This window comes from Ambystoma mexicanum, chromosome 1q (genome assembly GCF_040938575.1).
Source record: "Ambystoma mexicanum isolate Mex_15411 chromosome 1q, UKY_AmexF1_1, whole genome shotgun sequence".
Taxonomy (NCBI): domain Eukaryota; kingdom Metazoa; phylum Chordata; class Amphibia; order Caudata; family Ambystomatidae; genus Ambystoma; species Ambystoma mexicanum.
This window is the reverse complement of record NC_090922.1, coordinates 806,200,227-806,272,315: the sequence shown is the minus strand read 5'-3', so window position 1 is coordinate 806,272,315 and position 72,089 is coordinate 806,200,227. Positions and strand designations below refer to the sequence as shown.

The window sequence follows — 72,089 nt, the reverse complement described above, 5'->3', positions numbered from 1 at the left end:
AGCCGCAGGGGTGTGCTGAATTTCTAGGAAACTGGCGAGAGCACACAAAGACTAGACCGCAACAGTTCCGACTCGGTGGCCATCTTGGATAGTGGCAAAGTTAATGCCGTGGTGCATTATGGACCATGTGGTCCAGAAGGGTCGAAACCGGCCATTCATGACAGCATGCCTCCTCCTGAGCCCGGACCCACCGGGTTTGCCCGGATGTATTCGATGAAACCTTTGCAGTAAGCGGGGAGCATTCATGTTAGAAACTGGTTCCCAAGTACGTTCACTGGGGGGGGTAACCCTTCCACTCAACCAAGTATTGAAGCTGTTCACGTCTATATTTGGAATCACATATCCTGGAGACTTCGAACTCGACCTGATCATTGACGAGCCCAGGATTAGGTCTTGGAACTGTCTGCGTGGATTGTACATATGGTTTTAGTAAGGAGGTGTGAAAGACTGGATGAATTCTTTTCCAGGAATCTGGGAGCTGAAGTCGATATGCCACTGGGTTAATGATTTCTTTGATAGTGAAGGGTCCGTAATACCTAGAGGCCAGTTTGTTAGGCCATAGATGTCGAGATAGGAGCCTAGAGGATAGCCAGACCTCGTCCCCTATTGAATAAGAAGGGCTAGGACTCCGCTTGGCATCTGCATATCGTTTAACAGCTATCCTGGCCTTTTCCAAATGTTCCTTAGCATCCTTGTGCACATTTACCAACTTTTCAATCCAGGAGTCAACTGCAGGTACCGGGGTACGATGCGGCAAAATGGATGGTAAAACCGCAGGATGGAATCCTTGGCTGCAAAAGAATGGGCTTCTCTTGATGGCTGAATGATCAGAGTTGTTATAGGCGAACTCGGCTACCAGAATCAATAGAGACCAATCATCCTGGACCCTGCTGGCAAAACAGCAGAGATATTGTTCCAAAGTCTGGTTTGTCCTTTCTGGGATCCTGTTGGTCTGGGGATGATATCCTGAAGACAATGCCCGCTGAATGCCTAGTATCTGGCAAAGTTGTTTCCAGAACTGGGATATGTACTGAGGACCTCTGTCAGAGATGATCTTGGACGGTAATCCATGGAGCCTAAAAATGTGTTCAATAAATTTGCCGGCAAGTTCAAGTGAAGAGGGCAATTTGAACAGTGGAGGGAAATGTGCTGTATGGGTAAACAAATCAATAGTTACCATTATGGTCGTATAACCCCGGGATGGTGGTAATTCCACTATAAAATCTGTAGCAATGATCTCCCAAGGACGTGTTGGTAATGTAGGTTGATGAAGAAGACCGGCAGGTTTTCTATTATCGTGTTTGTTTTGGTTACACACAGCACAGGATTGAATATAGGTTTTTATGTTTGTATTCATTCTTGACCACCAGAACTGTCTCTGTACGAGATGAAGGGTAGTAGTAATGCCTCGATGTCCTGAATGGAAGGTGTCATGACAGAGGTTCATGATGTTATCTCTCAAATTTTGTGTAGGAATGGCCAGTCGTTGGTCTTTGAAGAGATAACCATCCTTTGCATTTAGGTTCCAATGATTAGCCTGGATGCATTCCTTCCAGAGGTCTGAGGAAGGGGTATGAGCATGAATGTCTTCCAGGAGAAAATGTGCTTGAGCCACAAACACTGTTTTTGGAAGCATCTTGGGAAATGCCCTGACTTCATCAGATTCATAGTCCGGACATCTGGACAAGGCGTCAGCGACGATGTTATTGATTCCAGGAAGATGGTTGATTTGGAATTGGTATTGTGCAAAAAAGAAAGCCCAACGGGCCTGGCGGCCGTTTCTGCACTCCAGGGATTGTAATACTTGTAAGTTTCGATGATCTGTTTGTACTTGCACTGGATATTTGGCTCCTAGGAGTAAATGACGCCAGTCAGTGAATGCTTGTCGGATGGCTAACAGCTCCTTCTCTAGGACAGAATAATGGCACTCACTATGAGTCAAGGTACGGGATAGATAGGCAATTGGATGTTCCACCTTGTCCTCAGATTCTTGTTTTAGGACTGCCCCGATAGCATAATCAGAACCATCTGTTTCCACCAGGAAGATTCGATCAAAGTCAGGTTGGGCTAGGATTGGAGCTTCAGTGAATTTCCTCTTTAACTGTTGGAAGGCCTTATCTTGTTCTGTAGACCAGTTAAACAGTGTGTCCTTCTTTAAAAGTGCCACAATGGGATGAACAATTTCAGAAAATGTAGGAATGAATTTTCTGTAAAAATCGGCAAGCCCCAAGAAGGACTGTATCTGCTTCACAGTGGTAGGTGCCGGCCAGGAAAGTATGGAATCAATCTTACCCGGGTCCATTCCAATTCCGTTAGGGCTGAGCACGAACCCAAGGTAATGAACGGTTTGAGCATGGAATAGACATTTCTCAGGCTTGGCCAGGAGTTTGTTTTCTCGTAAACGCTGTAGAACTGCTTAACATGCTCTTCATGAATCTGCGGATCTTTGGAATAAATCAATATGTCATCCAGGTACACGATAACGAAAAGGAACAACAAATCCGAGAACACTCTGTCCATGAAACATTGAAAAACCGCAGGAGCGTTGGCAAGACCGAAGGGCATGACCAAATATTCAAAGTGGCCAAAAGGTGTTCTAAAGGCTGTCTTCCATTCATCACCTTCCTTGATTCGAATGAGATGGTAGGCACCCCTAAGGTCGAGATTGGTAAAGATAACAGCTCTTCGAACAGCCTCCAGGATATCTGATATGAGTGGTAATGGATAGCGGTCCTTGAGGGTACATTGATTTAATCCACGGTAATCCAAACAGGGTTGTAACTCTTTAGTGTTTTTCTTGGGAACAAAAAACAAGGATGCACCAGCGGGAGACTTTGAAGTCCTGATGGTTCCATTTGCCAAGTTGGTATCCAGGTACTCTCGTAAGGCCTTCTTCTCAGGCTCAGAAAGTATAAACATTCTCCCAAATGGAATCACAGCGGAAGAATCTGTTTCAATGGTACAATCCTCGGTTCTGTGGGGCGGAAGAGCTTGAACAATGTCTGTTGAAAACACGTCTGAGTAGGTCTGGTAAGATTCCGGCACTTGAATAATGTTGGACACACATAAGGAAGATGGTTCAGGGTTCTGAGAGTTCACTATCGAGATCCTAGATGTGTCCTGACATAGACAGTGGGACATTCAAAATTCTGAGCCAAGGAACAAGAAACCTGCTGTCCAATTTATATAAGGGTTGTGTTTCTGTAACCAGGGCATGCCTAACACCATGGGATAGTGAGCAGCTCTTATGATGTCAAATTGTATCTTTTCCTGGTGGTTGTTTATTGACAGTTGTAGTTCCTTCGTTTGGTGAGTGATAGGACCTGAAGACAAAGATCTACCGTCAATTCCTCCCACTGGTTGTATCATATCTTTGAGTTCTCTTGGAATTTTATGAGCGGCGGCCTATTCATGATCTATGAAAATCCCCATGGCACCACAGTCCAAGAGTGCCAGGATGGGAAAAGATTCATTCTCTGAATTCGTCAGTACAGCTTGTAGAAGCACTAAGGTGTTCTGTCCAGGAGTATTCAATGAGGGAATGGATGCAGAGCAGGCCTCTTTCTCCCGAAGCTGTGCTGCGTTTAGGATCGGGAGCTGCCGTTTCCCAAACGCCAGGGTGGTGCTATGGGACATTCTCTCACCAGATGTTTGTCTGAGGCACAGTACATACAGAGGCCGGTATCAATCCTGCGAAGTCTTTCTTGTGGAGAAATAGGTCCCCTAAACGCACCTAGTTGCATGGGTTATGGATCTGGGGTGCGTGGAACAATGGTCTCTTTGGTAGTTGGGTATTCACTGATTGCATTCGGAAATGTTTTCACCTTTTTCTTCTCAGCCTTTCTCTCGTGGATCCTAAAATCAATCTGCAAGGAAAGATGCATAAGGGCCTGGAAGGTTCCTGGACATGCCACTCTTGCTAACTCGTCTTTGACCTCATCATTTAAACCCCTTCTGAAGAGGGTGAAACTGGCCTCTTGTGACCAATCTGCTTCTTTGGCTAATTGCTTGAAGCGAGTCACATAAGAGAGCATATCTTGACTTCCTTGCTTAAACTCAAGAAGTCTTTCTTGAGCACTATAAACAAACTCTGGTCGATCGAACATGTCTTTTAGGGCATCCACAAACCCTTCATAATTGTCCAAGAGCTGATCTCCAGTATTAACCAAGGGAGTAGCCCAGGTTAATGCATTGCCCGTTAAATGGGATATCATGAACCCAACCTTTGCTCGTGGAGTTGAAAAATAGTAGGGTTTGAAAGTGAAGTGCACTAAGCACGCATCAAGGAAGGAACGTAGGGACCTGGTAGATCCATCATACTTGTCCACAACACCTCCTACCAGGACGCTTTCCTTGATTGCTGAATCCCGGGATAGAACTAACTGTTTTAAGGCTGCATTTTTGGCTTTAAGATTCTGAACCTCGGTGGTTAATTCTTGCATGCCTCTCATGAGGTCTTGGACTGCTGCTTCCATATCTGTTTCCGTATTAAGGTCTGGGCGTCTCAATCTGTCAGAAGCTGCCTTTTTTCTCACCTTTTTCTCCTTCCGGGATGAGGCTTCTTTCTTCTTCACCGACCGTGACTTGTATAAGCCGGAACGCGAGTCCTCGGGTTCCAGCGTGGAAGCCAGCTGCCAAGCCGGTAGCATTTGAAATCCAGGAACAGGTACTAGGATCCAGGAAGGAGGATAACAAAGGTAAGGAATAGAAAAAGTGGGGGGGGGGTTCCAGGAGCAAAGGAATAAGATAGCACGAAGCACAGAGAGAGCGAACTCGAACACGTCTTGTAACTCGTAGGGGTAGAGTTGAGATGCGCGGAGCCGCAGGGGCGTGCTGAATTTCTAGGAAACTGGCAAGAGCACACAAAGACTAGACCGCAACAGTTCTGACTCGGTGGCCATCTTGGATAGTGGCGAAGTTAATGCCGCGGTGCATTATGGACCATGTGGTCCAGAAGGGTCGAAACCGGCCATTCATGACATTTATTGAAAATAAAAAGGGTTGGGAAAAGGCCTCTCTGGCAAAGCTCTAAGAGGAATTGCCCTACCTAAGCCAAAACTAAGTATCGGTCTGTTTCAGAATGTCAAATCAAACTGTACTTGTGTCCAAAAGTTCTATTCTGGCCCTCGCACTAAAACTAAACTATAAAGGTGAAAAGGGAAATGTCTTTAACCTTTTGAAGTTCTTGCAAAAGTGTTCATAAAAGAATAATAATGTGTTCCAACACAAACAGATCTTTACATAGGAAGAGCTCTTGTTCCACAATGGGGTTATCTTACCCTGGGTTTCTCTTCCTCAAACACAACAGCTTCCTGTGTCTTATCTGGCCCACAATTGTACTGCCCCAGACAAAGCTTCCTAGCTTTGTGATACTTTTGTCAAGACTAGGCTTTTCTTTATAGGTTTAACACAGTTCTGATATTTCTGTACTTAGAAGTTCTTAACACACTTGTTATTGCCTGGTATAGTCTCCTGCCAGGACCTCTGCTGTTACACATTTGTAACTTGTCTGGTATACTCTCCTGCCAGGGCTTCTTATTCTTGCACATTTGCAATTGCCTGGTATACTTTCCTGCCAATGCTTCTCGAATTCACAAACTTGTAATTACTCGGTTTTTCATTTAACCAGGGCTTCTCGCAATCACATAAGGTTTCTAACCATTTCCACAACTGTATATTCACTTGATTGGATATCACATCCTCTTGACATACATTTTGTTTTTTGTGCTTCCATGTATTTACATTCCATACATTCACACACTAATAAGGGTTTTACTTCTCTTACCATTTTTACAGTTAGTTTCTTAGTTTTCTCTCTTTCTGTGGTTCATGTTACTGGTATTGGAGTCTTGGCACGGTTGCTGGTATGCCCCGGGGTACCCACTAACTTTGGTCTCACCCATCGGGTCTTGTCGTTCTCTGGATCATTCGACATTGTTCAGCGAAGGTACGTCACTTGGTTTCCCTTTGTTGCTCTTTCCTGTATGGCTTCTCGTCTCTCGTGGCATCTTCTCCACAAGTCCGCCTTCCCTCTGGCTCTGGTAAAACGCTGAGGAGTCTTCCTTTAGCTTCTGGCATCTCTGCAGCACGACCCGCTCTATCAGCGTCTCCCCTCTTCTCTGTTGGAAAGCTGTCCGGCTCCACCACGCTTGCTTCTGCTTTTCTGTTCTCTGAGCATCACAGAGAGGTGAAATGTCTTCTCGCCAACAGTAGCATCTTGCATCTTGTTTGCGTCATTTGCATTTTGCGGACACAGGCATTTGCAGGCAAAGACTAGAACGCTCACTGGGTTTCTGGTTTCTCCCGTTCTGTGTTACTCTTTCCCTCTTCTTCATCCCAGCACTCGAGGAATTATGGGACAAGAAGTCCATTGTTGGTAAATGATTTCTAGAGCTTGAATAATCATTTGCAATAGCTTTAAATGGCAACGTATTGTTGGATGATTGAAAATTGGACCTGTAGAAGGTCTTTTTTTTGTCATTTCAACAAGATAACTAGGTTGGAGGTTTGGCACATTTGATGTGAGGAAAGGTTTTCCCTACACTTCAAAGGGGGAGGTGCAGATGAATTACAATAAGCCATAAGTGTCTTGGGCATGGGAAGATTATCCTCAGAGGAAAATGGGGGATACCATGTCTCATCCGACGGAGTCATGACATCACCCCCGGAGGCTGTCTCCTACCATGTGATCCTGCCTCATTGTACCGCCCCCAGGGTCAGGATCAGGTAGTGGCTGCCATCCCCTGGCCACATGAGGGGACGTTACTGCCGGGAGATCAGTGAGGACTCTACCGGAGTCATCACAGCATGCACAGAATGCTCATCAACATTCCGTAGCAAAATGTCAGCACATCCACAATTCCCTGTGACTGACTCCTCTGACCTTTGTACTTGCAGGGGACTCTGGATACCTCCCGCTACCATGGCTCATTACTCCCATGCGGGATCCACACATGCCACAGGAGGTGGCCTACAATGAGGCCCACGTACAGACCAGGCTCTGAATTGAGCAGACCTTTGGCTTCCTGAAGGCTTGTTTCCGCTAACTGGAACGGACTGGAGGGGCATTGATGTATAGGCCAGAAAAGGATGGGGATACTGTGCTTGCCTGTGCCATGCTGAAAAATATGTGCCTGAGGAAGAATGTCACTCTACCCCCTGATGTGGACATGCAACCCCCTAAAGAGGCGGACACCCTTCCTGTGGCTGAAGCCGTTGCACGCAGTGGCCTGGATGAGGCCAGAGCAGGATGGATGTTTTGTCAGAAACTCATGTACAATTTCTTTCGTAGCAAATGTATTTCAACATGCGATGCACCACTGCATATATTGTCGCATTAAGGATTAAACACATGTACACAAAAAGGCATTGCTTCAGGTGAACTATGTTTAATGTGAAAATGGTCAGACACCCAACACACCCTTCTCCATCCCCCTCCCCGCAACACCATCCCCAACACACCCGCCCCACAACACCATCCCCAACACACCCTCTCCACAACACCCTCTCCCCCTCCGCACAACACCACCCCCAACACACCCTTGTCACCAACAACAGATTTACTAGGGTCTCCCAGCATCTTTGGGGCTAGCATGCACAGAGTGGCCAACACTCCTTTTGTGGGGGTGACAGAGCTGGATTGCTCAGACCCTGTCCCCTTGATGTGCTCCATGGTCAGTTGCATGTTGACTTGCATGGCCTCGGCGAAGGCTGATATGCCTTTTGTGAGCTCCTGTACCCTCTGACCATAGACAGTCAGAGTGGCAGATGTTTCAGCCGCCTGATGTCAGTCACGGTCCATGGCCCTGACAATCCTGCTGGTGGCACCCTGTACACAATCCTGGAGGTGGAGGGCCTGAGCATCTGCAAGCGTCTCCAGGCCCACCTGGCACCCCTCCATCGTGTCCAGCCTCCCCATGATTGCCTTGCCATGGGTGGCTTGGGGAATGGGTTGAGGGCTGTGGAGAGAACTGGGGCTGAAGCACGGTGACCCGCAAGACCTGATATCAGATTCACCCTCTGATTCCTGGCCATGCTGCTGTCTGCTCCGCTCCAGTGTCGAGTACCTCTCATGGGCCTGTTGGCCGATGGGATACACCGTGCCTGCCGCACTCCTGCCAGCAGCTATGTCCCCTGCCACGTACACATTGGCCAGCTGTTGGGGGGCAGTCATAGGAGCCAGGGATGCAGTCCCAGTGGGCGTGTCCCCATAACTAGCAATGGGTGCAGTGCTTGCACTGGCAGGTGTGGTGCAGCTGGACCCTGGTTTTGCTTGCTGTCCCCTTCACCTGCCCTTCCCGCCACTGGCCAGTGCTAGAGTGGTGACCTATGGTGTGGACCTGAAGTCCGTCCATCGAAGGTTGATGGTCCTTCCTCCTCCTGAATTGGCTGCGATCCTGTTTGGTGAACAATGACATGCAGTCACTCAAAATGCATACTGGTACGTTGGCTTGCTAGTCACACATGCTACATGGTGGAGGGACACCCCACACATGTGGATTATAGTGCATGGTTGTTTGCAGGTCATTTCCCATGACCCCAGCGAGGTGGATGTAGTGGCAGCTGAGGGTGTAGTCCCCATTGACAGGTGCTATTTGGCCCTCATGTTGCCAAGGTGGATATTCCATGGAGTGGCCTAGGGGGGTCTGCTATGATACCTGGCCTTACTCAGCAGACATGGGCGCTGCACAGGGCTGACCTGCCCCAACGTAACAGTGATTTTGGTGCCACCCCCCCACCCTGGTGTCAGGGGGATGGGGGGTACTTTGCACCTGGCATTGGCACTCCATTTCAGTGTGTGACTTCCCGTTCCTGTGCTGGAACGCTCTGCGCCAGCATGAGAGCAGGGCGCATTTACTTTCAATTGGGTGCCTTCACCCTCAATGCCAGCTGGGAGATGCCCTTGAAAGATTCATCTGAGCTACCATGGCAGTGGGGCCTATGGTTGGGGGGGGGGGTTGATGTGATGCCCTGGCCCTGATGCTAGCCCTGGTGCTGCACGTGGTTGCATGTGCACCCATGCACATTCATACTGCTGTGCATGGTTACGTGCACAGTTGCCCACCTACCCCTGCAGGCAGTGACAGCATTGGCCCTGTCAGCGCACAGAGAATATTGATGAACTGCGCACCCCGCAAGTGCATTGTCAGCAGAAGGGGGGGGGCTTCAGACTGGAGCAAGCCTTCTCCTCCCACTGGGTCAGGACAAGGCAGTCCATGGTGCAGCCTCTAGTGGCCAGTGACTCCTCCCGGTGTTGTGACAGGAGGCTGTGTATCCTCATCTTGAGGTTATTCCACCTCTTCCTACAGTCCTCCCCGTCCAAGGGGGACTGTGCCCACAGCCGTGACTTTGTGGGAGATGGACACCCAGATGGCTGAGGTGCGCTGGCCTGAGGTTTTCCAGTGGCGGCTGCTATACAGTTCATCTGCATGTGCCACCTCTTCATCAGTGAGGACCTCTAGCTCCCGCTCACTGAACTTGGGCTTTTTCAGAGCCTGTGTTCTGGCACTGTGGTGTTGGCTCTGTCCTGGGACATGGTTCCTGTATCCTGATGCTGTGGATGGCTGCAGGAAGTGATGGATTGAGTTTTTAAAATGGCCGCCACTGTGCCTCTCATTCCGTCGATGACGCTATTTCCACCAGCGAAATTACCGCCGGCAGAATTACTGCTGATTTACCGGCGTACATAGTAATTTCACCGTATGGCAGTGGATTTACCATCAGGGAGATCTGTTTTGGCAGTATGTCTGCCGTGCGGAATTACCGTTTCTGTCGATGGTGTGTGCACGCTCCCAACAGGTTGTACTATGGGTGTAATTCCGCTGGACACCACAGCGGTCACAGTAATTTCACCCTGTGGAATTACCGCCATATTACCACCCTACGCGTAATGAGCCCCAGTGTAGGATTTCCCTTTATATTACAAAATCAGCTTACATGGGAAGGCTTATCTATACCTCACATATTTGTCTCGCAGCCTTTTCCTCTTTTGCAGCATTGTCTGTGCTAAGCCTTGGAATACCAAAATGGATGCATCCCTAAAACACAACCTTTTTCCTAGCCGCCACCATGATATCATCCTTCAGTTGAAATAAATTAACCTGAATCAGGACATCCAGAACTATTACACAGTGCGTTATGTTGAGAACAATACCAGAATCCTTTGGTGCATTCAAAATGTGACAGAAAAGTGCGATTAAATACTCTTCCAAATCCTCATCGTCATCTGCTTCGGAATCCCCCGTAGTCTAATGTTATTCCGTCTCATTCTATTCTCTGTGTCCACCTGTTTAATCAAGATGTATTCCAGCTGTTATTCCATACCCGTCATTCTCTCAGCTAGTTCAGCTTGCTTATGACTTTGATCGCATAACATGGTTTCCACCTCTTCCAATCTTCTTTCCACTGCCAGCACATGTTTATCTAACTTTGCTATGGATCTTGTCAAGTTCCCTGTGCTGTCTTTGATTTCTTTTGTAATTTCCGGAAGCATTAATTGTAGGTCCGACTTCATAGTTGAGGCATTTTCCATCTGCATCCCCGAATCTCGCAGAGAATTAATCTGGACCACTGTCAGCTGTTGGTTCTTCCTAGGTTTTTCCTGGACCTGCAGCATATTTCTAATATCCCGAGAGAGCACCCCATTTTGTTTTGCTGGGGTCTTCACCATACCGTTGATGTATGCATCCCAGCCAACTCTCAGCAAAACGTGTTCACTCGGCCCGCAGGCACAGGGTGACCCAGTTGTGCAGTTCACTCATCGCTCCCCCTCACCACATGCTCAGGCTGTGTAATGCTCTCAGCCCATTGATCTCCATTACTGGAGTTCCCTGGTTCTACTCTAGTTAACCCCCAATAATTCTACTGAGCTCTGTGTACCTCTGTGTGGGACCTCTAAGCCAAGATCATTGCGTAACCCATCTTGTGGTAGCGAGATACAGTCTCTGTCCGGGCCTCCCTTCAGGCGGTGAGTATACACCCCAACAGGCTCTGTGCTGTGCCAGGGCAGGCTGACGCCTCCCTGAGCTCAAGTTACTCAAACCAATCAAAGATGTCTCTCCCTACCTCATAAGGATGGACCACGTCCTTTAGGATGTGGATCCTCGGCTTCCTTTGGGTGCCACTGCTAGAGATACTCTCCTACCCACTGGAGGTATTACTAGTCTCCCTCAGGCTTTGCAGTTCCATTTTGCACAATAGCACAAAATACCACTGCTTTTGCTCTTGCAGAGCAGTAGCTTCCCTCTGTTTCAGCTCTGCTAAAGCTCTGTGCATTCCTCTCATTACACTGCTTCTGTTTCTCTAAGGTCAATTTCCTTTCCTCAAGATGGAACTCCAGTCCAACTCACCCGGCACCTGATGGAAGCTTTGAACCATACAGAAGCTTAGGACCTAACTGAGGCCTGAGAACGGTGGGACCCCTGCAACCTTTTAGAGACAAAACTGCCCACTCTTTGTTATGTTATGTTATTTGGCATTTATATAGCGCCTTATGTATCATTGGTATGACTTCAAAGCGCTGGTAGGTTGAATGCCCTCGGAAACCGCAGTTCAAGTCAGTAGAGAGAGAGAGTGTCGTATAGTGCGTGTGCACACCGGATATGTGTGCAGCTGGTGTGGTTGTTGTATGATAGCTGCTTCTTAGCAGTAGGTGTGGTGCTGAGGAAGTCAGTTGGATGTGTTCAGTCTGGAGGGTGGACACCCAGATTGAGTTCTGGCTGCGTTAGGCCTGAGGAGACGCCTAAGCGAGCGGTATGTGCTCAGCTACCTGTGTTTTATTAGGATGATGGAGAGTTTGTGGGGTTATGTTATTATGAGAACAGTTATACGGAATGTGTCATAGTATAGCTATGTTCTAGTTGAATGATGGTGTATAGGAGAGAGTAAACGTAGTAGTGTGATATGGTGGTTATCAGTAAAGTGCATGTGACCAAGCACGAGAGCAGGACAGGGGGCGTACATAGCGGCATACATATATAAAGCGGCAGGATGGATAGGGTAAAACATGTGATACGGATAACATAGCAATACAGGTACATAGCATAAATATGAGATACAGAGATATATTGGGATATATCCACTCCATCCACTCTGTCCTTTCCAGCCAATCCGTTCATTCTATCTTTTCCTTCCACTCAATCCACTTTTTCCATCTGTTTAATCCGATCCATCCTTTCCATTTACTCCATTCACTCCATTCACTCCATCCACACCTTCTGTTCTATCCATTCCATCCGTTCTGTCCACTCCATCCGTTCCATTCACTCCATCCGCTCCATCTACTCCATCCTTTCCATCTACTCCATCCTTTCCATTCACTCCATCCTTTCCATCCACTCCATCCTTTCCATCCACTCCATCCTTTCCATTCACTCCATCCTTTCCATCCACTCCATCTTTTCCATCCACTCCATCCTTTCCATCCACTCCATTCTTTCTATCCACTCCATCCTTTCCATCCACTCCATCCTTTCCATCTACTCTGTCCTTTCCATCCACTCCATCCTTTCCATCCACTCCATCCTTTCTATCTACTCCATCCGTTCTATCCATTCGATCCACTTCATCCGTTCCATCTACCCCATCCATTCTATCCGATTCATCCTTTCCATCCTTTCCACTGTTTCCAACCTTTCGTTCCTTTCCCTTCTTTTTCCCTCTTTTCCATCCAGTCCATCTACTCGATCCACGTTATCATTCATCTACTCTATTTTTTCCATCCACTTCATACATTCCAATCCGTTCCATTCATCCGTTCTACCCACTTCATCCGTTCCATCCACTACATCCATTCCATCCATTCCATTGACTCAATCCATTCCATTCATTCCATCCACTCAGTCAGTTCCATCCACTCTGTCCATTCCATCCACTCTGTCCGTTCCATCCACTCCGTCCGTTCTATCCTCTCCATCATTTTGTCATGCCGCGGCGGGGATGGCGGAAGTGGGATCGCTGACGGTTCTGTCCGCAGTAGCATTCCACTCCTCGTCTTCAGCTTAACGCTCTAGTCGTTGTACGCGATCGTGACCCGGAAGTATAAATCACTTCACTTCCGGGTCGCATACGCGTTGCAACGTTTCCGGGTTCCCTCCTGAGTTGCTGCCGCTCCCGTACCTGGTGATAGTCCTGCCTTTCTGCCTTTCGTTTCGCTGTTTCCAAACAGCTGTTGTTCCACCCTTGTTCTTTGCCTTGTGCATTGACTCGTCCTTGCCTAGCCTTCTATTTCTCCTTATTTCCTTTTCTTTTTGCTTCTTCTTACCCCTTCCTTACCCCTTTCCCTGTTTCCCTTTTCTTCCCAGCCTCTTCCTTCCTTATCATTCCCTTTTCCCTCGATTTGATCTTCCTCCTGCCAGACCTGTGCCTGCCTATCGGACCTCCTGTAAATTATCCCTTGTGCCAAATCGGATCTACCCCTTGCCAGACCTGCGCCCGCCTATCGGACTACCTGTGAATTATCCCTTGTGCCTATTTTGGATCTACCTCCTGCCAGACCAGAGCCTGTTTACCGGACTGCCTTTAGTTCAATCCTTGGTTTCGTTATTGGTATCTCTGTTTACCAGATTCTGTGCCTGCTTTTCGGATTGCTCTCCCATCAGCGAACTCACCCCCTGTGATCATCCACCTGAAATACTACGTCTAGGGGTTTTTTGTGCCTTCCGGCTTTTCTCCCCCTGTGAGGCGTTCTCGGTAGGATAACCCCCGTTGCCCCTATCTAGTGGCACGGTGGCATCCTATCGAGGGCGTCCTTATCTTCACAAGAAAAAAGAGAAGCCTCCACGACATAAGGACGGAAAGATCAAGCAGAAAGAGGAAGGTGAGGAGTTGGGGGAAGGGGGAGGACTCGACATTTCATCAGAAGAAGAAGATATAACCGACATTCGTGACAGTTTGCAACGCCAACAAGATACTGAGATGGCAACCCCCCAGCAAGTTCAGGAACTTATAGCCGCCGTCCAAAACCTTAATTTGGAGGTCCAGAACCTTAAGGCAACCAACGCAGCATTGCAACTAAGAATGAATGAACGGGAACGACCCTCTGCAGACCTACCTTCATTCCCTTTGGTTTCCGGCAAATTTGATGGATCGCCGAAACGAGTCAAGGAGTTCTTAGATGCCTGTAATCTCCACTTTTCCTTCCGTCCGCAGACCTTCTCATCGGATCATGCCAAAGTAGGATTCATGCTTACCCATATGACGGGTAATGCCCTGGCATGGGCCACTCCTTTGGTTAACCAACCAGATCCTGTGCTGCAGAACTATAACGATTTCAAAACCCTGCTGCAGCAAACATTTCTACGCACAGAAAGTACGAGGACCTCTTAGACATCCGCCAGGGAAACACAGATCTTCTCTCCTATATCACTACGTTCAAACAGATAGCCGCAGAAGCTGGCTGGCAGGAACAGGCCCAATATGCCATCTTCCGTCGAGGGTTGAGAGAGGATCTCAAGGACGAACTGGCACGTATCGACCGTCCGTCCTCCTTTTCGGATCTCATCACGGCCGCTCTTCGGATTGATTTCCGGCTCTCGGAACGACGGTCAGAAAGAAAAAAGAACAAACTCTACAGTCTCTCTCCCTTAGAAGCCCAGTTGCCTTCTTCTCTACCACCTTCACGTCAAGGCAAAGAGGAACCGATGCAGATCGGTACTGCTCGTGCACCACTCACCCCGGAAGAACGGAAGAGACGAAGGGATGGCAACATGTGTATGTATTGTGGAGCCTCTAACCATTTGTTACGGAACTGTCCTGACGTCCCCCCGAGGCGTTCGGGAAACGAGCGCCCTCGGTGAGCATTGGGACGCACTCCCGAGGGGCCATTCTTAGTCCTTACGCAACTTTGTCGATTGCATCTTCTGGTATACTAGAGGATTCTAGGTTGATGGTTCTGTCAGTCACTCTTACTGTGGGCAGGACCGTGGTCCCAACTCAGGCTTTACTCGACTGTGGTGCAGCCGGCAACTTCATAGATACCTTGTGGGCTAAACAAGAAGGAATAACACGTCTGGCCAAACCGGAGAATCAGAAAGTCGAAGGAGTGGATGGTGAACCTTTGATTTCCGGCATGATCACACATACCACAGAAGAATTACACCTAATTATCCAGCAACATACCGAAAAGATCTCGTTTGACATCATCCGAGCAGCCCATTTCCCTATCATACTAGGGATAAGCTGGCTACGAAAGCACAACCCTCACATTGACTGGACAAAGAACGTACTCAGTTTCCAGTCCACTTTTTGTAGATCTGAATGTCTGCCTGAACCAAAACATGAGACAGTACTAACTACCAGTGTTTACGACTCTAGACTCATACATTGTCTTCCACGTCATCTACAAGAATACGCAGAGGTAGTGACAGAAAAGACGCCTAGCGATCTTCCTCCCCACCGACCAGAAGACTGTTGTCTGGATCTTGTTCCTGGTGCACTGGTACCGTTCGGTAGGATGTTCCCTTTATCCCTCAGAGAAAGACACGTCCTCCGGGAATATCTGGATAACAATCTGGCCAACGGGCTTATAAGACCTTCAAAGTCACCGGCTGGAGCTTCCCTGTTTTTCATCCCTAAGAAGGACACACAAGAACTGAGACCCTGTATTGACTACAGGGGTCTAAACAAGGTGACCATAAAGGAGAGGTATCCCATGCCTCTTATCACCGAAATCATTCAAGCTGTTCATGGTGCCACAATCTTCACAAAATTGGATCTCCGGAATGCCTACCATCTCCTCCGGGTCCACCAAGGGGATGAATGGAAGACAGCTTTTAGGACCCCCTATGGGTTGTACGAATACCAAGTGATGCCCTTTGGGCTCGTCAATGCCCCATCAGTGTTCCAGCGTTTTATGGACCGGTTTTTTTCAGACCTGCTGTGTCAGACCACGATTGTCTATCTCGATGACATACTGGTGTATTCAAGAACTCCGGAGGAACATGTAGTCCATGTCAAAGAGGTCTTCCAGAGACTAAAAGAAAATCACCTCTCAGTCAAATTAGACAAGTGTGTCTTTTCTGCAACCTCCATCCCATATTTGGGTTTCATATTATCCAGTCAGGGTGTCGCCATGGATCCCCGCAAAGTATCTGCCATATTGGAATGGCCTTCACCTAAATCCATCAAGGAGGTACAAAGATTCTTAGGTCTGGCAAACTTTTACCGGAAATTTATATCCAACTTTTCCCACCGCATTGTACCTATTACCACTCTACTTAAGAAAAGCACCAAACCATTTTTCTGGTCCAGCGAAGCTGAGGACAGTCTCCACAATCTCAAGGAAGACTTCTGTACCGCCCCCATTCTTCAACAGCCAGATCAAGACCGGCCTTTCATTGTCGAGACAGATGCTTCTTCATCAGCTATGGGGGCTGTTCTTTTGCAGGAACATCAAGGAGTGGAACATCCAGTCTCCTATTTTTCCAAGACACTCAACGACAGCCAAAGGAACTACTCAGTCATAGAGCGTGAATTATTGGCCATGAAGTCAGCCTGTGTGGAGTGGCGTCACCTCCTACAAGGAGGTAAACACCCATTCTCCATCAGAACCGATCACAGAAATCTACAAGTCCTGCGACAGTTCGAGTGCTACAACACACGACAGCCCGCTGGGCTCACTTCTTTGCCCAGTTCGATTTCGACATTACCTACATCCCAGGGCAACAGAATGTAGTCGCGGACGCTCTGTCTCGCAGAGGAGACTATGTGACCGAATCCGACAGGACACCGGATCTTATGTTCCCCTTGACAAGGCGAATAGGAGTTCTGTCCACTTTCTTGAGACAAGTGAAAGAAGCTTCAAAAGGGGGTTTTGAATCTGAGAGACACCCACAAGACCTCGTCTACGACGTCAAGGAAGGACTCTACTTTGTAGAAGGCAAATTATACCTACCTACTCCAGAATTTCGGAGATTGGCATTAAAGTGGTGTCACGACTCCAAGTTGGCAGGTCATCGAGGTATCAAGGGCACGTTGGATTATCTACAGAGGCACTTTTATTGGCCAGAGATGCGACAAGACGTGGCCAGTTACGTACAATCCTGCGTGACCTGTCTTTGCAGCAAGAGTTCTCGTCTTAGACCTTTGGGACTTTTGAAACCTAACCCTGTTCCCGATGGTCCTTGGGAAGTTGTTTCTACCGATTTCATCGTGGACTTGCCTCCTTCTGAAGGGTTCACATGCATCATGGTGGTGATCGATTTCTTCACTAAAATGGCTCACTTCTCCCCATTACCAGGGGTACCGACAGCAGTAGCCATGGCCGAAGCATTCATCAAGGATGTCTTTCGTCTCCACGGGATACCAACGAAGATCATCTCAGATCGAGGTAGCCAATACACCTCTCGTTTCTGGAAAAACCTCTGCAGCCGTTTGGGTATAGAAAGAGCTCTAACGTCCGGTTTCCACCCTCAGTCCAACGGACAGACGGAACGTCTAAATGCCACCTTAGAACAGTACCTACGATGTTATGTGAACCTTCAACAGGATAACTGGGTTTCTCTACTACCCCTGGCAGAGTTCTCCTACAATAACTCCTTTCAGACTACTCTCGGTTTCACCCCTTTTTTCTGCAGCTATGGCTACCATCCCCGGTCTATACTACCGGTCTCTAATGTCTCCACCTCTTTACCCACAGTTGATTTCACTCTCGCTTTGTTGAAAGACGTTCACCTGCAGGCTAAACACAACCTTAGTAAGGCTCAAATGAGATATAAGGACCAGGCCGACAAACTTCGGAAAACTGTACCTGATTGGGGGGTAGGATTTCAGGTCATGTTGTCCACAAGGTACCTACCACGATGGGCACACCCTTCCAAACTCTCCCCTAAATTTCTGGGTCCATACGAAGTCACCCAAGTCATCAACCCGGTGGCCTTTCGTCTAAAACTACCCATAAACCTTTAGAGGGTCCACCCGGTGTTTCATGCCTCACAACTTAAACCATTTCATCCAGATATCTGGTCCCGTAAAGAGAAGAAAACCCCCTTGCCTGCTACTTCGACCCAGAAGGAATTTGAAGTAGCCCAAATCTGTGACTCCCGGTACCGCCGGGGAAGGCTGGAATTCCTAATACGGTGGAAGGGGTATCACTGGTCGGAAAACTCTTGGGAACCAGCCTCTCATGTACATGCCCCACTCTTGGTCCGCAAGTTTTTTCACTCTCATCCGGGTAAACCGGGGGGAGGCCTCCCTAGGAGGGGGCATACTGTCATGCCGCGGCGGGGATGGCGGAAGTGGGATCGCTGGCGGTTCTGTCCGCAGTAGCATTCCACTCCTCGTCTTCAGCTTAACGCTCTAGTCGTTGTACGCGATCGTGACCCGGAAGTATAAATCACTTCACTTCCGGGTCGCATACGCGTTGCAACGTTTCCGGGTTCCCTCCTGAGTTGCTGCCGCTCCCGTACCTGGTGATATTCCTGCCTTTCTGCCTTTCGTTTCGCTGTTTCCAAACAGCTGTTGTTCCACCCTTGTTCTCTGCCTTGTGCATTGACTCGTCCTTACCTAGCCTTCTATTTCTCCTTATTTCCTTTTCTTTTTGCTTCTTCTTACCCCTTCCTTACCCCTTTCCCTGTTTCCCTTTTCTTCCCAGCCTCTTCCTTCCTTATCATTCCCTTTTCCCTCGATTTGATCTTCCTCCTGCCAGACCTGTGCCTGCCTATCGGACTGCCTGTAAATTATCCCTTGTGCCAAATCGGATCTACCCCTTGCCAGACCTGCGCCCGCCTATCGGACTACCTGTGAATTATCCCTTGTGCCTATTTTGGATCTACCTCCTGCCAGACCAGAGCCTGTTTACCGGACTGCCTTTAGTTCAATCCTTGGTTCTGTTATTGGTATCTCTGTTTACCAGATTCTGTGCCTGCTTTTCGGATTGCTCTCCCATCAGCGAACTCACCCCCTGTGATCATCCACCTGAAATACTACGTCATGGGTTTTTTTGTGCCTTCCGGCTTTTTTCCCCCTGTGAGGCGTTCTCGGTAGGATAACCCCCGTTGCCCCTATCTAGTGGCACGGTGGCATCCTATCGAGGGCGTCCTTATCTTCACAAGAAAAAAGAGAAGCCTCCACGACATAAGGACGGAAAGATCAAGCAGAAAGAGGAAGGTGAGGAGTTGGGGGAAGGGGGAGGACTCGACAGAAGAAGAAGATATAACCAACATTCGTGACACATTTCCATCCACTTCATCAGTTCCATCCCCTTCATCTGTTCCATTCTCTTTATCTATTCCGTCCACTCTAACCGTTCCGACCACTTTATCCATTCCATCCACTCTATCCGTTCCATCCACTCTATCTGTTCCATCCACTTTATCCGTTCCATACTCTCTATTAGTTCCATCTACTCTATGCTATCGGTTCTATCGATTTCATCCATTCCATCCGATTCATCCACTCTATCCAATCCGTCTACTCCATCCACTCCATCCACTTCATCCGTTCCGTCCGCTCCATCCACTCCATCCGTACACTCCATTCTTTCTATACTATTCATCCGTTCTATCCACTTCATCCGTTCCATCCACTTCATTTATTTTCATTCACTTCATCTGTTACATCCATTTAATCCATTCCATTCTCTTCCTCCGTTCCATTCTCTTCATCCGTTCCACTCTCTTCATCCATTCCATTCTCTTCATCCGTTCCATTCTCTTCATCTGCTCCATTCACTCCATCTGCTCCATTCACCACATCCACTGCATTTACTCCATCCACTCCATCCACTCTATCCGTTCCATCCCCTCTATCCTTTCCATCCACTCTATCCGTTCCATCTACTCTATCTGTTCCATCTGCTCTATCCGTTCCATCCACTGTATCCGTTCCATCCGCTCTATCTGTTCCATCTGCTCTATCTGTTCCATCCGCTCTATCTGTTCCATCCACTTTATCCGTTCCATACTCTCTATTAGTTCCATCTACTCTATGCTATCGTTTCTATCGATTTCATCCATTCCATCCACTTCATCCACTCTATCCAATCCGTCTACTCCATCCACTCCATCTACTTCATCCGTTCCATCCACTCCATCCACTCTATCCGTCCACTCCATTCTTTCTATCCTATTCATCGGTCTATCCACTTCATCCGTTCCATCCACTTCATTTATTTTCATTCACTTCATCCATTACATCCATTTCCTCCGTTCCATTCTCTTCATCCGTTCCATTCTCTTCCTCCGTTCCATTTTCTTCATCCATTCCATTCTCTACATCTGTTCCACTCACTTCATCCGTTCCATTCTCATCATCCGTTCCATTCTTTTCATTCGTTCCATTCTCTTCATCCGCTCCATTAACTCCATCCACTCCATTCACTCCATCCACTCTATCCGTTCCATCCCCTCTATCCGTTCCATCCACTCTATCCGTTACATCTACTCTATCTGTTCCATCTGCTCTATCCGTTCCATCCGCTCTATCAGTTCCATCCGCTCTATCCGTTCTATCCCCTCTACTAGTTCTGTTTACTCTATTCTATCGGTTCTAACAATTTCTCCATCCACTCCGACCACTTCATCTACTCCATACGCTCCGTCCACTTCATCTGTTCCGTCCACTCTAACCACTCCATCCATCCACTCCATCCCTTCTATCCTATTCATCTGTTCTTTCCACTTCATCTGTTTCATTCTCTTCATCTGCTCCATTCTCTTCTTCCGTTCCATCCGCTCCATTCGTTCCATCCATTCCTTTTGTTCCATCCTTTCCATCCACTTTATTAGTTCCATCCGCTCCATCTATTCCATCAGTTCAATCTGATGGAATAGATGGAAGTGGATCTGTTCCATTGACTCCCTTTGTCCTTTTATTTTGTTTGTTCAACACCATTGGTTTTCTGTTTATTGTGGCTATTTATTCCCTTTGCTCCAAGCCACGTTTTCAGTAATTTGCGGAAAGACCGGTAGTCTTCGGTCTGTCGAATGTGGGGTGGAAGCGAGTTCCATAGAGTGGGGGCCAAGGCTGAGAATGATGATCCTCCTAACCTGACTAAGTTGGTGTTTGGTATCACCAGAAGGAGGGCGGAGCTTGATCTTAGAGTGTGCAGTAGGTGGTAGGGTTTTAGCTTGTCCTGTAGGTATAGGGGGCCGGTTTCATGCATTGCTTGGTGGGAGATGCATTAGGTTTTGAAAGTCACTCTTCATCCAACCGGGAGACAGTGGAGAGTTCTGAGAGCTGAAGAGGTGTGATCTCTTGGGCCAAGTGCTAGAAGCAGTTTGGCTGTGGCGTTTTGTGCTCTTTGTAGTTTAATGAGGTGGTATGCTTGCACCCCGAGGTAGAGGGAGTTGACATAGTCTAGTCTCGACATTACAATAGATTGGACAGTGGCGAGTCTGTTGGGAAAGGAGAGGTATGGAAAAATGCATCTAAGAATTTTGAGGTGGTAATGGCAGGACTTAGAGACGTTGTTGATTTGGCGAGAGAGGGTTAGGTCAGAGTCGGGAGTGCATCCAAGGTTTTTTACTGTGGTCGAGGGGATCGGTGGATTGCCCATGGATGGTGGCCATGGTAGAGGGTGGGGAAGAAGCTTGGTGTTGCCGTACACCATGATTTCGGTTTTAGTGGGGTTTAAGAGGAGGTGGTTTGTGGTCATCCAGCGATCAATGTCAAGGAGACAGGCTGCAAGGTCGGGCTGACAGTTGGGGTTTGAGTTGAGAAGTTTTAGGATTAATTGGGTGTCATCTGCATAGTTATAGCACAGTATATTGTGCGGGCGGATTATTCCAGGGAGGGTGGACATATAGGAGTTGAACAGGAGGGCTGATAGGAATTCTCCTTGTGGAACTCCGATATTGACTGGTCGGGCGGCGGCAGAAGCAAAGGAGGAGAGTAGGGTTATTTGTTTCCGATTGTTGAGGAAGGATGCTATCCACTTAAGCGCGTTTCCACTGATTCCTAGGGAGTGGAGGCGGTTGAGGAGGATTGAGTGGTTGATTGTGTCAAAGGTGGCAGATAGGTCTAGATGAATTAGTGCAGCGCCTCCCACAGAGTCTGCAGTGATCTTGAGGTCGTCCCAGATTGAGGTCAGAGTGGTTTCGGTTCCATGTCGAGGTCTGAAGCCTGATTGTGCAGGGTCTAGGAGATTGTTGGATTCGACAAAGGCATTTAGTTGGGAGTATGCAGTTCGATCGATGAGTTTAGCAAGGAACCTGGTGTTTGAGATGGGGCAGTAGTTTTTGGGGTTGAGAGGGTCGAGGGAAGGTTTTGAAGGCGTCGGGGAAGATTCTGGAGGAGAGGGAGTCATTTATGATGGTCCTTGCCTACTCTCCTGCGCAAGTAGATGAAAATATTTCTTTGAGGATTGAGGCGCGCAGGGGCCTAGGGGAGAGCCAGATAGTTTCCGGGCAGAGAGAAGTTTGAGAAATTGGTTTCTTGATATTGGTGTGAACAAGTTGAAGGTGGGTTGGGCTGTCGTTGCTGTACCAGGTGGGGGGGTGACTGGTAAGGCGGGTGGATTATGTGGCGGGGGCATGAAGGCCAGTTTGTTGTTGAGAGAATTTGTTCTTTCAAGAGCGGTGGTGTAGAAACGGAGAGAGAGTGAGTCGCAGAGTGACTGAGATGGTGTCGATTGGGTGGTGGTACAGGTTGGTTTGGTGAATTCAGAAATGATTTTGTGAAGTTCCTTGCTGTGGTTTTCACAGTTAAGAATTTGAGAGTTGTAGTGGACTTTTTTTGCTTTTCGGATTTCGGCTTTGTAGTATCGACGGTGCCGGGCCAGGGTGGATCTACTCAGGTTGGTTTTATCTTTCCTATGCAGACTGGTGCTCTCACTTAACCTTCATCAGGGCCGTACAAGAACTTAGATATGTCCAATAAATCACTCTGTTTGATAATTAAATCAACATTTGATGAGCCAAATCATTCATTAGAATACGGCCCTGATGAAGGTTTTACTAACCGAAATGCATTGGCAATTGTACAAAAAATTCTAGCCAGTATTTTATGCCTGTACTCACTGAATATGAAGTAAAATATTCAGTAGAAAAGAATAACCAAGAGATGTGAAATAAACATTTCTTTAAAAAAAATGATCCAGAACATTTAATTTGAATATTTAATTTGAACTTTAACGCATGCTCAGAACTAATAGAGCTAAAGTGTACAGCCCTTGCTTTAGGGCTAACTGAGAGCACCAGTCTTAATAGGGTGGACCCACTCTATTTTTCTTTGTTTATAATTACTTGGTCCTTATGCCATAGGACCTTTACATGATTGGTAGCCCCAGGCTAAAACTTCACTAACTAATATAAGTGATCGATTAACGAACAAGACACACCACGTAGTGCCCACGTTCAATCCTTTTTGGTTTTATCTTTCCGCCATTTGCGTTCGAGGGATTTATACAGTTGTTTTGCAGTCTTTAGTTCTGGAGTAAACCATCTGGGATAAGGGCTACAGCGAGCGGAGGAACGGCAAGTGGGGGGGAGCGGGATTTGTGAGATATTGAGCCATGAGTCAAAGGAATCAATGGTTAAGGGTCATTACGTGGGTGGTTGAGGGAAGAGTTTGAAGCAGCGCATCGGCTAGGTCAGGGAGGATTTTAGTTTCTTCCAGCATCTGCGTTGATTCAGGGGTTCTGGTTCAAGTATGGGAAGGGGGGCGGGCAAGCGAATGGTGAAAGGCACAATGAAGTGATCACACCAGATGATAGGTGTAAGGGGGCTAAGATTTATCTGGGCGTGGGAGCTAAAGATGGCATCAAGGGTGTGTCCTTTAGAGTGAGTTGGGCCGTTCATGTGAAGGCGTAGGTTAAGCGCATCTAGGCAGTCGACCAGTGAGTGGGTCATGGGGTTGGTAGGAATGTCAAGCCAGATATTGAAGTCCCCTAGAAGAGTGAGAATGGGATGGTTTATTTGGATGGTGGCTATCGAACCACAGAGGTTGCTTGAGAATTGTCTGTCATAGCCAGGAGGTCTGTAGATGATTAGGAAGCTGTGGGAGAACGTTCGGGGGAGGGACAGTTTGACGAGGAGTGATTCGCAGGAAGGGATGATTGTCAGGCAGTCAATGATTGAGGCAGAGAAGTGTGACTTGAAAACGATTGCTACTCCTCCTTCCCTAGAGGGTCGGTTGAGTGGGATGAGGGAGTAGTCCAGGGGGAAAGCTTCATGGGCGTTAGGGGCATAGTTGTCGGAGAACCAGGCTTCCGTGATAAAGACTAGGTCTGGTTTGTCTGAGGTGAGGAGGTCAAATATGCTGTGTCTGTTTTTTGCTACAGATCGGGCATTAAAGAGGATGCATCTTACTACGGCACAGGGGGATGTTGTTGAGGTTGTAGGTGTGGTGGTTGAGAGGAGTGGGTGAGTTGCTGGGAGGGGTGGCGGAGGTGAGGGGTGGTGGGGACTGAGGGGAGTGAGTGGAATCTGGGAGGTGAAAGTGGCGGGTTGGTCGATGGTGGTTGGGAAGAGTAGGCGGGGGGAGGAGGAAGTGGGTGTCGGGAGGATGGGGTTGGACGGGTGTGTGAGGGTGGTCAGTTGGGAAGACAGGGTTGGGGATTCAAGGGTGAAGGGTAGGGGTTCTAGGTGTGGTTGGTTAAAATTCAAGGGAGAGGTGTTCGAAGCAGGGTGAGGGAGGGGAAGGGGTGGTGATTGAGAGATTGAGGTGGTGGGTCGAGACAGGAGGGGCGAGGCATAATGGGAGATTGAAGGGGACTAGGTCAGTTTCCTTTTTTCAGGGTTTTTAATGCAGTTGGTGTGTGTGAGAGGGTAGGTGGGTCGGAGGACGATGGGATGCGGCTACGGTTCTTGCCAGGGCGAAACATGCAGTTTTTAGGGAGGGGAAGGAGTGAGGTCGGTGGAGGATGTTAGCGGGAGTTGCCGCGAGGAAAGGGCAGGGGTGGTGGTGGGGCGAGGAGGGTCTGGTAGGGTGGGTGGGCCATTTGTTGGTGGGGCAGGGGGTGCGGGCGTGATGGGGGTGGGTGGGTGTAAGGGATGAGAGGAGCAGGGGTCTTAGGATGGTCGGCTAGCCATCGGGCTCCTCTGGCTTGATGCTTGGATAGTGTGTGGGGTGAGAGCGTGGTGGAGGGAGGGGTCATTTCAGATGGGTGGTTTCTTCTGGCTTGAGAGTTGGATAGGGGTTGGGCTGAGAGTGTGGTGGAGGTTGGGATGGTTTGGGATGGGAGGGGGGGAGTTAGGGGTAGGAGAGGGAGGCACGCCAGCGTGAGGCTCTTTCTCTGGACCTAGCTGGGCGGATGGACTCATGGCGTGGCAAGGGTGGGGTTAAGGGTTGGTTGTAATATCAAGATTCAATTGTACCACAGTGACGCTAATTAGGCACACTTTCTATATTCAACTACACTACAGTGACGCTATTAGGTACACTTTCAGGATTTTACTTTAGCACAGTGGTGCTAATTGTGCACACTTTCGAGATTAAACTTTAGCACAGTGCTGATATTAGGCACACTTTCTAGAAATCAGCTATACTACAATGACGCTATTAGGCACACTTTTCAGATTCAACTATACCACAGTGGGGCTATTAGGCACACTTTCTGGATTCAATTTGACCACAGTGACGCTATTGGGCACACTTTCTAGATTCAACTTTGGCACTGTGACGCTATTAGGCCCACTATCTAAGTTCAAACTTTGGCACAGTTACGCTATTAGGCACACTTTCTAGATTCAACTTTGGTACAGTTACGTTATTGGGCACACCTTCTAAATTTAAACTTTGGCACAGTTACGCTATTGGGCACACTTTCTAAGTTCAAACTTTGGCACAATTACGCTATTGGGCACACTTTCTAAGTTCAAACTTTGGCACAGTTACGCTGTTAGGTACACTTGCTAAATTCTGCTATACCACGGTGATGGTATTAGCCAGACTTTTTAAGTTAAACTATACCACATGATGATATAATGCACACTTTCTAAATTCCACTATACTCCAGTGACAATATTAGGCACACTTCTAAATTCAACTATACCATAGCGATGATATTGTGCACACTTTCTAAATTCAACTATACCAAAGTGATGATATTAGGTACACTTCTAAATTCAACTATACCATAGCGATGATATTGTGCACACTTTCTAAATTCAACTATACCACAGTGATGATATTAGGCACACTTCTAAATTCAACTATACCATAGCGATGATATTGTGCACAGTTTCTAAATTCAACTATACCACAGTGATGATATTAGGTACACTTTCTAAGTTTAACTATAGCATAGTTACCCTATTAGGCACACTTTCTAAGTTCTGCTATACCACAATGACATTATGCACACTTTCTAAATTCAACTATACCACAGTGATCATATTAGGCACACTTCTAAATTCAACTATACCAAAGCGATGATATTGTGCACACTTTCTAAATTCAACTATACCACAGTGATGATATTAGGTACACTTTCTAAGTTTAACTATACCATAGTGATGATATTGTGCACACGTTCTGAATTCAACTGTACCACAGTGATGATTTTAGGCACACTTTCTAAATTCAGTTATACCGCAGTGACGCTATTAGGTACACTTTCTAAAACAACCATACCACAGTGACGCTATTAGGCACACTTTCTAAGTTCTGCTATACCACAGTGATGATATTATGCACACTTTCTACATTCAACTATACCACAGTGATGATGTTAGGCAAACTTTCTAAATTCAACTATACCACAGTGATGATATTGTACACACTTTCTAAGTTCAAACTTTGGTACAGTGACACTATTAGGCACACCTTCTAAGTTCAAACTTTGGCACAGTTACGCTATTGGGCACACTTTTCTAGATTCAACTTTGGCACAGTTACGCTATTGGGCACACTTTCCAGATTCAACTTTGGTACAGTTACGCTGTTAGGCACACTTTCTAAGTTCTGCTATACCACAGTAATGATATTATTCACACTTCCTAAATTCAACTATACCACAGTGATGATATTGTGCACACTTTGTAAGTTCAAACTTTGGTACAGTGACGCTATTAGGCACACCTTCTAAGTTCAAACTTTGGTACAGTTACGCTATTGGGGACACTTTTCTAGATTCAACTTTGGCACAGTTACGCTATTGGGCACACCTTCTAAGTTCAAAGTTTGGCACAGTTACGCTATTGGGCACACTATCTAGATTCAACTTTGGCACAGTTACGTTATTGGGCACACTTTCTAGATTCAACTTTGGCACAGTTACGCTATTAGGCACACTTTCTAAGTTCTGCTATACCACAATGATGATATTAGGCACACTTTCTAAATTTGGATGGAAATGTGCTAAAAGCTATCACTGTCATTCTTCCCATCCTCTTCCAGCCCCCCAGAGAAATGTGTAATTGAACTGTGGGGCTCAGTAGCGCTTACTGGCCTCCTGGGAATGTTTCATCCCCATAGGTTCCTCGAAAGGTTGGAGGACTTTCAATTGCTCAGCTTTCTTAACCTTACCTGCCGTAGAGGAGTCCACTTTATTGACAGAACTCATGCAGCTCACTTACTGACAAGGTGGATGCAGAGCTGATGTCAAGTTCCATTGTAGCAATTCAAAAATGCCTGTCAGTGAATCAGTTTATCTGAAATTCTAACTACTGCCCACCAGTGTGACAAAATTATTTCTGCCCCAAGGAGCACAAGGAGGAGGCATGGCTAAACCACCTATTCAGTCCTCACACTTCAAGAGTAATCCCAATCATAAAGGTGAAATAGGCACAATTTAAAGATATTCCTTCTTTGCCTTTTGTGGTAACTTGGGCCGAGGGTGGGCTATACTTTTAAGAGGGGTGTGAATGTGATTCAGTAGCAACCCAAACAGCAATAGTACAACAGCCCAAAATAAAAGGAATATCAAACCAAGGTTCTATACAAATATATATAATTTAATTAAACACACCACATACAATAACACCTAAATAGGAAAACACTACACAAAACTCACCCCTGTAGAAAGAAAACAGAATATAAAAAAATAAGAAGATGCAGAACTCTGGGCAATAAAACAAGGGAGAAAGGAAATCAAAAACCACAATGTTCTTAAAATGGATTTGCTCTGGTATGAAAAAGGGATTGAAAGTGATCTAACCACTCTCAAGGCCCTAAAGATGGACCGGAGAGAAGTTAGCAGTCAATAATTCCGTTCTGCTGTTCTGGGTGGTTCGACAGCGTCGAACCGATCTTCTTGGTGCTGTGCGAGCAGTTGAACCATGCTCGAATGTAGCAGTTGCAATGTTCCAGACAGGGACTAGGTATCAAATCAAGCTCAAACTGAAGTTTGCTGCAGTTCAAAGCAACGTTTTAAGAAGTACGGAATGTGGGGGCCACTAGGATCAGTTTGACAGTTTCTACAGCAAAGATGCTGGTGACCGGATGTGCAGTTCGAGTTCGATGCATCATTCGAGGGTCACGGTTTGATGAAGCCACCAGGATCGGTGCGACTGTCGATGAAGATTGGTTACAAAGAAGCAGGCTGTTCGAAAGACAGCTCTAATGGGGTGGTTGCAGTGATGAGCTTCTTGCTTGTTGCAAAGCAACAATGTGCTTAGCTGGTGTGGTGCAGAGGTCAACTGGTCTGAGAGTGCAGCACAGCGGTTCAAAGATCGGGGTGTGCCCAAAGCAGCACTGGAGGGTCCTGGTGGTTTGAATGGGTTGAACAGTGCTTGAAGTGGTTGTACAGCAAAAAGCACTGGAATCCTGGCAGTTCTGGGTCACAGGGTGCTGAGAGCCCCAATCAAGGAGCTCAGGGACAAGGAAGGTTCTGATTCTCGTTCTCCCAAACACAGGGAAGGCTGGAAAACAACTGCAGGAGTCTTTCACCTCAACTGAGGTCCTGGGTAAGTGTAGCTGGCAGTGAGGCAATTCTTGCTCCAGCAGTAGATCATCCCCAATGTGCCTTTTGGGGTGGTTAGAGAGCAGAGCTTGCCTCTGTCCTGGACTACCTGTCTGCACCTTACACTGGAGGATTGTGAAAAGGACGGCTCCCGAAAAAAGTGTCCAACGAATTCTTCTTCAAGGGATGAAGTCCAGAGATAAAATCAAAGAAGGAGTTGGAGAACCCTCTTTTATAGGCAAAAGCCCACAGGCGATTGGTCGAAAGCTAGCCTGCTTTAAGGGATCCAATCTGTGTCCTTAAAACAAGTGATGTTGGCCTTCTATCATCATACCCAAAGTGCTTTGTGCTTAAGGAAGTGGAGGAGACAGGAAGGAAAGAGAGGTACTGTAAAGTCGGGAGGGGGTGTCTGTGGTCCTATACACTATATGGTTGGGGTAGAGGCACAGAGGCACCCCTGCCAAGGCTCTCAATTGCTAGTAATGGAGGAGCAACCATGGCTGGGGCTCAAGGAAGGTGATGCAGGCTGGTTCTTAAGTGCAGTAAATCCCCAATCCCCCACAAAGGAATATCTGCAGAGAATGTTATGTGCTTCTCAAGTTCTTTTATTAACCAACATAAGATTAGGTTTAGGTGAATATATACAAATAAATAAGACTCACTTTGTACTATACAATTCTACTTCAATAGTTAACACAATATATACAATACTATGTGGTACCACAGTCATTCTCAGTTCAGCAATAATGCACCAACTAGTAAGTTATTAAAAAGCATTCAAATCACTAAACCTTGTTTATCCCTACAATCATACACATAGAAATGCAGGTAATACTTTAGAACACGGGCAGAATTCTTTTGAGAGTAAAAATGCAATTCTGTGAGGAGATCCCCCCTCTTGGCCAGCCTGTAAGAAAAGGTAAATTATGCTTTGCTTTTATGTCATTGCCCAGTCCTTATGTGTTCATTAATTGTCTGCTTTTGTTTCAACAGCTCCCACCGCCTGCCAAAGTACCTGGGAAGCAACAGGAGAGCCGTGCCCAAGATGAATCTTGGACCTTTGGTTTGAACCTGAGGGAGGAAGCCCCTCTTCCTTGTCATAGTACCTTGGTTATCATGGAAGGCGAAGAGGTGAAGCCCCAGCTTTACTCGACAATGCCCCATGAAGATGGATCCCCTCTGGAAGAAAAAGTCACTAGGTCGTTCCTGTCGAGCAGGAGAAGGGGACTAAACTGTGTTGGAAAGGCAGCAGTGAAGGTCTGTCGCAGTGGTCTTCTTGGTCGGGTTGCTGCACTGGCTGTGGATGTCCCACAAAGCTGAAACTCATTGTGGACCTTGACGAGGCTTGGGAGGCGAGGATGAGTCCTTTGGTTTTCGTCAATGACCTTCAGTGGCAACAGGCGCAGTGACATTTTAGGTAAGATTTTCACAGAACTGGTAAATCTTCCTGACCGGGTCAACCACAGAACTTTTTGCTTTACTAATAGGATATTTTTCCTTAATACCTCAGTGAGTGGGAACATTTTTCCACACTCACAGAATCTTTAACTCTTTTTATGGGTGTCATTTTATTGACTCTCCATAGTGTCTTTTTAAAGTTATCCTCTTTAACAACTTATTGGCAAAAAGTGCCTGCTGTTGCTGGGTTGCCCTAGGGGCTCCCCTTTTAACTTTCTTTTGCTAACGTTGAGAGAAATTCAGTTCCCAAGGGTAGAAATGATCTTTGGATCCCTTTTACATTTTATTCTGTGAAGCCAGCACACCCGACCTTATGTGGAGTGCTGGGGAGATACAATGTATCCCCTTTCACATTAAAACTGTAACAATTCTGTTACAGAGACAAGCTTACCTTTAATGGCTGGTGGCAGTGATGCCTTGTATTAATTTGGTGCACCTTTACTGCGGGCTGTGTTCACAGCTGCAGTACAGGCACCTAAGGGTGTTAATTTTACCAAAATGGCCCCTGTCTTCTTTTTTCACCGTTTTAGTGTTTCTTTTTCCTTCCCCTGACATCCAGGTCAGGAAATTCCTTTGTGTGATTTTTATCTTCGGCGGGAGTCCCCTGGACTCCCCACCCAGGCTCCAGTCTGTCTGTCAGGGCAGGAAACGAGGGAGGAGTCCAAAACTTCACAGCCCTTTGTCTTACACCTTGCTTAAATGGGGACAAATCCCAGTGGGGGGCTGGCTGTTCTGATTGGACAACAAGACCGCCCCTTCTTGTAAAATGCGGGGAGAGAGAGAATGCAGAGGTTGTGCTGTAGTTCCTGATAAATGCTGCAAACAAGGAAGCTGAAGAAAAGTCGACCACTGGAACCAAAACCGAAGAAGATGATGAAGGAAAAGTGGCTGAAACGATTTCCAGCGACCGGAGAGCCTGCTGTGTAGAGCCTGCTGTGTAACCGGAGCCTGCTGTAGTCCTTCCTTCCAATTAACCTACGGACTCCGAAAACGATGACCCTGACCGAGAGCCTGGTGAGATCCACTAGACTCAAGAATACCTGCATTTTGAGCCATCCCACGTGTTGCTGCAACCTTGCGTTGCTGCAATACACCAATACCCTGTGACCTCGAGCCACTGCGCGGTGCACAGTCTTCCAAATTCTGAATCTCGCTGAAACTTCATGGGCATCCTGGTGGATCTCCAGAGACATGAATCAAGTCCAAAAAGTCCCCTCAACAAAGTGCTGGGGGACTTTGTAACGACGAGATTTCAACAGCAATTTTCAGTCTTCTTCTGTGCTCCTTGAAAAAGCGCCAAATCCGCAGAACCGCATTCAGCCATGAGGGAATCCTTGCCTAGAGCCTTCTTCATAGACACATGCTGCAAAGTTCCTTCGGAGGTCTTGTTTTCAGTCACCACAACAAGGTATCCACTGACCGGGTATTTGGCTGCAGACCCTGAAGTCCTCCTGCTGCAAAATCTTCTTCAATGCTGAGGTACTGTGTTGGCTTGGGTATGTACTTACCTTAAGCCTGTTAGGATTTCTGTGTAGCTGTGGGTTGTTTTCTGTGAAGGGGAGGCCTCTCATCCAGTGCCCCCAGTTCCACTGCTAGAATCCTGCTAGAGTGTCTTTGTGAAGTCCCTGGACCCTCTTCTAACTCTAAAGTGAAGTACTCACCTTTTTGCCCAATTTTCCCAAAGGAACTCTGACCTTTGCTACTAAAGAACCTATTCTGACACTGCCTGTTGGTCCCTAGTCCTAGTGACCCCCACTTCTGCCACTGAGAACACTCATGCTCCAAGAATAAGAGAAAGACATTGAAGGGATTGGGACTTTTGCCTAGAAAAGAAAATAAGTGTTTAAAAGTTACTTACTTGTAAAGAGTTGGTTGGTAACTGTAATTCTAAGAGTGAACAGTTACAAAAGTTCTTACTTATCTTGAATGTGTGATGCACTATTCTCAAAAGTATGGTTAACATATTTTCTTCCTTAGAAACAGTTTTGCCGTTCTAATAGAAAGTAGATGTGAAGGTATTTTACTCTCCTGTGATTAGGTTGTGCCTCTTCCCAAAAGTAAAGTGTTGGTTTCACCAGATTATTCCTGCAAGGTAATTGTATGAGTGTTCTCCAACTGTTGGTATCATCAGATTAGTCCTTTAAGGAGAATTTTATGAGTGCCCCCCAACTGGGTCTTGCTGCCCCTGACTTGCTGCTAACCTGTCCAGAATAAGTATGCATTAGGTTGTTGCCTACCTAGAATAACTTTGAGTCATTCAGTAAAGTGTAACATTGGGTTTTACTTTCCCTGTGCTATCTAACATAGAGTCTGTGGTTCTAACTGTCCCTGATAAGTCATACTTGAGTTATCCTTATAGCTGGGAAAGATCTAACCTGGACTGCTTGTGAGATATAAAAAGTATATGGGTTTTACTTACCTTAAGTTAGCTGTGTGCCTTCCCAAAAATAAGTTACAAGAGTTACTGCTTATCTCTATCTGTGGTTCACTGATCTCAAAAGCTAAGAGTGGAGTCATGTACTGCCTCAGTTGAATGGTTTTACTAACTTCACAAAAACTGTCCTAACAGTCGGGTTTTGGGAATTTGCGGTTTGCAGCCGTTCTGTTCTTTGGTGCTACAGCCGCAGCATGGATGGCAGGATGGCTCCTTCTGTCCTCATCCTCCTTGAGCTTTCCTCTTCTTTTGACACAGTCAATCACACCATCCTGATCAATCGACTCTGTGAGTACCTGGGCATCACGGATCAGGCCCTGTAGGGGTTGTTCTCCTTCCTCCTGGACCGACCCTCCCAAGTCCAACTTGGGTCCTTTCTCTCCACCACTTCTCTCTCCAAATGTGGTGTTCCCCAGGGCTCTAGCCTCTCACCCTGTCTCTTCAATGTCTACTTGGCCCCTTTGGCCCAACTTATCTCTACATTATCGTCTAAATTTCTGTTTTATGCGGATGATACTCTCTTTCAGGCTTCCCTCATCCTTCTCTCCTCTTTCGCTCATTCCTGACTGTCTATCCCTGATCAGGATAGGTGTGCCTCCAACGATCTCTGCCTTAATGCCAGTAAGACTGAGATCCTTCTCATTTGGGACCCCTGCTGCAGCTTTCCCTCTCTCACTCTGGTCACCCTCCTTCGGCCCTCTTCCTTCACCTTCCTGGGCCACTCTCTCCTTCTCGCCTCACATCGCGTCCTTGCCAAGGAGGCCCACTACCAGCTGCACCTCCTCAGAGGTATTCTTCCTTTTCCCACTTTCCCCCAGAAGCTCTCTGTCTCCAGAGCCCTGGTTCTCTCTAGGCTGGACTACTGCAACAGCCTCCTTCTCAATCTGCCCAACTCTACTCTCTGCCCTCTGCAACTAATCCAGAACAGGACTGCAAGACTTGTCCATGTCCTCAAGCCCAGGGACCATATCTCTCCAGCCCTGAAATCTCTCCACTGGCTCCCAGTTTCTGCAAGGATCAAGTTCAAGACCCTATGCATCATCCACAAGGCTTTCTGGGGCAGGGGCACGCACTACATCCAATTCTCTCTTCCAAAACACCTCCCTTCTCGAGCAGTGCCGGCCTTAAAGGAATGGTTCGCCCAAAACATGTTATTTCAAAAATAGATAGGCAATATAAAAAAACAACGATTGGCATTTTTTTTTCGAAGTCCCTATGTACAATTTTGAGCAATTCAAGCTCAAAAATTGAAAAAGCAAGCACATGGGCGCATCCATTTTGTGAAATGGATGCCCGCCTGTGCTGGCTTTTGCTTTTGCGGCACTAATGAAGGAAAAGCCAGCCAGCTGTAGTAAACAAAAGCTACCACTGGGTGGCTTTTCCTTCATTGGTGCCGGGACTCCGAGGACGCGGACCAGAGACTACAGGCAGAAAAGCTGCAACTGCATCTCGGTAAGTGCTATTTATTTGTTTTTAAAAATAAGCACTAGCTGTGGTTTTTTTTCTAAGTTTTCCAGGCTGGAGGAGCCCGGAAAACTTAGAAATAAAACTGCAGCTTTAAAAACGTTGTATTTATGTTTGCGGTAGCTTTTGAAGCGACCGCAAACATAAATACAATTTCTCCGAGCCTGAGAAACTTAGAAAGTAAAACTGCAGCGTTTTCAAACACAACCGCGTTGTGTTTCTGCCTAAATCTGCTTTCCCATTTGGGGCTTTAGGGCTCCCCACGGGGCTCCCCACAGGGAGCCCTAGAGCCCCAAATGGGAAAGCAGATTTAGGCAGAAACACAACGCGGTTGTGTTTGAAAACGCTGCAGTTTTTCTTTCTAAGTTTCTCAGGCTCCTCCGGCTCGGAGGAGCTTGAGAAACTGAGAAAGAAAAACCGCAGCGTTTTCAAACACAACTGCGTTGTGTTTCTGCCTGCCGTGGGTATCACTTTGGGTCTCTGGTGCTTCCCCATGGGAGCACCGGAGACCCAAAGTGAAAGCCAATGCAGGCAGAAACACAACACGGTTGTGTTTACATGCCACGGTGTTTCTGCCTAAATCTGATTTCCCATTTGGGGCTCTCGGGCTCCCCACGGGTGGCCCGAGAGCCCCAAATGGGAAATGCTAAATGCTGCAGTGTTTCTGCCTAAATCTGCTTTCCCATTTGGGGCTGTAGGGCTCCCCGTGGGGAGCCCTAAAGCCCCAAGTGGGAAAGCAGATTTAGGCAGAAACACAACACGGTAGTGTTTGAAAATGCTGCAGTTTTTCTTTCTAAGTTTCTCAGGCTCGGACGAGCCTGAGAAACTTAGAAAGTTAAACCGCAGCATTTTCAAACACAACCGCATTGTGTTTCTGCCTGCCGTGGCTATCACTTTGGGTCTCCGGTGCTCCGAGACCCAAAGTGATAGCCACGGCAGGCAGAAACACAATGCGGTTGTGTTTGAAAATGCTGCGGTTTAACTTTCTAAGTTTCTCAGGCTCGTCCGAGCCTGAGAAACTTAGAAAGAAAAACTGCAGCATTTTCAAACACTACCGTGTTGTGTTTCTGCCTAAATCTGCTTTCCCACTTGGGGCTTTAGGGCTCCCCACGGGGAGCCCTACAGCCCCAAATGGGAAAGCAGATTTAGGCAGAAACACTGCAGCATTTAGCATTTCCCATTTGGGGCTCTCGGGCCACCCGTGGGGAGCCCGAGAGCCCCAAATGGGAAATCAGATTTAGGCAGAAACACCGTGGCATGTAAACACAACCGTGTTGTGTTTCTGCCTGCATTGGCTTTCACTTTGGGTCTCCGGTGCTCCCATGGGGAAGCACCAGAGACCCAAAGTGATACCCACGGCAGGCAGAAACACAACGCAGTTGTGTTTGAAAACGCTGCGGTTTTTCTTTCTCAGTTTCTCAAGCTCCTCCGAGCCGGAGGAGCCTGAGAAACTTAGAAAGAAAAACTGCAGTGTTTTCAAACACAATAACGCATTTATGTTTGCGGTCGCTTCAAAAGCTAGTGTTTATTTTTATTTAAAAAATAGCACTTACCGAGATGCAGCTGCAGCTTTTCTGCCTGTAGTCTCTGGTCCCCGTCCTCCGCGTACAGCACCAATGAAGGAAAAGCCACCCAGTGGTAGCTTTTATTTACTACAGCTGGCTGGCTTTTCCTTCATTAGTGCCACAAAAGCCAAAGCGAGCACAGCGGCGGTCATCCATTTCACAAAATGGATGCCCCCATGTGCTATCTTTGAGCTTGAATTGCTCAAAATTTTACATAGGGACTTCACCAAAAAAATTGCCAATCGTTTTTTTTTTATATTGCCTATCTATTTTTGAAATAAACATTTTTGGGCGAACCATTCCTTTAAGGGCAGCAGCGCCCTGGGTGAATTTGCACCCCCCCTCGCCCTTTGCGTGCCCCTGGTTAACAGGGGGCGGGGCCAGGAGGGACCACTTTTTCTTTTTTTCTTAAACCTCCTCGCTCTGGCGAGAAGGTAATTAAATGAATAGGGCGCGTTAGCACCCCATTGTCATTGAATGAGCCCGCCGCCGCGGGTACATTCAATGACAATGAGGCGCCTGCCACGCCTTCTGCCATTACGCCAGCTCAGGGGAGCCCTTGAAAGACTCCCCCGAGCTGGCGTGGTGGGGGCTTATGGCCATCCGCTCTTCCATCTCCAACTCTCTGAGGGTCAGATGCTTCTCCAGGCAGAGAGTGGGGGGTAGATCTCTCTCCTCTGCAGGTGTCTCCCTCTGGAATGGCCTCCCTCCTCCTCTCAAAACTTGAGCTGGACCACCTGAAGTTCCTGAAGTAGCTGAAGACCTTCCTTTTCGCCTCTGTTTTCTCTCTCTTTCTTCCCTCTGCTGCGCGGACTGGTTGTCTGGCTATCATCAGAGTCTCACTGGGTACCAGACTCCTCTACGACCAGCCACCTGTGCACTGCCTCCGGCCCCTCCGCGCACTTAGGGGCTGTAACTGTAACCGTGCAGTCCCCTGCCTCCTTGCACTTACCAGAGCTGTGCTGCCCTTGCTGCTCTTACTCAGAGGAATGCTGCCTGATTGCACTACCCTTTCCCTCTCCCTGGCACCTCCCGTTCGCACCTCCCCCCCCCCCAAACCCCCGTTAACCCGCACGTTTCGCGCATGTACTGCATGACACAAGGCCTAGTAAGATCGTTTGTTTGGTCCTCCCTCTGTCTTCCCTCCTTGGTCTTGTTGCGCCTAGAAACACTTGTGTACAGGCGCGTTACATATCATATATCATATCATACCCCCAGGCCATACGTCATCAGTGAAGCTTCGGAGCTTAGCTAGAAAACCTTTGTAATGTTTCATTTATTTTTTCGACTCCTGCCGCTCCAATGGATATCTGCTGTCACCTAGTGGGTAGGAAAAAAAGTGCAGCAATAAAGAGCTTATGGAACTCTCTCTAACAAGGTCGAGTAACATTAAAGCTACACGACCTGCCTGAAAAGGGCTGCGCAAGGCGAGTGGGCGAGCAAATTTAGCGAGCCCTAGGGAGACAGATGGAAGAGAAGGGGACGCAAAGGAAGATATGTGGGTGAAACCCAAGACAGTCGTTTTTCATAGGGTGTGGCAGCACGATGAGGAGACGGCCGGCAGTGTGATAGACGTATCACAGGAAAGCAGTGGGAATAAATGAGTAATGAGTCCAGGAGATTACTGAGGCTGCAACAGGATGCTGTGAAGCCGACTGAGATCTTTGGTTGAATAAATGATTAACACTACATGCTCCGAAAGAACGGGCAATGAACATGAATTGAAGAGACAACAGCAGTGGGGTGCCGTGCAGAAAGGAGGATCGAATACCTATCGAGTGAGGTTAACGGAAAATACTGCCTCCCCAGGCAGGCACACCGCTTTTCTATTACCCCATATCACCAGTGATGTGATTCCAGATGTAGTCAGGCCTGGGTTCAGTGCTTATACAGGTGACTTGTAAGCAGGAAGGCCCATCCACAGGCCACATGGACGTGCAAACCAGAGGCGCACCACTGGGTTAGATGGGTGATCACATACATGCACTGAAAACATGGGTGTCTGTGGGAGAGCACCTGGCCACATGTATGGTTAAAATAGTATCAACTGCTCCTGAATGGTCGGTCATGTGTCTTGGGATGACTTTCCTCTGCAGTGTTCCACATGCCACATATGGATAGGTCCTGTCGGCAGGTGCCGTGCGCTACTGTCTGTGACCAGTGCTACACACAGCCCTGCACGAGGGCAGTATCACACTGCACCCATTGCAATGCATACATTTGACAAATAATCAATGTTTCCAAGATTGTCATGGGCAAGAATGTGGACATGCCATATGCAATCACGCACCGATTCTAGCCCATCACCCGGCCGGTCATTGGGGATGTCATGGGGATCTACCAGTCTAGCCTGCAATGCAGCGCATCATGCCCATGAGCAAGTTCCATGCCAGACAACCACAAATATGGACGTGCAGCCCACCCGGCTCCATGATGTTGAAAGTGTCATGACAGCGTGCCGGTCATTTTCCGACAGGTAGAGGGGAAACATAGGTATCAATACAATGTGTACTACACCTCCATCGTTTGCGCTGCCCCATTTCCATGTAGACACAAGGCGGAGGAGGGGCATGCTGCAGCGTGGGCATCTTCACCGTGTGTCCCTCCCCTTTCGTGCATGCACACACCCCTTCTAGATTGCACAAGATTCCCTGCCAGGCGTAACAAGATGTGAACCTAAATGGAATCTGCCTTGACATAGGCCCGGCTCCTGTATGGGTCGATTCCACGGGGATCCATTAGTAAACTTCACCTGTAGAGTTTGACTTGCATGCACTGTGCACTCTCTAACCAGACGAAGAGTACAACAGAACAGTAGTAGAGGCAGTGTTGGCTGGTTTCACGCTGCAGTTTTCCACTACGCTAAAGGTATACAATAACATGCAGCATATGTGCTGACCTTGCCTCTCCCCTGTATGACATTTGTCTTGGCAGGTAGAAGACCTGTATGCTGGAGGGTTGCACAGAGCAATTGCTAAAGGTTTAGATTAGTTCTAAATCTTCCGGCCATAACCTCTTGTGTTTTGCTTTACACACCCAGAGAAGGATGAGTATGGCCTGATGTGGGTCCTGGCCTGCTGGGCCTAGAGACCCAAGTTACTCCTCCTCCCTGCAAAAGCCCAATGAGGCTGAAACATGTCTGGGGATGCTTGTCGTCTAACGCAGAAGGGATGTGACCTAGCAGTTCCCGGCTGGACTCCCCCTTTTGGGGTGGAACCAAGCCTGATTTTCAAATGGTCTTTTCCCTTTCTGTAATGGCTTGGAAGACTGAAGAGTGAATGATGGTTTTAAGGGTAGCTCAGAGCAATTACCAGAGGTTAAAAGTAATACCAAACCTTCCAGCCATCACCTCTTTTGTTTTGCTTTTGTCACCCAAAGTGGGACGCATATGGCCTGACCTGGGTCCCAAGACTGCTGGGCCTAGATATCCAAGCTACATCTCACTGATGACATCCAATGAGGGGGAAACACGTTTACGAATGCTTGTGGTCTCATGCAGAAGGGATGTGACCTAGCAGTTCAGGCTGGACTGCCCCTTTTCGGGTGGGCCCAAGCCTATTTTGCATATGGTCTTTCCCCTTTTTGTAGTGGCTTGGCAGGCGGAAGAGAGATGGTCTGTAGGGTTGCCCTGAGGTATTGCAAGAGGTTAAGATTCCTTCTAAACCTTACAGCCATCCTCTTGAAGTGGGAGAATGGAAGACCAGGCTCCCGTCCTTCACCTCTCGCGCTTGGCCTAGAGGGTCACGGCCCAGACACCCACCGCGAGAAGAGTTTGTCCATTTACCAGACGACCAGGTACCCTGGTACAGGAACATACGGATGTGTCCATCTGCCTGCCCAGCAGCCCGCACTGGCCATGCCGACACCTGCGGCTCGGATCAGCTAGACTAAAATCCACACGTCGTTAGAGATGCCATGACGACCTAGACAACGGGAAGCACATCTGTACAAATATACACACTGAACATTTCCACACCAATCTACACGAAGAACATACTCAGTGCTCTGACGTAGGCGACAGGCATATTCACGGACGTGCATCTTTATTATTTTTACATAGGCTTTCAGAATGCAGAAACGCAAGACGCATCATGAACTCATCTATAACGCTTGCTCACGCTTCTCTTGAAACCCGTTACCACCATGAGAGGTATAATGGAAACACGATACTGGTCATGGAAATATATGCTATTATAACCTAAAAGCACCTATGCACCAAACGGACTACTTATGCACCAGGCCCGAGTAGGCCTCAACCAAGAGCTCCCGTGGACATTAACAAAGCAAGAGTCAGGTTGCTGATCCTGCAGAAAGAACCCGGTGGAGCAACCAGCCAAGGTCGCAATGTTGCAAACCCACATTCCAAGAACAAATCATCAAAGGCACGATGTTGCAACCTCGCACTCCGCGCCCCAACGATAAAGTCACGCCGGCAAATTAAACCAGACGCGCAGTAGAAAAAACAATATTAATTGTGCAGAATTCTGCCTCTTTCACGGTCCCTCCCCACGTGACCAAGCCGAACCTGACGAGATGCCAAAACCCAGGAGAGAAAAGGCGTCTGGGTCCCTCGCTACGAGACACAGGCCGATACACTTGAAAGGCTCAATGGACATCTGCTACAGTGGGAGCGGTCAGCCTTCCACCTATGAATAAATCCTCACATTGTCTGCACGTACCCATATTGAAACATTGTTGCAATCACAGGTACACCGAGAGCTGGGAACAACGGTGGTCCCAGGCTGGGAAGCTCACGGGTGCACCAATCAGAACATGGGGCTCTTATCTCAGACGTCAGTAATATTAGCCAATCCTCAGGAGTCTTCATGTAACAATTCTTATGTATCTAATTGTAGGGACAACCCAGATATACCACCTGACTACACCTTGTCCACTAATATCATTCTCTATATGTGTACTATACTAACCCTACCACTCGAGCAACCAATTAAGAGTGGCGATAAGTTTTTTGTTAACTTTCTGAAGTGACGCAAGTAGCGCGTCATAATGCAGTAAAAAGGGCCTGCGAGCCCCACGATTGTGTGTGTGTCAGGACGAACGCGTACGCTCCTTGACCCATCCCTGCCGTTTTGTCTAAATAAACAGCAGAGTCACCTTGCTCCTTGTGTGTGTCTCATACTCTATCTCATCTGGGATATACGGGAGGAGTTGGGGCCTCCCTGCCCGGAGGTCTGCGGACGGCCCGGCCGACCCCGGCAGAATTTCCCCCCGACAAGTTGGAGGCACTGCTGAGATCTGTTTAAGATCGACTTTTATTTTTAATTTTTCCAGGCACTCCCGTTGCGAGGAGGCCCGGCGGCGCGGCCCCCTCTGCCGTTGCCCCCTTCTGAGGACTACAGGACCATCGCGGAGCTGCGAGAAGACCGGACAGCGCAATCCGGATATTGGCCCTCGGGAGCCGGTTGAGAAGTATCCCGCCCGCGGTCGGCGAGTGTCCAGACGTGGTCCAGACGAGGGGAGGTGGCGAGCCGCTTGGAGGGGTGCACGCAGTCGAGCGGCCCTGCATCGAGAGAACTTGGTGAGCATGACACGCACAACAAGCAATGCGAAATTGTGAGGGAGGGGGAGGAAGTAAATAAGGGAGGAGGGAGGTATTGTACAGATGTGCGGCGAAGGTTTAACTGAGTGTTGCCAATGGAATGAATGGTAGCGAAACGAGTGCGAGAGCAGTCGGCTACGTTACGCGAAAGAGGGGGGCGGGGCACGAAAACATCACGTGCAGCCGCTCGTAAGACACTGATGGCCTAAATTGCGACTACGTGTGAGGGTGGGTGTGTGTGGTTTCCTACGATTTGACATTTATTGATCAATGAGTAGATGAGGTTCCCTATTGTTCGAGCAAGAAACTCGATAGGTAGATGACGTTTCCCTGTGGGCGGTAGCTAGTTACATAGTTGCCCAAAACGGAAGATAATTGGCTGGTTAAGCCCTCCTGTTGAGGGGCGTATCACACGCGAGGCGACGCAGCGTGCGCAGTCCGGTTATATTATTGATGAGATTACCTTGTTCCAGGAGAGACAGGAAGACAGCTGTAGGGTTAGCGGGGTAGATTGCAAGTGTATTTTGAACTTAAAGAACATAACAAGAATGTACCAGTAGCTCGAAGAAATCGGTGACGTCACCAGTAGGGATTTAATAGGATATCGCGAGCACAAGAAACTTTGGGTTTGAGAGTGGTGGGGAAGAGAAACATGATAAAGGAGCGGATACGGAGATAAACGATAAACGAGTGGATCGAAAGAGGAGAAGGGGAAAGGGGCGTGGCTGCGCACGGAGAACGCCGGCCACGGCAAGTGTAAAAGGGGGAGGAGAACGGAGAAACAGGACGACTGTATAAGATCGTCGTAAGGGGTACGCAGCCGCGGGGGGCTGCGTGCGCTTCGGCCGCAGGGGGCCGTAGGGGAAGGAATATAATATAACATCATACATATATACATATATATTTGTTTTTATTATTATTATTTTTTATTTTTATTTTTTTTATTATTTTTTTTTATTATTATTATTGCATAATTTGTCAAAGGATTGTCGTAAGTCCCCACACTTGCGGGGCAAGGTAAGCAATACAAGGTTGTATATTGTAAACTGCTAGTAAAGGGAAGGGTAACAAGGGGAGTGCCACTATGTCATACGGGAGAGGGTCGGGAGGGTGGGGGAATTTTATTTATTTATTTATTTATTTGAATTTGTAAAGCGCACAAACAGCCCGCAGACATCGAGGCGCTGGAACAGTGGTTAAGCGTGCTTACTTTAGGGTTACATTGAAGCTGCCCTAGAAAAATACTTGAAAACAATTAGGTAGTTACAGGTTACAGTGCGTTGCAGGAAGGTTTTGAGAGTTCAGACAAAGAGGTTAGTTTTGATGGCTTTGCGGAATACAGTGTGGGATTCAATGGCTCTGAGGTGCGGAGGGAGCGCATTCCAGAGGGTGGGGGCAACTGATGGGAAGCTGGAGCCGCCCGCACGCGCTTTGTGAGTCCTAGGGACAGACAGAAGGTTAGAGTATTGTAGTCTAGATGGTTTTTGAGAGATGGGTTTGGTAATCCTGCGGCTTAGGTAAGGGGGAGCAAGGTCATGGAGACATTTGTGAGTTAAGGCCAAGGCTTTGAAGATAATTCTTTGCTTGACAGGAAGCCAGTGGACTTGTCTTCTGAGTTCAGAGATATGGTCTTTGCGTGAGAGGCCTGTGGCAGCTCTGAGCGCGTTATTCTGAACAGTTTGGAGTTTGGCTATATTCTTGGCAGTGGTACCAATGAATAAGGCATTACAGTAGTCGAGTCTCGAACCAATGATGGCTCTAGCGATGGTGAGACAGTTTTGTTGGGTCAGGAATGGTCTGGTGGCATTGATGAGTTTGGAGTAGTAGGCGGATGTGGAGGTTATGGCGTTGACCTGTTTATTCATGGACATGTCAGGTTCAAGGTACACTCCAAGGGTTTTGATGGACTGGGAGACGGTGATGGGGATACTGTCTATGACGAAGGAGGAGTACTGTTTGTTTAGTTTATTTAGGGTGGACGGTGAGCCAACCAGCAGGAGCTCAGTTTTGTCACTGTTAAGGCAGAGCCAGTTTTCTGCCATCCAGGTTTGAATTGTTGAGTAGATTGCGTTTAAGGTATTTTGGTCAGATGTGTAGTCACCTGAGAGGGGGATAAGTACCTGGGTGTCATCCGCATAGTTAGTATACGAGATGCCCATGGAGTCAAGGATTTTGAACAGGGGCCTTGTAAAGAGGTTGTAGAGGGTGGGGGCCGTGCATGAGCCTTGCGGGACGCCACACTTGATGGTGCTGGGGTCGGCAGAAGAGGAGTCTGAGAAGACCTTCATAGATCTGTCCTTCAAGAATGATTCTATCCATTTGCAGGCATTGTCTGAGAAGTTCGCTATTGATGATAGATGCTGGCAGAGAGTTTTGTGGTTGACTAGGTCAAATGCTGCCGATAGGTCGAGGAGCAAGAGGAGAGCAGGCTTTCCTGAGTCCCTAAGGTCATCAATTTGATTCTTCAGGTCAAGGAGAGCTGTTTCAGTTCCATGCCGTGGCCTGAACCCTGATTGCCTAAGGCCAAGGAGATGGTTGTCCTCTAGAAATTTCTGTATTTGCAGGTAGGCTGCTTTATCCAGAATTTTCAGTAGGAAGGGGACAGTGGTGATTGGCCTGTAGTTTGTTGGGATGGCTGGATCAAGTGAGGGTTTTTTGAGGAGCGGGCGAACCCAGGCTTCCTTTAGACTTAGTGGAACTTCACCAGAGTGAAAGGAGGCATTGATGAAAGCGGCTATGATAGGGGCTAATGAGGGGGCACAGTCTTTAATTACTTGCGCTGGGCATACATCCCCCTTGCAATTGGATGGTTTGATGGTATGGAGGAGAGAGATGACCTCTGGGACACTTATGTCTCTGAAATCGAACTGGGGGGAGGGGTTAGGAGGCTTGGTTGGTGGAGTGGAATGACTGCTGGTTATTAGCTTGGATATCTCCTTTTGGTGGTTGAGTATTTTGGTTTGTAGGGTTTCAAGTTTATTAAGCATTGCAGATTGGATGGCATTGCACCAGGATCCATCCTTCACTATTGGAGAGGGTGGAGAAGGGGGTGTCTCCAGTTCTCTGAATATGGAGAAGATTTCGCGGCTTCTTGATTTGGCAGAGGAGATTCTGGCATTGAATGACGTTGCCTTAGCTTCAGTAATGGCAGCTTTGTAGCGTTTAGAGGAGGTTTTGAATGCTAGAAGGGTGGCTTCTGATGGGTTATTGCGCCAGGTGGTCAGTGCCGCTCGTTTTTTCCCTCGCATCTGTAAGAGGTCCTGGGTAAACCAGGCATTGCAGTGTTTATTTTTCTTTTCTTTTTTAAGAGTGAGGGGAGCTACCACATTAACGGCATGGGAGAGGACCCTTTTGAAGTCGTTGGCGAGGGTAACTGGGTCATTCACGAAAGGGGGAAGCAGTGCAGGTACATTGAGGTGCTGAGAGAGGTTGTCGTGGGTGAGGAGTTTGGCGCTGCGCGTGAGGGCGGCAGGGAGAGGTGTAGTGGGAGGTTGAGAGTTTCTAGAGGTGTTGATGTTGAAGGAGATGAGATGGTGATCGGTCCATGGCAGAGGAGTGATTAGGGTGGGGCTGATAGGGCAGTTGTGGTGAGCGACCCAATCAAGGGTACGGCCTTTTGAGTGTGTGGGGCTCGAAATGGTCTGTGTGAACCCAAGGGTGGATAGCGTTTTTTTTAAAGCTTTGGCGTGGGTGTCTTTGGGGTCGTTAAGGCCCAGGTTGAAGTCACCGAGGAGCAGGATTTTAGATGATTTCTTGAGGTTGTTAGTGATTGAGTGGGTGAGGGCTTCTTGGAATTCATAGGAGATGCCTGGAGGGCGGTAGATGAGGTGAAATGCTATAGTGTGGTTATGGGAGAGCTTAAGTTTTAGGAGGAGGTAGTCAGAGTTATCATCAAGGTTTTTGTGGATTATCCCAACAGAGAGGGAATCTTTGGCAATGACGGCGACCCCTCCACCTCGGTGGGAGGAGCGGTCTTGTCTGTAAATGAGGTATCCTTGTGGGATAGCTAGGGCGAGGGCAGGTCCTGAGGCATCGGAAAGCCAGGTTTCACTGAGGAATAGTAGGTCTAGGTTGTTGAGAATGATGAGATCATTGATATCAAGGGAGTGGGCAGTGAGGGATCTGCAGTTAATCAAGGCGCATTTGAGGGGGGTTGCAGCAATGGGTGTGTGTACAGTGCAGGGCATATCAGCAGTAGGTACGGGCACAACAGTAATGCATGGCACATGAGCAGAGGGCGCAGGCACATCAGCAGTGCAGGGCGTATCAGCAGTAGGTACGGGCACAACAGTAATGCATGGCACATGAGCAGAGGGCGCAGGCACATCAGCAGTGCAGGGCATATCAGCAGTAGGTATGGGCACAACAGTAATGCATGGCACATGAGCAGAGGGCGCAGGCACATCAGCAGTGCAGGGCATATCAGCAGTAGGTATGGGCACAACAGTAATGCATGGCACATGAGCAGAGGGCGCAGGCACATCAGCAGTGCAGGGCGTATCAGCAGTAGGTACGGGCACAACAGTAATGCATGGCACATGAGCAGAGGGCGCAGGCACATCAGCAGTGCAGGGCATATCAGCAGTAGGTACGGGCACAACAGTAATGCATGGCACATGAGCAGAGGGCGCAGGCACATCAGCAATGCAGGGCATATCAACAGTGGTAGGTGCAGACTTGGCTGTGGCTACAGACCTGATAGTGGGCTTAGGAGCGCTGGTGTGGTGTTTAGTATAAATGAGTGAACCATGGAGGTTTGCGGCGGTGGTTTGGAGTTCTGTTTTTTTCCTGTACATAAAGGAAGTAGACTTGTCCATGACCGGAAGTGAGGGGTTGTTGCATTGCAGGAGGGCATGGCGGGAGCACAGGTATGCGTTCATGCGATGGCCACGGAGTATGGGCAGGTTGGGGGTGCTAGGGACAAGGCCAGGTGTTGCGGGCAGTAATCTTGCCCTGAGGCGGCGTAGCCTTGAAGTGAGGCTGGGTTGGACTTGGTGCTGAGTGTTCTGTAACGTGCGTGCACAGAGGTTGGAGTTTCTTCCAGAAAGGCTGCGGGTTCCGGTGAGTACGGAATTCAATGTTGGAATAGGGATCTTACCTCCCTGCGGCATCGTCGAGCAGCGAAGAGCTGCAAAGAGAGGAGCGGGCCTTTTCTCACGGCCTTCGCTCTGCGGCTTCGCCTCGCGGCGCGCCTCCCCTCCATTTAAAGCAGGAGGGGAGGGCCTGCAGAGGTGTGGGAGCCTATGAGGGCGCTGTGGGGCTCGTAGTTGATTCGTTGCCATAGTGATGGTGGCGACGGCCATCTTGTCTTCGGGCAGGGCCTCGTGGGCGGGGGGGCCGCGCCGACTGCTGATTCCTGCACGGGGAGGCAGATCAGCTGGATCCTGGTGCGGCGGAGGTCTCCTGATGCCAGCTCGCAGCGGAGCTGCAAAGAGAGGAGCGGGCCTTTTCTCACGGCCTTCGCTCTGCGGCTTCGCCTCGCGGCGCGCCTCCCCTCCATTTAAAGCAGGAGGGGAGGGCCTGCAGAGGTGTGGGAGCCTATGAGGGCGCTGTGGGGCTCGTAGTTGATTCGTTGCCATAGTGATGGTGGCGACGGCCATCTTGTCTTCGGGCAGGGCCTCGTGGGCGGGGGGGCCGCGCCGACTGCTGATTCCTGCACGGGGAGGCAGATCAGCTGGATCCTGGTGCGGCGGAGGTCTCCTGATGCCAGCTCGCAGCGGAGCTGCAAAGAGAGGAGCGGGCCTTTTCTCACGGCCTTCGCTCTGCGGCTTCGCCTCGCGGCGCGCCTCCCCTCCATTTAAAGCAGGAGGGGAGGGCCTGCAGAGGTGTGGGAGCCTATGAGGGCGCTGTGGGGCTCGTAGTTGATTCGTTGCCATAGTGATGGTGGCGACGGCCATCTTGTCTTCGGGCAGGGCCTCGTGGGCGGGGGGGCCGCGCCGACTGCTGATTCCTGCACGGGGAGGCAGATCAGCTGGATCCTGGTGCGGCGGAGGTCTCCTGATGCCAGCTCGCAGCGGAGCTGCAAAGAGAGGAGCGGGCCTTTTCTCACGGCCTTCGCTCTGCGGCTTCGCCTCGCGGCGCGCCTCCCCTCCATTTAAAGCAGGAGGGGAGGGCCTGCAGAGGTGTGGGAGCCTATGAGGGCGCTGTGGGGCTCGTAGTTGATTCGTTGCCATAGTGATGGTGGCGACGGCCATCTTGTCTTCGGGCAGGGCCTCGTGGGCGGGGGGGCCGCGCCGACTGCTGATTCCTGCACGGGGAGGCAGATCAGCTGGATCCTGGTGCGGCGGAGGTCTCCTGATGCCAGCTCGCAGCGGAGCTGCAAAGAGAGGAGCGGGCCTTTTCTCACGGCCTTCGCTCTGCGGCTTCGCCTCGCGGCGCGCCTCCCCTCCATTTAAAGCAGGAGGGGAGGGCCTGCAGAGGTGTGGGAGCCTATGAGGGCGCTGTGGGGCTCGTAGTTGATTCGTTGCCATAGTGATGGTGGCGACGGCCATCTTGTCTTCGGGCAGGGCCTCGTGGGCGGGGGGGCCGCGCCGACTGCTGATTCCTGCACGGGGAGGCAGATCAGCTGGATCCTGGTGCGGCGGAGGTCTCCTGATGCCAGCTCGCAGCGGAGCTGCAAAGAGAGGAGCGGGCCTTTTCTCACGGCCTTCGCTCTGCGGCTTCGCCTCGCGGCGCGCCTCCCCTCCATTTAAAGCAGGAGGGGAGGGCCTGCAGAGGTGTGGGAGCCTATGAGGGCGCTGTGGGGCTCGTAGTTGATTCGTTGCCATAGTGATGGTGGCGACGGCCATCTTGTCTTCGGGCAGGGCCTCGTGGGCGGGGGGGCCGCGCCGACTGCTGATTCCTGCACGGGGAGGCAGATCAGCTGGATCCTGGTGCGGCGGAGGTCTCCTGATGCCAGCTCGCAGCGGAGCTGCAAAGAGAGGAGCGGGCCTTTTCTCACGGCCTTCGCTCTGCGGCTTCGCCTCGCGGCGCGCCTCCCCTCCATTTAAAGCAGGAGGGGAGGGCCTGCAGAGGTGTGGGAGCCTATGAGGGCGCTGTGGGGCTCGTAGTTGATTCGTTGCCATAGTGATGGTGGCGACGGCCATCTTGTCTTCGGGCAGGGCCTCGTGGGCGGGGGGGCCGCGCCGACTGCTGATTCCTGCACGGGGAGGCAGATCAGCTGGATCCTGGTGCGGCGGAGGTCTCCTGATGCCAGCTCGCAGCGGAGCTGCAAAGAGAGGAGCGGGCCTTTTCTCACGGCCTTCGCTCTGCGGCTTCGCCTCGCGGCGCGCCTCCCCTCCATTTAAAGCAGGAGGGGAGGGCCTGCAGAGGTGTGGGAGCCTATGAGGGCGCTGTGGGGCTCGTAGTTGATTCGTTGCCATAGTGATGGTGGCGACGGCCATCTTGTCTTCGGGCAGGGCCTCGTGGGCGGGGGGGCCGCGCCGACTGCTGATTCCTGCACGGGGAGGCAGATCAGCTGGATCCTGGTGCGGCGGAGGTCTCCTGATGCCAGCTCGCAGCGGAGCTGCAAAGAGAGGAGCGGGCCTTTTCTCACGGCCTTCGCTCTGCGGCTTCGCCTCGCGGCGCGCCTCCCCTCCATTTAAAGCAGGAGGGGAGGGCCTGCAGAGGTGTGGGAGCCTATGAGGGCGCTGTGGGGCTCGTAGTTGATTCGTTGCCATAGTGATGGTGGCGACGGCCATCTTGTCTTCGGGCAGGGCCTCGTGGGCGGGGGGGCCGCGCCGACTGCTGATTCCTGCACGGGGAGGCAGATCAGCTGGATCCTGGTGCGGCGGAGGTCTCCTGATGCCAGCTCGCAGCGGAGCTGCAAAGAGAGGAGCGGGCCTTTTCTCACGGCCTTCGCTCTGCCTCACTACCCCACTACAACACATATGCACCACACTGCCACCACATAGGGAGAAATTAATTAAGTACAGCATAGAGTGGACCCAGGGGACGGACAACAAAATGTTAACACCATGGCCGCCTAATGGTAGTTTCGATCCATATGCCCAACATTCACTACTAAACCATCTGCACAATACGTACAAGGGGAAGAAGTTGGCAAACCATGTGGAGGTGTTTAACTTATGGAGGATGTTCCAGGGGTCCCGACCAGGACCAAATGGAATGTTCACTATGGGGGAAACACTGGAAGAAAAGGAGATTAAGAAAGAAGGAACGGATGGGGAAAAGGGGTGTGAAAGGACAAAGAATACGGGGAATGAAGGACAGGGAGGAGAAAAGATTGATAAATCAGACGACATAAAAAAGGAACCGAGCAATGAGATACCCATAACACCGGGAGTGAAAACAGAGGGAGGAGGGTTGTACCCTTTAAGAGAATTAGGAGAAATAGAAGGACAGTTCAGGGCGGCTGAAGGATACTCGAACCCGGCATACAGCCCTCCACCATATGTGGCTCATAGGAAGATACCAATGGGGGAAGGGAGGATTGGAGAAGAGCAGATTGTAGAGATAGGAAACGATGAGTGGGTAGCTGCACAGATATTATTGAAATTACGAGGCTCACTAACTGGAGAAGAAAGGGAGGCGGTAAAGAGAACAAACGAGGATAGTGCCAGAGAGAGTGAAATGAGGGGAGAGGAGCTACTACGGCAGAAGGAAGAGATTTTGGAGGAAAGATTAGCAAAACTAAGGGATGAGCAGAATGAATTGATCAAACAACTTGAGAGGGAGGAAAGAGAGAGAGTGAGGAAAAGGAAAGAAGGTAAGAACGAATTGGAAAAATTAAGGGAACGAAATGAGGAGCAAAAGAGAGAAGCTGAAAGGGTAAAAGCAGCAGCAGATAGGGTATCAAGAGTAGTGCTGAGAGAGAAGAAGAAGGAAGAAGAAGAAAAGGAAAAGGAAATGGAAATATGGAGGAGGAGGGTACTATCAGAGACAGCTAAGAAATATGAAGAGGGGAAGGTAATAGAGAGTATAGTAGAAAGAGAAAGGGTGAAATGGGAAAGGAAGAAAGAGGATGAAAGAATATTGGAACAGATGAGCAACGAAGTAATGGAGGAATTGAAAAGGAAAAGGGAGGAAAATAGTAGGGAAATGGAGGAGAGAAGTGAAGGGGGAAGAGAAGGGAGGAGTAGGGAGAGTGAAAGATGGGGAGATGTATATAAAAGTAGAGAGGTAGCAACAACATCAGCACTAGGGGGAACAGTTGGTAACAACGAAAGGGGAGAAAGAGACCTAATAGACTTAAAAACAGTAACAATAAAAGGAAAAAAGGCAGAGTGGGGGGTGCCATTTATGAATGACTTTTGCAGTGAGGAGGAAGAAAGCTTAGATAAACTATACCTCACTAGAACAAACATAGATTCGCCCTGGATGAGTAGAAGATGGGAGGAGCTGGAGAGAAGTAAGGAGGGAGTGAAAAGAATAGGGGAAACACAAACCCATGAAACCACGCCACCCACATCCCCATCACGCCCTCCCACGTCACACCCTACATGTTCAACCACCGCACACTCACTGCACAGAATAAAGCTCGCGCCCTTCATGAACGAACTTACACCTTATGCATGTCGGTTTAGGGACCTCCCTAGTCGCAGGCAAGACAGACAAATAAACATACCCATATTGAACACAGGAAATGACAAAAAAAGGGGAAAGGAAGAAGAGGGAGGTAGGAGCAGAGGTAGTAAGGAAGAATTTGAAGTAGTAAAGGAAACGGGGGAAGAGGAGGGGTGTGAAGACTCAATATTATGGAGCGTAAAGGGTGACACAAGACAGAATTTAATGCCACTGTTGGAGAGAGGAGGGGTTAGACCACAGTATGTACCTTGGAAACATACGGATAAAGAAAATATAAAATGTAGGCTCCCATCACTAAGTGGAGGTGCGGGTAAGTGGATATATGAAATGGAAAAACACACCGCAGGACAGAAACTAGCAGTAGGAGATGTGAAGGGCCTGTTAATATCAATATTAGGGGATAGAGCGGATGACATTTGGAAAAGAGCGGGATTCCATGGGGTAACAATAACGAACACATTGCATGATGGGGCACCATTTGCAAACTGCAGACATGCGCTATGGCAGGCACTGAGAGTGCAGTACCCAGACACATCCGACATAGGAGCCATTACTTCCCGTAAGATGGGTGAAAATGAGGATCCTGTTGATTATATCCAGGATATTCAAGAGAAGTGGCGCATGGAAACTAGAGAACAATGGGACAAAACACCAGCCATATTTTATCATATACTAGTACAAGGGCTCCCAGAAGGAGTTCAGAAACAACTAAAGAAAGTAGTGGGGATGGAAGCAAAAACATGGCCAGAAATACAACTGACTATAGTACATCACTGCAGGACATGGCAAGGAAAAATGAAACAAAAGGAAGAGGACAGGAAAACAGAAGAGGCCAAACTAGTACAGAAAAAACTTACTAAATACACAATGGAAGGGGCACTAATAACTACGCCCACACCAGTGGCCCAAAGCCCAACGCAAGTAGTGGCTGCACAAGATCCCGCTCAAATAGCGCCTCCACAAGGTGTAATACAGCAAGTGCCGCCTCTGCAATTACACGCACCAAACATGGGAGGAGGGTACCCAATGCAAGGAACTGGGTATTATAGTTATAACAGAGGGAGAGGAGGGTTTATGAGGGGGAGAGGATACGGATATAATACCCAACAACAGGCTGGGGGACTTAGAAATTACTACCCCACAGGGCAACCCGTATACCAGGACAACACAGGGAGCTTCCCATGGCAAAGCAGGGAACCACCCGTGTGTTGGAGCTGCGGACTATTAGGACACATGTCACGTACGTGTAGGGTCAGGCCAGGAACACCAGCATGGAATGAACAAGCACAACCTAGGACCTCACAAGAACAGCAGGGCATACAACAACAGCAGATGTCACAACAAGGGAGTGACCCACAACAACAAACAACACAACAGCCACAAACATATTCACTGCCACAACAACAAATAACACAGCAACTGCCACCGCCACAACAACAGGTAGCGTTAATACAACCACCACCCCAAACTCAACAAACGCAATTGGGTAGGGTGACGGTGTTGGGACACAACCCTTACACAGGGAATGGCCAATCATTGTACCCCCAATAGGTCAGCCCACAGACGGCCTTGGTGTGTCCCATCCTGTCAGTAACACCTAATAGTGCGGAGGAACCACGCATAGAGGTAACGATAGGTGACAAAAAATTATCATTCCTTGTTGACACCGGGGCAACCCGGTCTTGCATAAGGGAAGGTAAATTTAAGATGTCAGGCGAAGCCATGAACACCCAAGGATTTTCTGGGGCTAAAGGGTTGGTTCCATTTACTGATAACGTTCCCTTATCTATTGGAGATTATGATCTGTCAGTCCCACTTTTGTATTATAGTGCCTCACCAGTAAATATACTGGGGAGAGACATAATGAACAGGTTGAATATGACGATCTCCTTTACAGAGGATGGCATAATTTGCTCTACTCCAGGGATTAACATGCTCGCAGCACGACAGATTTTGCAAGCATACTGTGGACAGACAGCGATTAGGGCGGAGCCAGTAGATGGCGAGCTATTCCAGTATGGCACAGACATGGCATTTGCATGGATGCCAGGGATAGAAGGGAAAATATGGAGGAGGCCAGCAGCCTATCTGTTCCGACCAGAAACACCAGTTAATGAACTGGAAGGGAAGGTGTTTGTAATGGACATTGAGAGCATTATTGCAACAGCTGATTATGTTGCTGTGCACGCCCAAGATAAAGAAGGGAGAGCATGGAGGGCAGTGATAGCACTAGCAGAAGGATGTAGGCTGACCCAGGTGTCAGATGAAGAGCTGTTCTCAGAAGAAAAGGAGGAAGGTGAAATGGTGTTCATGATGAGTGTAGAAATATGGCTAAGAGTGGCTCACAAACAAGTAGCACAGAAAATTGCAATGGCACTCGAGGCACCCGCAGGCACCCCAGTCCCATTTTTTAAGGAGGATATGTCAAAGGTGCCCAAATCATTATGGACTATTAGCCCTTATGACGTGGGATGCATAAAAAGCATAGGGGGTGTAAGGATAAAATTGAAAAAAGGTGCCATACTACCAAGAGTGAAACAGTACCCATTGTCAAAAGAGGCAGATGAGGGCATATATGAAACCATAACGGCCCTTATAAACAATGGCATATTGGTCCCCTCAGAATCACCATGTAACACAGCTGTGTACCCGGTGCGCAAGGCTAAAGGGGGGTCTTGGCGCTTCATACAGGACCTCAGACCCTTGAACAACATAGTAGAAGCAGAGTATCCAGTAACAGCAAACCCGGCCACAATATTGTGTGGCATTCCAGCAGAAGCATCACGATTTACAGTGATTGACCTTAAAAATGCTTTTTTCTCAATACCATTACACCCAGACTCACAAGATTTGACAAGCTTCAATTACCGAAATACAAAGTGGAAACATACCAGATTACCACAGGGGTATTGTGAATCACCCTCAATTTTCAATAGAGTAATACAGATGGATTTGGGTAACGTTGAGGTGGAAAGCACAGTGTTACAGTATGTGGATGACATAATAATTTGCAGTACAAACGAAAGTAAATGTAGAGAGGACTCCTTAAAAATGTTGACAATATTGGCTGAAAAGGGGTACAAGGTAGACATGGAAAAGATACAATACTGTCAGGAACAGGTACTTTACATTGGCCAACTGATATCCCAACATGGAAGAAGGATTGCACCACAAAGAGCACAGGCCATCTCAAGCACTCCTGTGCCACAGACTGTAAGAGAACTGCAGCAATTTCTGGGGCTGTGCAACTACTGTAGAGCATGGGTATTTGATTACAGCTCATACATAGGACCCCTGCTTGAGGGTTTGAAGGAAGCAAATAAAGGGGAGAAAAAGTTGGGATGGACTATGGAAATGAGGGAGGCATTTGACGAATTGAAAGACGCAATATCAACTGCTCCAGTACTGGCATCCCCAGACTATGAGCGACGCTTTTTTATATTTTCACATTGCGACTCAGCAGTGATGAAAGCAGTATTGGCCCAAAAAACGAGCATGGGCTATAAACCAGTAGCATTTTACAGCGGTCACTTAGACCCTGTGATGTTAGGCCACTTCCCTTGTGAACAAGGTCTTGCTGCAGCTGCTTTTGCAGTAGAAAAAGCATCAGCAATAACTATGGGGTGTCCAACTACACTGTTTGTGGAACATGCACTATTTGCGATATTGAATAAACCTAAGTCCACACTAACGACACAGAGGGCATCAGGTTATGAGATTATTTTGTCTAAAGCTGAACTAGCAATTGTTAGATGTAGCACGGTTAACCCTGCAAGGTTCCTAGCAGAAGTAATTGAAGAGGGAGATTACGCCCACGACTGCACCCAAATAACTAAAATGTACTCATGTACTAGAAAAGTTGAAGAAAACGCACTAGAGGGAGGTGAGCTTTTGTTTATTGATGGGTCATCAACTATTGATCAAGGAGATGGGATACGAAGGACTGGGGCAGCAGTAGTAAAAATGATGGAGGCGCCGGTGTGTGTGGCTATGAAGTGTGTACAATTACCACAGCATTACTCTGCTCAAGCCGCGGAACTGGTTGCACTAATATTGGCATTAAAGGAAAGTTTTAATAAAAGAGTAACCATATATTCCAACAGTGCATATGTTACATCCACTGTCCACTCAGGGTTATCAAAATGGAGAAGAAGAGGGTTTAGGAGAGCTGATGGCACTCCAGTACAACATGCCCTCTTGTGGGCTGAACTAATTGAAGTAATAAACGACCCCCAAGAACTAGCCTTAGTCAAATGCACCGCACACACCAATGGTGAAGACTACGTCTCAAAAGGGAATGCAGCAGCAGACGCACATGCGAAATATGCTGCATACTTTGGTGAGATATGGAACCCCACAGACTCACAGAGAGGGAGAGGGAGGGGAATAGCTAGGGAGATGTTAATAAGAGAAGGGTACACCCATCTCCCAGCCACACAGATTATGGAGCTACAAGCGGCTGCACCAATGGCCGAAAAAGAAGTATGGGTAAAAAGAGGATGTACAATGTCACCAACCGACGCACTATGGCGCCAGGGTGGCACTGGGAAAGTTGTAATACCATTAGCACTGTTAAATACCGCCCTGAGCCAATTACATCACCCTGCCCATACAGGCAAGGAAATAATAGCAGCACGAATTAGAGAAGATTGGTTTTGTCCTGAGTTAAACTCTCATGTGTCAAATTTTATCAGCAATTGCCTCACATGTCAACAGTTTACGGCCGGTCATACTCTAAAAGTGATAAGAGGTACCATACCCCGGCCAGAAGGACCTTTTCGGCACCTTCACATTGACTATGTTGATATGATCAACATATGTCAAGGTAATAGGTATATGATTGTAGTAGTATGCCCATTTTCCAGGTGGATTGAAGCAGGGCCCTGTTCACACCCTGATGCGTTTAGAGCAGCCAAATTCATAGTAAGGGAGGTTTTCCCCAGGTGGGGAGTGTGCGAGGTGTTAAGATCAGACAACGGCCCACATTTCGCAAACGAAATGTTCCAGCATATCACATCCCTGCTGAACATTAAACACAAATTTGCATGTGCATACCACCCACAGGCTAATGGTGTATGTGAACGCCTGAATGGCTTATTGAAGGAGGCAATTGCAAAAATACAACAAACAACAAAGAAAAGTTGGTTGTATTGCCTTCCGTTAGCTTTATTTGAACTAAGAAATAGGCCAGGGTCCGACCACCACCTCACCCCTCACGAAGTGGTTACTGGACGTCAAATGCGCCTTCCCCTAACCCCAACGTCAAGGGCATTCACCGACCACGAAAGTTCAGCGAGTGTGTTAGGTGATGAAATGTATCAATATGTGTCTTCTTTGATTACTAGTGTCGTGTTTGTGTCTCAACAGCTCGAGCGCACACGGGGCGGGTCTACCAGCAATCAAGAAAAAGGCGCAAGTACAGAATTGGGAAAGGAGAACTTGTGCAAACTTGCCAAAGGTGACCACGTACTACTTCGCAATTTCAATAGAAAGTGGAACGAGAAGAGGTTCACTGGCCCCCATCTGGTAGAGGACGTATCAACAAGAGCAGTAAAACTAAAGGATAAGCGTGCCTGGAACCACCTACATGACGTAAAGATCTACAAACTGCAGACCCGCCCCAGCGCCAACGACAGGTCCATTGGAAGAACAGCAACAACATCCCCGACAGCGGAAGAAAGTTCCATCACAGACAACGACCCAATTGTTCCCTCGGAGACGATAACTGACGAAGAAAGGGTGATCCCCAGACTGCCCACCCCATGGTCACACGCTCAAAGAGTAAAAATACTTCCGCCATCTGAGCGCAAACCCCCCCCATTGACTCCTAAGTACAGTAGTAACTAAAACTGAAGGACATTGCTTGCACCAATACACATGTAAACACGTGAATGTTCTCTTTTTTCTCTCGCACATACAGGAACTGCGTAATATTGTATTGTTAAGAAAAGCTAATTAACAAGTTCAGTATACAGGCGTAGATGGTGCTGCCAGACGATAACTACCCAGAAGAATTGTCACACCAATTTGTATACGAAATAAAAAGGCCAACATACCTAAAAAGAAGAAGGGTACGTGTCTACTACACAGCCTTCCTCCTGGCCATAGAATATTACATGCCCCACCTCCGCCCATACTTGCCGGTCCTAAGAGACCGATCACTTAGAGTAGCGTGGGAGCAGCTCTTCGCCTGGGCACTGAATGACTACTTGATAGGGAGAGCTTAAAGGAAACAAAACTAACATTTAATAACGAGCACTTTTGAGAATTTTTAGGCGGGCAACTTTAACGTCACAAGAATACGCTGCCAGGACTGCAGCAAGGTAAGAGCAAAATGCCGGTGAGATTAGCATATGTAATAAAAATAATAGGGATTTTTATGATCACCGGGTTCTTGGCTGCCTCTGTCTGGCAGTACAGCTATGCTATCAATTTTATTGCTGCACCCAAACCTAATATACCCCCGTTCCCTGCTGCAACAGGTGTTACGTCAGGTGGTAATAGTAACATTGCACCCAAGCAAAATAGAGTTAAACGCAGCACATACTCAGACAATAAAGGTATTGATAATTATGTACAAGACTCAGCACACGTCGCAAACAACATATGGTACCAGCACATGACCCGCATTGGTAAGCAGACAACTGAGGATAGCTGTTACGTTTGCTCATTAATACCATACGCCATGAGCGCTTCACGAACATTTGTTGCCACAGAAATAGATGAAAAGACAGCACAGTGCATAATATATTTGGCCCTGTTCCAAACGAAAGGAAGATTTCAAGGAACAGTAGTGCACATGACATGGAAAACACGAGACTCATACCCATATGAAAACAACTTCCTCAAGACCTATCTGAGTTATCACAAGACCAGTTTACATGCTGAAGCATTCAGATACATAACAAGTGGCCCTGCAAAAGGAGAAACAAAGAAGGTAACACTGCAGTATCTACCATGTGATTGGTACGCCACTGAAGTTCCGGGTAAACAAGGATGCTGGGAGAGGCCGCTACTGACGATAACAGGAAAGGTGTATCTGGGCAACAGCTGGGAGATAGGAGTGATTGGCAGCAACATGGTAACAAAAGAAACTATCTCAACCATCGAGACACACAATCATCGATGTTGGACGACGTGGATCAAGTATGTACCAATGCTCACGTGGGTAGAAGAAGATGAAGACCCAATAACAATACTACCATTGACTGCGCCCAAAGTATGCTACCAGCATAAAGGAGAGGTGGACGTAGGATATAACACCAATTGTGCAAGCGTGATGGAGTTACCTGAGGGGGGAGCGGGAACAGCAGTAATAATGGACCATTATTGGGCCTGTGGAGAAAAGGCATATCATACACTGCCTCCCCTGTGGAATGGTGTGTGCACAATGGTACACGTCAATGTACCATCACTAGTGGTACCTAAGAAGAATGTCGATGTGGCGAAATTTCCTAAAATGGATGAAGGGGATAAGAGAAGAAAGAGATCTGCACCACTTCAGAAGGAGCAAGAGAACAGGACCAACAGCAATGATACTGTCCTAAATAGGAGAAAAAGACAAGGAGAGCCACTGACAGGAAATTACCTGTGGGGAAGGTCGGAAACGGAACTAACATCAATACCGCCAGAACACAGACTATTCAGCAGAGCAGCAATGTTCTTCTCCTCAATAATACATCCGGGACTGCAGGCATACGCAAACGCAAAATGGCTCCAAATAACCAGATGGGAACTAATGATGACCATCAATTCAACAGTAAATGGGTTCAACGCAATTAAAGAGGAGCTGCGAGCTGTAAGGATGGTAGCACTCCAGAACAGATATGTATTGGACCTTCTCACAGCAATGGAAGGAGGAGTTTGTGCAAAGATAGGACAATCTTGCTGCACGTTCATACCTGCCAACGATGCCGACAATGGTACACTGACAGAAGCAGTTTCACAATTGGCCCAGATGCACTCCAAAATGATGGATGAAAGTAACGGTGTAGACAAGGATAAGAGCTGGTTTTCACTATTATGGTCATGGATGCCATCTTGGCTGTCAGATGGACTGAAAATAATAGTGGGGTGTACTATTTTGGCTGGAGCTACTCTGATCATAATTAGATTTTGGAAGGCCCGGAAGGCACGCACGACTGACGAGTTGCTGGAAATGGTGGGAATGCACCCCTTAATGCCAGCAGATGACGGCCAGCATACAGGTGTGATAATACAAGAGAGGGAGAAGTTGCGCACCCAAATTATCACCAACCATCTAGACCCACCATCAGTGAAGGTCGAGAACCCGAGGAACCCCAGGAGCTACATAGGAAGATGGGTATACTGTACTCCTGGAGGAACATGTGAATATATGTATTGGTCATTTGAAGATCATGTAAACCATTATGGACATCTCGGAGGGATAACTAAGATATGGAGGGTAAGAGGAGATAACGAGAAGGATATGTTTGTGGTCGACAAGTCGACCAGAGGGGGGACTGAAGTGGGAGAATGGAAGACCAGGCTCCCGTCCTTCACCTCTCGCGCTTGGCCTAGAGGGTCACGGCCCAGACACCCACCGCGAGAAGAGTTTGTCCATTTACCAGACGACCAGGTACCCTGGTACAGGAACATACGGATGTGTCCATCTGCCTGCCCAGCAGCCCGCACTGGCCATGCCGACACCTGCGGCTCGGATCAGCTAGACTAAAATCCACACGTCGTTAGAGATGCCATGACGACCTAGACAACGGGAAGCACATCTGTACAAATATACACACTGAACATTTCCACACCAGTCTACACGAAGAACATACTCAGTGCTCTGACGTAGGCGACAGGCATATTCACGGACGTGCATCTTTATTATTTTTACATAGGCTTTCAGAATGCAGAAACGCAAGACGCATCATGAACTCATCTATAACGCTTGCTCACGCTTCTCTTGAAACCCGTTACCACCATGAGAGGTATAATGGAAACACGATACTGGTCATGGAAATATATGCTATTATAACCTAAAAGCACCTATGCACCAAACGGACTACTTATGCACCAGGCCCGAGTAGGCCTCAACCAAGAGCTCCCGTGGACATTAACAAAGCAAGAGTCAGGTTGCTGATCCTGCAGAAAGAACCCGGTGGAGCAACCAGCCAAGGTCGCAATGTTGCAAACCCACATTCCAAGAACAAATCATCAAAGGCACGATGTTGCAACCTCGCACTCCGCGCCCCAACGATAAAGTCACGCCGGCAAATTAAACCAGACGCGCAGTAGAAAAAACAATATTAATTGTGCAGAATTCTGCCTCTTTCACGGTCCCTCCCCACGTGACCAAGCCGAACCTGACGAGATGCCAAAACCCAGGAGAGAAAAGGCGTCTGGGTCCCTCGCTACGAGACACAGGCCGATACACTTGAAAGGCTCAATGGACATCTGCTACAGTGGGAGCGGTCAGCCTTCCACCTATGAATAAATCCTCACATTGTCTGCACGTACCCATATTGAAACATTGTTGCAATCACAGGTACACCGAGAGCTGGGAACAACGGTGGTCCCAGGCTGGGAAGCTCACGGGTGCACCAATCAGAACATGGGGCTCTTATCTCAGACGTCAGTAATATTAGCCAATCCTCAGGAGTCTTCATGTAACAATTCTTATGTATCTAATTGTAGGGACAACCCAGATATACCACCTGACTACACCTTGTCCACTAATATCATTCTCTATATGTGTACTATACTAACCCTACCACTCGAGCAACCAATTAAGAGTGGCGATAGGTTTTTTGTTAACTTTCTGAAGTGACGCAAGTAGCGCGTCATAATGCAGTAAAAAGGGCCTGCGAGCCCCACGATTGTGTGTGTGTCAGGACGAACGCGTACGCTCCTTGACCCATCCCTGCCGTTTTGTCTAAATAAACAGCAGAGTCACCTTGCTCCTTGTGTGTGTCTCATACTCTATCTCATCTGGGATATACGGGAGGAGTTGGGGCCTCCCTGCCCGGAGGTCTGCGGACGGCCCGGCCGACCCCGGCAGAATTTCCCCCCGACACTCTCTTTTGTTTTGCTTTAGTCACTGAGAGTGGGACGGGTATGCGCAGACGTGGCTCTCAAGCCTGATGGGCCTAGGGACCCAAGCTAACCCTCACTGATGACGATCCATGAGGCCGAAACATGTCTGGGGATATTTTTGGTCTCGTGCAGGAGGGATGTGACCTAGCATACTGGGCTGGACTGCCCTTTTTGGCGCGGGGCCAAGCTTGATTTTCACTTTGCAGGTGAAGAACAAGAGTCTGGAGGGTTGCCAGAGCAATTGCCAGAGGTTAAGATTAATTCTAAGCCTTCCAGCTATCTGCTCTTTTGGGATTCTTTAGTCACCGGGAGAGGTATGCCCAGACATGGGGTGGGACCAAGCCTGATTTTTGCTTTACACCCCATGCATGACAACCAACAGACATGCAAGACTGTGGAAAAAGCTGCCTGACAAACGGGAAATATGCTCTCTGCTCTGCGGGAGATGCTGGATACCCCACGTGGCCATTGCTGATGACACCTCTGCAGAGTCCTATCACGCCCAGACTGCAGTATTATAATGCTGCCCACATGCGCACCCAGAACCCCATTGAGCATGCATTTGGCATGCTAAAGAACTGCTTGGCGCTTTCATGTACCACCCAGGGAAGGTCTACCTCATTGTGGCCCTGAACACAACATTGCCATCCGCCGGAATGTGCCCATGCCTGATGAGGATGAAGATGACCCTGACTCACAGGTTGGGCCTCAGCACCAACAGGATCACATTGATGAACCTGTCCTGTGGGATGACATTTTCAGCAACCTCTTCCTGTAGACGTAAGTGCATTTTTATACACCAGAGCATGGCCCTATTGCTCACTGCCGCCTTGCCCTGCACCCAATACAAACTGGCGGAACACACAAATTGTAGTTACAAACCTAACTTTAATCAACAGGGATGGGCCGATAGGGTGCTACTGCCCCTTCGAGGAATGACGAAAGAAAAATGCCCTGCCGATTGTCCATCGGCTGTGGTGTCCAGAAAGAGTCCCCCAAGGGTAGTCCAGGGTTGATATCCACAGACACACCAGCCCAAGGTGTGGGAGAAAAAGTGCAGGATGCAGTCTAAACATGAATCAAATAATATGGCAGGCTTGTCAGGGAAGGTGGAGAGGGCCAGTCGTGTTGGTGGGCTGGGGCTCGATGTGGCTGCCAGATGGTGAATTGCTTTCCCTTGGCGATTCTGAGGGTTCTGCCATATACATCTCTGGCTCACATGCTCACTCTCTGTCCATCATCAAAATCATCCTCTTAATCTCCCTCCTCTGGTGTGTCCTAATTTTCCCATGTGGGTGCAAAAACACAATTAGTGGTGGTGTGTACTTTGGGTTCATGAAAATCCTCAATGTCAACAGTACATGCTGTATATTTCATAGTGGAGTATTTCATGCACTGGGTGGGTAGATGCAGGAGTAACATTTGCCCATAGGAATGGCCATGTCATTGTGTGTGATGTGGGATGGATTTCTCACCAGATGTTTTACTGTGTACATGGTTCACAATTTAGCATAGTGCCACCAATGTGGCCTTGCCACTTACTAGCAGTGAGGCATCACTGGTAATTCCAAATAGAGGCCACGCATACTCCAGTCTCAATAGCATTTGAGCTGTTATGGGGACATATTCCTGTGGCAAACATTTCTCCTGCAATAACACCTTCAGATAAGCCATCTTTTCTATGCAGTAGGGTGCAGTGTGGTTATGCCATCTGTGGCTCAGCATGTGTTCACATGCACACTCCATGGTGGCACCCTATGTCTCAGATGCATGTACCCTCGCTTGCTTGCCTTTGACGTTAGAAAGTCCCAGTTGTCATGAATGTTGACTGGCAGTGGGGACATATTTTAGTATTGCACTCGATGAATGGCTGATACTGAGCGATGCTTGACCTCTGCAGTGTGGTGCCTACTCATGCCACTTACTATCAGTCTGCCTGAAGCCAGCTGATGATGGGAATTCTTTTGATGTGTTCTTTTTCCTTTCTCCCATGTGTTTATGCAGACATTGTGTAGTGTTGCTTATGGGCTACATTGACTTTTCCCTACACCCATTCACTCTGTGGCATCAATCATGATGTTGATTTGGTAGAGGCGATAAAGTTGAAAGGGTTGAGAGGGAATATATATGGAAATGGTTGGACAATGGAGAGAACCTGCTTGCTGACAGTTAATTAGGCCTCCCAATCACCGAGGGGATATGTAGCGTGAGGGTAAGGGATTTCATGTTACTCATCATATTCGTATGGCCGTTCCAAGTGTCAGTTGTCAGCAAACAGTGCATGCAGGCACATGTCAGGGTTACTTTTGGGGATGGCAGAGGGTCTTTTTGCGTCACATCCGTTGCATGGGGACATGGGTGTTAAGGTTTCCAGGTGCAATAAACAACATATTGTTTGATGTGGCATTGTCCACTTGTGCATTTAATTTTTGTTCAACATGGCACTTTGTGTGATTATTCACATTTCATGGGTTGTCTGTTTACCTTTCCCACTCCAGCTGCACCGTGTGCCTGATTGTCCATCAGGCCAGGTGTGCATGTTATAGGTGCACTGATAGGTTGCCTTGCAATGGACCTTCCATGGACACCAGCTAATAGCTAACAGTTCGCGTGGGTAATCATAGTAGTCTGCTCTGTCAGTGATCAAATGCCAAAGCCATTTCCATCTTAGTGGTAAACAGACTTGTAGTTTAGTTTAGTTTAGTTTACTTTATTCATTTGTAACGCGCACCGAACCTTGAGGTAACTGGGCGCCAGAACTTAGGCAGTTGTTACAGGCAAGATAAAGGATTTACAGCAACACAATAAGTGCAAGTCGGCCGGTGGTTACAGGTTGGTCATGAATACAGGTATGCCAAGGGACGTGTCGCCAGGTGTTACAGTTGAGGCAAAAGGTACCAGGCTAACAGTTGTACAACAAGATACAACATGTTTCACATGTTCATTGGCCATCACATGCCAGGAAGTGGTTTGATGTTTTGAGGAGACATTTTTCCATGTCATTGCGAACTGCACCAGGCCCCTCCGTGGAATGTCGACCCTTGGTGTCATGGACCTGTGGTGTCTTCTTTGGTGTGTTGCTCGAGTGCTGAGGTATACATGTGTATTTGTGTGAGAGAGGTGGGCTTGTTACTGTGCTTGTGTACATGCACCACAGATATCATGCTGTCCCTTTGCAACAGTTGCCATGCATCATATTTTGGGACGTAGGTTGCTGCCCTGGGACCTGGACACTCCCAGCAATGGGTTTAAGTATTTGGGGATATATGTGGGTGTTGATTTCAAGTGGGTGTATGAATACCATGTGGTAGAGGGTATGGAGGTCTTTGATAGATCGGCTGAGTTCTGGATGCAGTTTCCCCTGTCGGTTGTGGGCCGTGTCGCCCTCGTTAAAATGATAGCCCGGCCGCGGCTGTTGTAAGTGTACAAGATTATGTCGATGGCGATACTCAACTGATATTTCCGTAAGATGCTTACTATTCTGGATAAGTTGTTGTGGAAGGGAGGAAGCCCGAGGGTCGCCCTGAGAACTTTTCCAGGTCCCAGCCAGGGACTGGGGGAGTGGTGTGGGGTTGATGCTCCCCACTTTCAGTTGTACTATTGGGCAGCCACGCTCCAGCATACCACCCCACTCTTCCTTGTCACAGTCCCCCACCTCTCCCATCCTCATCAATGTGCCCACAATCCCACCTCACTTTTCCTCATCACAGTCACCCACTACCCCACCTCACTATTCCTCATCACAGTCCTCACTACCCCACCTCACTCTTCCTCATCACAGTCCTCACTACCCCACCTCACTCTTCTTCCTCACATTTCCCCACTTTCCCACCTCACTCCTCCTTGCTACAGACCCCATTACTCCCACTTGGCTCTTCCTCATCCCAGTCCCCCACTACCCTACCTCACCCTTCCTCATTCCAGTCCCCCACTATCCCACCTCACTCTTCCTGGTCACTGTCCCCCCACTACCCCAACTCACTCTTCCTTGTCACAGTCCCCCACTACCCCACCTCACTCTTCCTTGTCACAGTCCCCCACTACTCCACCTCACTCTTCCTTGTCACAGCCCCTACTACCCCACCTCACTCTTCCTTGTCACAGTCCCCCACCTCTCCTTTCCTTGTCACTGTCTCCCACTACCCCACCTCACTCTTCCTTGTCACAGTGCCTGACTAACCCACCTCACTCTTTCATGTCACTGTCTCCCACTGCCCCACCTCACTCTTCCTTGTCACAGTGCCTCACTATCCCACCCCACTCTTCCTTGTCACAGTCCCCCACCTCTCCCTTGTCACTGTCTCCCACTGCCCCACCTCACTCTTCCTTCTCACTGTCCCCCACTATCCCACCTCACTCTTCCTTGTCACAGTGCCTCACTACCCCACCCCACTCTTCCTTGTCACAGTCCCCCACCTCTCCCTTGTCACTTTCTCCCACTGCCCCACCTCACTCTTCCTTCTCACTGTCCCCCACTATCCCACCTCACTCTTCCTTCTCACTGACCCCCACTATCCCACCTCACTCTTCCTTGTCACAGTGCCTCACTACCCCACCTCCCTCTTCCTTGTCACAGTCCCCCACTACCCCACCTCTCCCTTGTCACTGTCTCCCACTGCCCCACCTCACTCTTCCTTCTCACTGTCCCCCACTATCCCACCTCACTCTTCCTTGTCACAGTCCCCCACCTCTCCCTTCCTTGTCACTGTCTCCCACTAACCCACCTCACTCTTCCTTGTCACAGTGCCTGACTAACCCACCTCACTCTTTCATGTAACTGTCTCCCACTGCCCCACCTCACTCTTCCTTGTCACAGTGCCTCACTACCCCACCCCACTCTTCCTTGTCACAGTCCCCCACCTCTCCCTTGTCACTGTCTCCCACTGCCCCACCTCACTCTTCCTTCTCACTGTCCCCCACTATCCCACCTCACTCTTCCTTGTCACAGTGCCTCACTACCCCACCCCACTCTTCCTTGTCACAGTCCCCCACCTCTCCCTTGTCACTGTCTCCCACTGCCCCACCTCACTCTTCCTTCTCACTGTCCCCCACTATCCCACCTCACTCTTCCTTCTCACTGTCCCCCACTATCCCACCTCACTCTTCCTTGTCACAGTGCCTCACTACCCCACCTCACTCTTCCTTGTGACAGTCCCCCACTACCCCACCTCTCCCTTGTCACTGTCTCCCACTGCCCCACCTCACTCTTCCTTCTCACTGTCCCCCACTATCCCACCTCACTCTTCCTTGTCACAGTGCCTCACTACCCCACCTCACTCTTCCTTGTCACAGTCCCCCACTACCCCACCTCTCCTTTGTCACTGTCTCCCACTGCCCCACCTCACTCTTCCTTCTCACTGTCCCCCACTATCCCACCTCACTCTTCCTTCTCACTGTCCCCCACTATCCCACCTCACTCTTCCTTCTCACTGTCCCCTACTATCCCACCTCACTCTTCCTTGTCACAGTGCCTCACTACCCCACCCCACTCTTCCTTGTCACAGTCCCCCACCTCTCCCTTGTCACTGTCTCCCACTGCCCCACCTCACTCTTCCTTCTCACTGTCCCCCACTATCCCACCTCACTCTTCCTTCTCACTGCCCCCCACTATCCCACCTCACTCTTCCTTGTCACAGTGCCTCACTACCCCACCTCACTCTTCCTTGTCACAGTCCCCCACTACCCCACCTCTCCCTTGTCACTGTCTCCCACTGCCCCACCTCACTCTTCCTTCTCACTGTCCCCCACTATCCCACCTCACTCTTCCTTGTCACAGTGCCTCACTACCCCACCTCACTCTTCCTTGTCACAGTCCCCCACTACCCCACCTCTCCTTTGTCACTGTCTCCCACTGCCCCACCTCACTCTTCCTTCTCACTGTCCCCCACTATCCCACCTCACTCTTCCTTCTCACTGTCCCCCACTATCCCACCTCACTCTTCCTTCTCACTGTCCCCCACTATCCCACCTCACTCTTCCTTGTCACAGTGCCTCACTACCCCACCTCACTCTTCCTTGTCACAGTCCCCCACTACCCCACCTCTCCTTTATCACTGTCTCCCACTGCCCCACCTCACTCTTATTTGTCACAGTCCTGCACTATTCCCAACTCACTCTTCCTCATCACAGTCCCCCACTAGCCCTTGTCACTCTTCCTTGTCACAAACCCCATTGCTCCCATTTTACTCATCCCAGTCCCCCATTACCCAACCTCACCCTTCCTCGTCCCTGTGCCCTACTATCCTACCTCACTTTTTCTCACCACAGTCTGCCACTACCCTAACCTCACTTTTCTTTGTCACATTCCTCTACTAACCCACCTCACCAATCCTCATCACAGCCCCCCATTACCCCACCTCACCCTTCCTCGTCACTGTCCCTCACTGCCACACCTCGCTCTCTCGTCACAGTCCCACACTATACCAAATCACTCTTCCTCATCAAAGTCTCCCACTACCCAATGTGATGAATCCAATGGAGTAATCACAGATGCCCCGGCGGTGACCTCCTCTCATGTGGCCAGGGGACGGCAGCTGCTACCTGATCCTGACCCTGGGGGAGACTATATGAGGGAGGATCACATGGGAGGAGACAGCTACCGGGGGGATTTCGTGACTGCACTGGACGAGACAAAGTATCTTCCCCTTTCGCATGGGGAAGACTCTCTAATACCCAAGACCCTCATGGCATACTGCCAATTGGTTGTTCCCCCTTCTTCTCCATATTTTTCTGGTCAGATACCTAACTATGACATAAACACACACAAAGCCAACAAAACACCTTTTTTCTTCCAAAGAACCTTTTTTGAAAAACCAATAATAAGAGTTATTTAAATATCAGGTATCCAATAACACCTATCGACTTCAACTGCCAGAATTCCCCAAGTACTGAGATGAGGAGGATGCAGGAGTTGGAGCAAGATCTCAAAGAACTGAGACCGAATGTGCATTCTAGTAATTTACCAAAAGCACCTGTGCGTGGGACATTTAAACCTGGCAAGCACATTATTCGAAGAGTCAGTACCAGAGGAGACGTTGGCTCCTATCCCAGAGCTTGAGATTGCAAGGAACATGTACCGGTGAGGCAGAGCAGAGGAGGCCACCACGTTAGAAGGAGAGATGCAGTATCACAGACAAGTGCCATGGAGATGCTAGGAGCTACAAGAGATGTCCTCCTATGCATTTGGCAAGTCAAGAAGGTTGCATTCTCCATTCTGGGACCTGAATGGAAGCAGGCGTGTGACCACAGAGCATCAAGGGAAGGCGGCTGAATGTCTACAGCCTCTAGTTTGATAAGCGGGTGAAAGCAGCACGCCACAGAAGCAGGAATCAGACCAGAGATGCTGGAGAAAGCAGGTGGGTTTACCCGAAGCCAGTGGGGACCCTGTGGGGTTCCGACGACAACGCCAACAGCAATTCAAACCAAATGCCATTGAAGAATTGTTTGCACACAGAAATGGCCAAGTATGAGCCCCAATGAACTATGAATACCTAAAGTGCAAATGTGGGGCAAATATTGGACAAACCTCAGCACAAACGTAGACGCGAAACCAAGAACAATACATACAGTATCGATAACAGTGAGAAACTGTAAAACGCATACAAAGTCCTGGCAAGCAAAATAACAGGCTGTTGAGATATATAGAATGTCCTGTTAGGGAAGAATACCAGGCAAACGAGACAACACTGAGAAATTGTAAAATGCATGAAAACTCCTCACAAGCAATGTACCAGGCAGTTGAGATATAAAGAAAGTTCTGCCAGGGGAGTATACCAGGCAAACAAAATTCACAAAGTGAAGCCCTCGCAGGTGAGTACGCCAGGCAGTTGATGTTGCAAAAAGAGTCCTGCAGGAGAGTACAACAGGCATTGGGCATTGCATACAGGAATCCGTCAGGGGAGTATACCAGGCAATTTGCAAGCCCCATAAATGTTAAAGAAAAACTTTGTTTACTGAACCAAGGAAATATTGGTGTTTGTTTACTGAACCAAGGAAAGATTGGTGTTTGTTTTCTAAACCAAGGAACGATTGGTGTTTGTTATTTGGACCAAGCAAAGACTGATGTTAAAGGAAAAAGGAAAAAGTTGCATCCAAGAAAGGCAGTTACAGAACCTGTTGCTTAAATAGAAACCTTGAGAAGCAAAGCAGGAAATAAATGAACTGCTAGTAAAATAGACTGTTTCCATTCTACTCAAGAATCCAGGGGAAGGGATCAACCCTCTGGAACCAAGGGCTTCCACCTTGGAGAACATTTTTGTTGGAATTATTCTTACTTCAGTTGTGCACACTGTTTGCCAGTTCGGGGGGATTTCGGCTTCTCCGTAAGGCTATGGAGGAGGGGTCGATCTGCGATCCTGTGCTTGATGATATGCATCGCCAGGTCCGAATACTGTCTGATCTCTCTAATGATGGCATCAGCGACACAGCCATGGCCATGGGTGCTTGCACTTTGGCTTGTCGTAAGCTTCATCTCTGTGACTCGAAATCTGACAACTCCCAGAAGGCTGTCGCTCTTCGGCTTCCGTTTCTGGACGGTAAGATTTTTGGGGATTCTCTGGAGGACAAGGTTCATTCAAATGTCCCGAACCGACAAGCGCGGTGACAGGTTTCGGCGTAAACCTGCTCCTCCGGTTGTGTGGTTTTCGGGGGCTGCTCCTCGGAGTCGTGGGTCTGGGGCTCCTAAACCTGGGGATGGCCATCAGAAGTCCTGACAATCACTGTGGGCCTGTGGGGGGCCGTCTCCTGCAGTATTTTCCTGTATGGGAGCGGTGGTCCTCCGATGCTTGTGTCTTGCAGATTGTCTGTGAGGGTTACTGGATGGATTTTCTGTCTCCTCCTCTTCAGCAGTCCTGGATCATGACTACGCTGCCCAAGGACCCTATCAAGAAAGCAGCCATGTCTTCGGCTGTTGCTGAGCTTCTATCCAAGAAGGCTGTGGTGCCCGTGATATGGCTCCAGTGGGGTCTGGAGTTCTACTCTCGGATTTTCTTGGTCCCAAAACCTCGGGGGAAGTTTCATCTCATCCTGAATTTGAAGCTACTGAATGCCTTTGTCATAAGTGTTTGGTTTTGGATGGAAACTTTACAGAAGATTATTCCTCTGGTCAGGCGTGGGGACTGGACGGTCTCCTTGGATCTCCTTGGATCTGCAGGATGCCTATTATAATGTACCCATTCACACACTGCATCAGCAGTTCCTCGGATTCTCGGGGGTGGGAGGGCATTATCAGTTCCAGGTGCCTCCTTTTGGGTTGAAGTCTGCGCCACAAGTATTTATGAAGGTGGTGGCTCATTTACATCTACAGGGGGTCCAGCTGTTCCCGTACCTGGACGACTGGTTGGTCAAGGCATATCTCTGCTGCACTGTCCAGCATCACCTTCTCCTTGTCTGTCAGTCGCTCCTGCAGTGGGGTTTTCTGATCAATTGGGGGAAGTCCCAGTTGGCCCCTTCCCAGGACCTGGTGTTCATAGGAGCACATTTCTGCACCAGGAGTGGGAAAGTTCTTCTACCCAGGGCCAGGGCTCTCTGGCTCCAGTCACTGCTTGGCCGGGTCCTTCGCTGTCCCTGGGCTTCAGCTCGGGAGCTCCTGGTGGTTCAGGGGCACATGGCCTCTTGTGTTTTACTGGTTCCCTGGGCTCGCCTCCATCTTCGTCCCCTGGTGGTTCATCTTCTGCTTCACTGGTCCCCCTCCTCGCAGTCTCTCGTGCTGTGGTTCCCGATTTCTTGCGACCTGTGGGTTTCTCTGAATTCGTGGTTGAGACGTTCCTCCCTTCTGAGAGGGGTGGGGTTGGATCATCCTCATCGGGCAATGCTCACCACCGATGCCAGTGGCTTGGGGTGGTGGGCCTACCTGGGGTCTCTTTCTGCTCAGGAACAGTGGGGCAGGGACGGTCTCCTTCGTTCCTTCGAATTGGAGGGAGTTGTCAGCCATTCATCAGGCTCTCTTGGGGTTTGTCCCCCTTTTGCAGGGCCATGCTGTTTTGGTTCGGTCCACATTTCCTCTGCCATGGCCTATGTCTACAATCGGCGGTTCGAGGTCCAGGGCCCTGAATTCTCTGGCATGTCTCATTAGGGTTTGGGCCAAACAGAATTTGCTTTCCTTGGAGGCAGTTCACATTCGGGGAGTGGAGAATGTGGTGGCCAATCATCTCTGTTGGGTGTTTCCAGTTTGCCCGGAGTTGGTGTTGTCCGATCAGGTGTTTGCGGGGGTTTGTCGCCGGTTCGGAACACCAGTGTTGGATCTGTTTGCTTCCCCCGCATCAGCCAAAGTTCCCAGGTTTTGCTCTCAGTTCCCGTCGGGGGTAAACTCCTTGAATCTCAAGTGACCCCAGGATCTCCTGTATGCATTCTCTCTTCTTGCTCTCATTCCCCGGGTGATTCAGAACATCCGCCAGTGTTCCTCTCTGGTGATATTGGTGGTTCCATTTTGGCCTTGCAGGGGGTGGTTTCCGTTGTTCATGGATCTCCAGGTGAGGGAAGTCTGGAGGATTCCCAGCTGGCCCTGCCCTCTACAGGCGGATGTGGGGACGGGATTGCCTGTGATCTACTGATCAGCTTGGCACCTTAGAGGCCAAGGTTGTTGACTTTGGGTTTCTCGGCTCCGGTGGTGGAGACCATTCTCCATTCCAGGCGGCCTAGTACTTTCAAAGCCTATGATAGGCATTGGGCACATTTTCCCTGCTGGTGTGGTGTGGTAGGTCTTTCCCCCCAAGGTTGTGGTGTTCCGGGGTGTTGCAGTTTTTGCAGGACGGCTTTGATAAGGGGTTGGCGGAAGCCACTTTGCACAGGCTCAGTGGTCTGCGTTGAAGACCTTGTTGGGGGGTTTTGGTGTTCCGCCTTTGGATTTATTCTGGTGGGCCGCTTCCTTTGGAGCCTGGCGTCTGCACGACCTCCTTTGTGTTTGGGTTCCCCTCCTTGGGATCTGCCCCAGGTTTTGCATTTTCTTCAGTCTGCTCCCTTTGAACCGCTTGGCGTTGTGGATCTTAAACACCTTACGCTCAAGATGGTTTTTCTGCGCGTCGGCTGGAGGAGATTGGGGCTCTCCTTTGCCGTCCTCCTTTTCTTTAGATCTTGCCTGACTGCTTGGTATTACGGTGTGATCCACGGTTCTTGCCCATAGTTGCCTCTAAGTTTCCTCTGACTGAGGAAGTGGTCCTCCTGGCCTTTTTTCCTGACCCTCTGTTTCCGGATGAGGTGTCTTGGCACTCCCTTGATGTGTGTTGTATGGTTCTGGAGTACCTGGCC

The 72,089-nt window shown here is 48.8% G+C and overlaps 1 protein-coding gene across 1 annotated transcript; it reads right to left on the bottom strand.

Moving 5' to 3' along the window:
• Positions 1 to 21,306: 21,306 nt before the first annotated feature.
• Positions 21,307 to 48,940, bottom strand: LOC138558778 (basic proline-rich protein-like). The gene is made up of 2 exons (XM_069642675.1): positions 46,360 to 48,940; positions 21,307 to 21,332 (listed from the first exon to the last, which is right to left on the bottom strand). The coding sequence occupies exons 1-2, from the start codon at positions 48,938 to 48,940 to the stop codon at positions 21,307 to 21,309; spliced, it is 2,607 nt and encodes an 868-aa protein (XP_069498776.1).
• Between the last annotated feature and the right edge of the window lie 23,149 nt (positions 48,941 to 72,089).

Bases quoted from the DNA above. Each gene is read 5' to 3' on its own strand.
- LOC138558778 (XM_069642675.1), bottom strand. From the start codon at position 48,940: ATGGCCGTCGCCACCATCACTATGGCAACGAATCAACTACGAGCCCCA. The intron at 21,333-46,359 runs GTAAGATCCCTA...CTTTCCCAACAG, and splicing joins CTCGACGATGCCGCAGGGAG to ACTCGCCACTGTCCAATCTA.